Here is a 67,860-nt window from a genome sequence, read left to right on the forward strand (position 1 = left end):
TTAATTAACGTTAGTTAGTACATTATTAAGCATTAATATATAAACTAATGTGTTAATTAATGCTGAGTAATGCATACATAATGATAACTAATTACATTATTCAACTTTTAAATGTATTACTTTGAGTAGTAAACATGAATTAACTGCTTACTAATAGGCTACATTAATGAATGTGTAATCCTAAGGAATACATAATAATGATTGTTAATATATTAATTAATGCTTAACAATGTACCTACTAACGTTAATTAAGGGACCCTTACGGTGCGTTCACACCGGAGTAAAATATTCGCCTCGCTCTACTCGCTCGAGTTTGCCCGCTGGAATATTTGTTTTTACTCGCGGCATTCGCGCAATTATTTCGCTCGAGTTCACAGGCGAATTTTGCGTTTTCGCTTCATTCGCGCCGCCGGCACAAATTTGCGTCCATTCGCGTCTGTACATTGATTTTGTATGTAATCTGGTCGCGCAAAAAATTCGCCTCGCGCCCGGTGTGAACACGCCGTTATTGTAAAGTGTTACCGACTTCACTTCTCAGACCGACAACTGCCCCCTTGGGGTGTTATCATTAATAACTGTGTGTGTGTGTGTGTGTGTGTGTGTGTCAGGAGTGGAGATGTCGGTGTGTGTGCGCTCCGGGGACTGCGCCGTGGGCCTGTGCTGCTCCCGCTACCTGACGGGGCGGCGGTGCCAGCGAATCCCGGCGGAGGGCGAGGCGTGTCTGCTGCAGCGCGGCTCCACCAAGCGCCGCCGCCACAACCTCGGCCGCTGCGCCTGCGCCGCCGGCCTCGGCTGCTCCGCCCTCGACCTCGAGGCAGGAAAACACCACAAGGGGCAGGGCGTGTGTGTGCCCCGCCCCCCCCCCCCAGCAGCAGCAGCAGAGGAAAACAAGGCATTCTGGGAAGAAGAGGAGGACGGCGGAGGAGGAGGAGGAGGAGCAGAGCTGCTGACACTGGACTTAGAGCGCTGGAAAAGAGAGTAACAACACCACCATAAGGGTTTTGCGCCCCTAGTGGCAGGATATGGGTATTGCAAAAGCACCCAGAAAACCCATTCACTCCAATGTATGTGTGTTGCCCACTTGCTTGTAAATGGATGAAAACGGCCGTGTTTTTGTTTTTAGATGTCTTGGTCATATCAAATTATACTTATATGTTTATTACAAAATGTAGATTGACATTAATATGATACACATTAATGTAGATCAGTGGTTCCCAACCTTTTTCTTAAGGGACCCATATTTTTACCATTGAAAACTTTTTACCATTTTTTTTTTTTTTAACCATTGAAAACTTTGGTAAAAACATAATAGTGTTTTTAAAAGTACAAGTTCTGAAGAATATGTTGTAATTTTACATAGATTTCTTCTCATTGTTCCGTTGCTGTTTTCCAAATTCATTGTGACTGATATTGCCCTGCTGTATATTATGTATTTAATGTTTTAAAACTCTTGATATTCAATCATCTATTGATATAGGCCTATCGGAGATGATGAGCTTTCAGGACATTCTTCACTTTGACCTCACAGTGAAGTCAGATCTGGGGTTATAGTCATTTATTTATTTGTTCATCTATTTAAATACACGAATAAATGTTTAATGTGGCCCTTGAATTTAGTTGATTTTGTCACATATATGAATTAAATGCTTAGACTACTCATTTATTTAACATTTTAATTACATTAAAATTATTAAACCCCTTAAAATCAAGAGGGCTTCGCGACCTCCCCTGGATCTTTGGCGCCACCCAGGTTGGGAACCATTGATGTAGACAACTGTTGTTTTTTTTACTGGCCTATGTGTTAATATTCATCTGTAAAGGATCCTCAATGATGCTATTAACGTGGGTGATCTATAAATGTCCTTAAATTATTGAAAACACCACACTTGATCATTCACCAACAATGCAGAGATGTCAGTTCTTTTGCAAAACCCACATTCCTCCACCAGGAGGCGCTTCCATTGGACCAATGCTGTCCTTACTCTCTTTTCCAGTGACTCTAACTGGACTGACCCCTCGCTTCCTGTTAGACAATGTGTTTTTCAAAATAAAAGTTAGTGTGTTGTATTAATTAATATGAAGGTGTGAGTGTGTCCTTTCTCACACACACACACACACACACACACACACACACACACACACACACACACACACACACACACACACACACACACACACACACACACACACACACACACACACACGATGACATCACGTCTGCCAGTAAACCTGGAACTCTGTTAGCGCTTTTATTACGACTTCACTACCTCAAATTAGGTCTGTGGTTAACAAAAGCTTTAAAGGGATAGTGCAACATTTTGTCAAATTGGCCCCATTACCATAATCCCTATAGTCATAGCAGTAGGTTCGTTACCTTTAATTGTCGGTGCAAGCTATTTTTTAGAACGGCGGAGCAGAGCCGTGAGCTGCTCAGAGCTACGCTACGGAGGCTCATTATGGGATTTCTTGGTTTCCCTCATCATCAAACTCATCAAATACACAATCCAACAACTCCACAACGCTCTGGTGGACAAGTTGTGAGCTGCACATTCACCACGCTATGAGATAATAACACAACGTTACCACACAGAGTTGTTTTAGAGGGCGGAATTTGTTTTTATCTTTCTGCTGTGTATTTGGTCATAGCAGGGAAATTGAGGAACAGATAGATGGTATCTTACACTTGATTCACACACTCTCAGGTGTTCTCTATCATCATGTGAAGTTTTATGCTTGTAGCCCCTGTACTTGTCAAGCATTACCTGTTTTAATTTGGGTATATGCCTTTTAGGCCGGATTTTCCAGAAAACCCAGTATTTAATACAATGATATATCATGCACAATAGTGGACTTTGCTAACACATAGGGTAAAATATGATGAGGAAGGACTGTATTGTGTTTAGATAACATCCTGTAAGGGATATCAGTAGTATTTTGTAGCCAGAGGAGGTAAAACACAACTTTGGGTATACTTCAGCCACTTTGGAGTCTCCAAATGGCCAAATTTGGTGCTAATTGGAAAAGTCATTGTAGAGTCAATGTACTTTGTGCTGCAGTCCTGAAATTTTACATGGGAAGAGAGGACAACTTACTGAACAAGTTCCCCATTCATCATGTTACGGCCCAGCCACATCCTGAAGATGTTTTACATTCCATCTAGGCGGAATTCTTTTATTAATTTATTTTTATTTAGGTTTTTCAGGTGTTCTCTATCATCAGGTAAAGTTTCATGCTTATAGCCACCGTACTAGTGGAGCAATACCTGTTTTAATTCAGGTATATGCTTTTTAAGCGGCGTTTTCAGAGAGTTTCAGGTTTAGTTGTAGGACATAAAACAGGTCAGTAAATCCCCTACTGGTGAATGTTGAAGCTTTGACGTGTGGTCAAGTTGCTCCATACGACTACAAACCCTGTGGGGACATTAAACATCATCAAAAACTCATGAAAACTCACCATCTGGACATTTTATCATAATTCAGTCCCTCCAGGATTTCGCGGGCTTTTTTTGTGATTGTTGCGGCCTAAAATGCCTGATTTTGCGGCCACATTTTGAAAAAATTGCGGTGCATGTTGCGATGTTTTAGGCGCTTTTGTTGCGATTCAATTGCGGGAGACAGCGAAAGTTGCAAAAAAAAAGTTGCAGTTTTGTTCTAAATAATTAAAAATCAAAGAAAAATTGAAAATTTTGAATAATGTGAGGTCCTGTTATACCAGCAATTTCCCACTTGTTAAGAAAGGCACAGGGAAATTACATAGAGTTGAAAGTTGTTTTACTTTTAATTAAAATGTCTGTTTAAAAATCGTGGTAAAAGAACTGTTTTAAAATGCCGTTAAAACAGTCCAGTCTTTGAATAAAAAGGGGAGGGTGGCTACTCAAGTCCAGGGCCTTAGGATGGGGGAAGGGGCACCTGGCCCCCGGCTGCTCCGCTCCGGCCCTGCAGTGGCGCACTCACTGGATTCCCCCTCGGCGAGTGCTGCGGGGGGGGGCACAGCCTCGGGTGGTCAACCAGGACAACTCACACACTCAACACGTTCAACTCAGCTTGTGTTCCTTTATCACTTTGTGCACGTTGTATCAAGTTTCTTGCCGTCAGCCCAGCCACGCCGTTCCTCCGTGGACTCACTTTCAACCACCGCTCCGAGCGTCCAGACTCTCTGCTGTGTAACTCGCGGAAAGCACCGACAATTGGTCCAATTTGCGGAAAAGTTGCGGTGATTGTACAAAATTGCAAGATCGCAAAAATTCGCGGGGATTGACTGAATTTGCGTTAATTGTTGCGATCGCAACATCGCGAATTCCTGGAGGGACTGATAATTTAGATTTTGCTGGGTTTTTTTTGGCTTTTGCCAAATATACTGAATAAAACAGCCCATAACTTTAAATCTACTGTTCTACTTGGTACCACTAGTTAGAGAACATGTTCAGCTTCAATCCTGCTGTCATGTGTGTTTGTGTTTTTATGTAAAATACCTGAGAACAAAGAGTTTGACTGGAGCAAAGCCGCTCTGCAACAGGAAGGGGTCTCAGTCCCGCCCGGTGGAGCAGTAGTTGTGTTATTGTTGTTCTGTAGCGCCCCCCCATGGTAGTTTTATGAATAGAACAACAATATTTACCTTCCACGAGCCCTTTGACCCAGAAATGTTAATTATCAGAAGAGCAACGCGCACAAACAGCTCATATCTCATAAAAGACGCTGCATTATATCTCTATTTCTAGAAAACAAGCAGGGATTTTGATGAAAACTGGCCACTGTTTATCTTGGGATGTCTCAGGAATGGAGGGATGTAGAAATAAACGGGTTGTCCCCATTGGAAGCAGAAAGTTCCACCTTCCAAACGAGCCATAGTGTGTGTCCATAGCTGTAATATAGAATACACTACGGCTCTACAAACATCGTCAACACTAACTTTGTGTAAACGTTCCAGTGTTATAAAGGCTGAGTGATGTGGAAAGACCTCAGGCTTTTAAAATACACAACACAGGGACACAAAGGACACAAAGGTGGAGACGACCATAGAAACACAATGTCTCAATGTGTTGTTGTCATGGTAACGTACTGTATGTCCCTCCCTCCCCTTCTTGATTCTGATTGGTCAGTGTGGGGAAAAGTGACATCGATGAGCGCCGCGCTGTTCTAAGAGATGAACAGATTTCAACTCAAAGCGCCGATGGAAACGGCCCCTAATTCACTACAATGAGAGAAAAACGACTTTGTTATATCGAGATAAGACAGGAGAGAGAAAGAGAAAGAGGAGAGAGAGAAAGAGAGGGAGAGAAAGAGGAGATGGAGGGGAGAGAGAGAAAGAGGAGATAGAGGGAGAGAGAAAGAGAGGAGAGAGAGAAAGAGGAGAGAGAAAGAGGAGATAGAGGGGGAGAGGAGAGGGAGGAAGAGAAAGAGGAGATAGAGAAAGAAAGAGAGAAAGAGGAGATAGAGAGAAAGAGATAGAGGGAGAGAGAAAGAGAGGAGAGAAAGAGGAGATACAGGGAGGAAGAGAAAGAGGAGAGAGAGAAAGAGAGGAAAGAGAGAAAGAGGAGAGAGAAAGAGGAGATGGAGGGAGGAAGAGAAGGAGGAGAGAGAGAAAGAGGAGATAGAGGGAGAGAGGAGAGAGAGAGGAGAGGGAGGAAGAGAGAGGGAGAGAGAAAGAGGAGAGAGAAAGAGAAAGAGGAGAGAGAGAAAGAGAGAGAGAAAGAGAGGAGAGAGAAAGAGAAAGAGGAGAAAGAGAGGAGAGAGAGAAAGAGGAGAGAGAAAGAGAGGGAGAGAAAGAGGAGATGGAGGGAGGAAGAGAGAGAGGAGAGAGAGAAAGAGGAGATAGAGGGAGAGAGGAGAGAGAGGAGAAGGAGGAAGAGAGAGGGAGAGAGAAAGAAGAGATAGAGGGAGGATGAGAGAGGGAGAGAGAAAGAGGAGATAGAGGGAGAGAGAAAAGAGAGAGGGGAGAGAAAGGAGAGAGAGAAAGAGGAGATAGAGGGAGGAAGAGAAAGAGGAGATAGAGAGAGAGAGAAAGAGGAGATAGAGGGAGAGAGAGGAGAGAGAGAAAGAGGAAGAGAAAGGAGAGAATGAATGAGGGGAGGAGAGATAGAGGAGGAGAGAGAGAGAGACTCTGAATCTGACCTGAGATCAGTGTTTAATGTGTGACGTTGTCGCCCCCTGCAGGTCAGACAGTGACATCACGTCATTAGAAACTTCTCTGTTGCTTTTGATGAAGTTGCTTTCTGAATGTGTGTGTGTGTGTGTGTGTGTTGAGCCCTGGGGGCCACCGTAGTTCTGACTCACCTCTGCTCCATCGTCACTGTAGTAAACACTGGACTCATGAATTGAATGAATGAATGAATGAATGAATGAAGGCCACATCTCTTCAACATTTGGACACGGAAACAAACTTTGTTCCATTTCGATTTCTCTTTAAATTAAATGATGTGCCAGTGCCACCATTTGAATCATGTTGTTTTAGTTTCACTTAGGCTCCGTTACTTTAGTTTATAAACCTCCCAAAGTGTCTCAACCTGCTGAGCAGCGTTCGCTTTATTAAAGGGATAGTTCAACATTCTGTCAAATTGGCCCATTGGCACCAGAGTTGTTTTAGAGGTAAATTCATGCAAAACCGCTGATGCACGTTGCCTTCAGGGACAGTTTTTCATCAAACAGTCTCTGTATTTCCCTCTAAAACAACTCTGTGTGGTAACGTTGTGTTATTATCTCATAGCGTGGTGAATGTGCAGCTCACAACTTGTCCACCAGAGCGTTGTGGAGTTGTTGGATTGTGTATTTGATGAGGGAAACCAAGAAATCCCATAATGAGCCTCCGTAGCGTAGCTCTGAGCAGCTCACGGCTCTGCTCCGCCGTTCTAAAAATAGCTTGCACCGACAATTAAAGGGACAACGAGGAGTTTCTATTTGGTTATAAAAAGTCTCATATTAATGTGGATGAATCTCCGTTACCACTTGTTAATGGTCCATTTTAGATAAATCTATGGTTTTGTCTCTATGGTTATTTTGTTATTATTAGTGGTGGTGGAAATGCTGGGCGAGCCGACCAGCGTTTCTTTACTTTCGGTTTCGTGGCGAGTCATGAGAATAACGCCGCAGAATCTCCGTTTATGGTGGGAACTACGACGGTATGTAATCGTCTTCCAACCTCTGACTTTAATTCTTGATGAATGAAAACATGAGTCTGTCTTGCACCGGTCAAAGAATTTCACGGTGCGGAGGCTCATAAATGTAGTGTGAAAACACTTCACTTTAACAAAACTCCTCGTTGTCCCTTTAAAGGTAACAAACCTATTGCTATGAATATAGGGATTATGGCAATGGGAACAATTTGGCAAAATGTTGAACTATCCCTTTAAAGTCGCATCAGCTCCACCTCAGCTGTCAGAAGCAGATCGTTTATGCGTCACATTTGAGTTGAGTTGTTGCAGCAGCAGCTTTCAGGATCTTCTGGTCCTTCGGTCCAGTTTCTCTCCTCGGGTGCAGCAGCAGCAGCAGCAGCAGCAGCAGCAGCAGCAGCAGCAGCAGCGAGGATTCTCCTGCAGGTGGCGCCGCCGTTCCCCCCCGTTCAACCAGGGAGCGACTCCGTCCTGTTCCCGTGGTAACGAGTTGGACTGAAGCTGTGTAACAGAATCGGCCGATCCTTTATTTATGTGCTGCTGCCTTGACATAGACCTACACCACTACACCTCTCTGTGTTAATCCACCTGTTTGTATGCCTTTGAGTGTAATGATAGTAAAAAAAATAATATGTTAACTAAACAAACTGAGGTGTCATTTCATGCAAATGAGCCTATGACATCATGTTTTACAGAAATAAGTGATAAAATGTGGTGATGAGTTGGAATAACGGCGACTAAAAAGGGTGAAATTTGTTCGCTACATGTTTTTATATCCAGCAGAACCGACCCGGAGAGAAACCATGTGAAGATGACAGAAGGGTTAAAGGTCCAGTGCGTGATAATTAAGAAGTTTTAGTGTTAAAATCTGAATTTACTCCCCATGAATGTATTTGTACAAGTGTATAATCACTATAAAATAAAACGTGTTTGGTTTTCGTAGCTTTATAATTCTTCTTCAAGGGTCTGGCTTTAGAGAGTCTTGCACCGCCATGTTTGTACAGCAGCCCGAAGGGGAAAATCCAGCCAATCAGAAGGAGGAGGAAACAAGCAGAGTGAGTTGGAGTGAATTTTTGAGTTATAAACCTGAAAGCTTGTGAATCTGAACGCTAGATGTCACGGTTTCACCCTTTATTTTTTTTAAACACACTGGACCTTTAAATAAAAAGCAAATAAGCGGCTCTTCAAACAGCAGCTCTGCCTCTGCAACACAGGAACCAACGCTTTTATTTTGAAATCACTCAGAATCATTTAACGACTCAGAAAACGAACAAAAAAAATAAAAATAAAAGCGTCTTTTCTTCTTGTCTGAACGACGACAACACGCTGCACTTTGTCAAGGCATCTTGTTTTATTTTCTTATTCTTCTTTTTTTTTTTTTGACTTAACAAAAAAAAAAACCGTTGGGACTTTGTGGAAACGAACGTTAATGCAAAAGAAACTTTTTTTTTTTTTAAAGGCAAAGTCACGAATGCAGCAACATGATTTCAACAAGAACAGAATAAAAAAAAGGAGGGAAGGGAAGGAAGGAGGGAAGGAGGGAAGGAAGGAGGGGCAAGTTGAATCTCCATCAATAGGAATGTTGAATGGCGGCGGTGGATGGGTGGGCGGGGCTTGGAGAGGGAAGGGGGCGGGGCTTGGAGAGGAAAGGGGGTGTGGCTACAGGGCGAGCAGAACGAGGGGTTAAGTGCTGAGCTCAGAGCATCCCACAGTCGGCGATGGCGACCTTGGCCTTGGTTTTTCCGGACGAGTTTCCGTAGCTCTCCATCTTCCTCACCACGTCCAGCCCGTCCACCACGCTGCCGAACACCACGTGCTTCCCGTCCAGCCTGAACACACAGACACACAAACGGATTCAAACCTGCGATCCTAAAGAGGTAAATCAAACACCTAAGCACCTGTAGCTGGAGATTTTTTTCAGATTATTCCGTTATATGTATTTAAGGGTTGGTATATTTGTGTTTAAATTCTGTATGTTGTTATCCGAGTCTGATGTAGAGGATTTATATCCTGTATCAGATGTTTTTTCATTAAATAAATTCCATTCAAATCTTATTTTTGAGCCCTTTTTAACCCAATCTTTGTTCTTTTAAATCTGAAATGGAACCAAAGTCAAGATAACATCGTCTTTCTTTTATCGTCGTGTTATTTAAATGTTCCTTCTTGAATTGTGAAGCACTTTGAGATGAAATAAGTGTGTGAAATGTGCTATACAAATAAAGTTATTATTACCATTCCACATTTGAATTATTATTTTACTCTATGTGCTATTTTATGAATCGATTTGTTGATTGTGCAGCTAAGAAACTGAAACTGAATTTACTTTGTGGTAAATAAAGTATTAATCTATTATCATTATTAATTAGGGGTGTGTGATACTGCACCATTTGATATTGATTTGAAACTGAATGTGTTCTAGACCTACAACTAAAAAGGAACAAAATAAACTAACACGGTGGTTCTCAAACTGTTTTACATAAAGGACCCTAAACCGACACAAATTAGACCCCAAAATTGGACAACTTTGACGCAAACACCAGAAGAAATACACAAATATTTTGTTGTAAGAATGTACGTTCAACTTGGGGTCCATGCTGTGAATATTGGGAAATATTGTAGAGAAATTTCTGGGAAAAAGTTGTAAAATTTCAAAAAAATAAATAAATGGAAATGATTCTCAAAAAATGTTTCCAAAAAAATTCTAGAAAATTTACCACCCCAAAAAGAAAGAAATAAAAGTTAAACATTTTCTAGAAGTTTAAAAATTCTAGAAAAAAAGTGGTAACATTTCCAAGAAAAAACAATTTTCTCCAAAAAAAAGTTAATCATTTTCTAGAAGTTTAAAAGTTGAAAAATTCTAGAAAAAAGTGGTAACATTTCTAAGAAAAAATAATTTCTCAAAAAAAAAAAAGTTCAACATTTTCTAGAAGTTTAAAAATTCTAGAAAAAAAAGTGGTAAAATTGATTTCTAAGAACAAATAATTTCTCAAAAGGAAAAGAGTTCAACATTTACTAGAAGTTTAAAAATTCTAGAAAAAAAGTGGTAAAATTTCCAAGAAAAAACAATTTCTCAAAAAAAAAAAAAAAAGTTAGAACATTTTCTAGAAGTTTAAAAGTTTAAAAATTCTAGAAAAAGTGGTCAAATTTCTAATAAAAACTTGTGGACCCCCGTGAACCTTCTAACTAATAGACCCCAATGAGCCCTAATGCATTTGTTTGCTGCTTTTCTTTATTTTTGGTTTTAAATAAACTGCAACGTGCAAAAATACCAATTAAGGTTTTTTTTTGTAATTACACAGGATGGATGTGTGTGTGTGTGTGTCTGTGTCTCTGTGTCTGTGTGTGTGTGTGTGTGTGTGCTCACCATGCTGTTTTCTGTGTGCAGATGAAGAACTGCGAGCCGTTGGTGTTGGGCCCGGCGTTGGCCATGGACAGGATGCCGGGGCCTGTGTGCTTCAGGGTGAAGTTCTCGTCACCAAACTTGTTGCCGTAGATGGACTTTCCACCGGTTCCATTGTGGTTGGTGAAGTCACCGCCCTGAGGGTCAAAGGTCACAGTCAGAATACACAACACACACACACACACTCAGACTGGGTGAAGTCTGATTTAATACTTGTGTCCAATCACTTTGTTTTTAATTCAATTTATTATATTCTAAACACCTAACTCCCACCATAACTTTTTCCTTTTCAATTAACCTGTTAAACAAATTTTTTATCTTTGTATGTGTCTTTTTTCTGGTTGTAGGAATGTGTATTATTATTATTATTGTGTTGGGTTTGTCTGTGGGATGTTGGGATGTGTGGATCGTTGTATTGCACCTGCACTGTTGATGTCCTTCCACAACAAAAGTTAATAAAGTACTTTTGAATTGAATTATCTTTAATGTTCATCAGTTTCTATTATAGTTTGCCTTTTCATTTCAGATTAAATTATGTTTGCCTTAGTTTTAGTGAATCTTTAGTGAACTATAATAACCCTGGTGTCGACTAGTTTGGTGTTTCAGTAATGTGTGAACACTTACTAGGAAAAATCTAACACATGCAATGACAATAAAGTAGAGATGGACCAATTGAAATGGCAGAAATTATCAGCCGATAATCGCTATCAGCTGTTTATGAGAAACCAATAAAATAAATGTGTGGTTTTTTTTTGTTTTTTTTAAACACACTCCTCTGGCTCCAACGTAGCTGTACAACAACTTCCTGCCCACTGAACCAACCACCTGTGTTGAGTTCAAGTCTTTTTATCAGTGATTTTTCCACAGTCTACAAAAGAGAAACACGGTTCACTGCATCAGTCGAATCCCACGTGTTATTCTCAACTCTGACGACAAAATCTTCCATTTTTACTACAAATTGATTTCACTATTGTTTTGTTTTTTTTGCAGGTCGATACCGATTATTAGTGATCAAGTTAAGTATTCTATTCTGTTTTCTGTTTGGATCAAGTCTTTTGTTTTTTCTTACACGTCGTCCAACTGAGGCTGAAGCTGCAGGATCGTCTCATCTTCTTGTTTTTTTTGTTTTTTTTATATATTGTAACAATGTTGGGTAGCTTTACTTTTTTGTTTGTTTGCTTTTTTCTCTGCTATTTAATAATGTATTTACTACAATATATTTAAATACTGGTAACCTTATTGGTTCTGTTTTTGTTTGGTTTTTCCCTCTGGTTTAGTTTAGTTTGTTAGTTGTCTTATGTTTTATATTGTAAGAATGCTGGGTAGCTTCATTTGGTTTGTAGCACAGGCATTAATATCAGTATTATGCGTCTGCCGGTGCCTTTTCAGTCACTATTTTGTCGATAATGTTTGTGTGATGTGACTGAATAAAGAGTGTTGTGTTGTTGTTGTGTTGTGGTCACCTGGCACATGAAGTCGGGGATGATGCGGTGGAAGGAGCAGCCCTTGTAGCCGAAGCCCTTCTCGCCGGTGCAGAGGGCGCGGAAGTTCTCGGCGGTCTTGGGCACCACGTCGGGACGGAGCTGAAGAGACAAAAGAAAAGAAAAGTTCAGAGTCGTCGTCGTTGTGGACAAACGGGGCGTGAAGATAAGAAACGAGGAGTGGAGGTGAAGTGGTGCGTTCAGGGACAGGGAAGTGGATGAAGGTTTTGGCTCGTTGCCGTTCCGCTGGAGCCAAAAACCACCGCAGCTTTATCACACTGCACTTTGTCCTGAGCCTCCGCTGCCGCCGCCGCCGCCACGGCAACACGGTGAGGCTGCTACGGTCTCCAGGAGAAGAAACGACACCTTTAACAACTCAGTCACACAAAACACACACACACACACACTACTACAACTACTACACTCTCCCTGGAAATTAACTTTGTTATTATAAATAAATAAGTAGGGAGGCAGCGGGTCAAGGTGCAGCAGCGTTCAGAGCCGTCATGTGGCTGGTTAGTGTGTCTGTGTGTTAAAGGGATAGTAGCATTTTTTTAAAGTGGGGTTGTATGATCTCCAAATAGCCCCTAAGTACTTTAATTGCAGTAGAAGACTCTCTGCACTCCTCCCGTTAGCAACGCCAGCCCATAATAGCCCTGCCCAGAGATTTACAACATACAGTGTTGTGAACAGACCCAAAGAAACGGCCTATTTTCACGGCCTAAAAGAGGTTTTACCTGAAAAAAAATACACAGTTCCATTGTTCGCTATAATATAATTTTTTCAAGCCCTTCAAAGTGCAGGAAAAACACAGTTTTTATTTGGACCGAACCACCTCACGTATCCCTCCGCCCAGGGTTAGCGCCCACCGATCCGCAGTTGGTTAAGTTATTATATTATAGAGAACAATGGAACTGTGTATTTTATTTCAGGTAAAACCTCTTTTAGGCCGTGAAAATAGGCCGTTTCTTTGGGTCTGTTCACAACACTGTATGTTGTAAATCTCTGGGCAGGGCTATTATGGGCTGGCGTTGCTAACGGGAGGAGTGCAGAGAGTCTTCTACTGCAATTAAAGTACTTAGGGGCTATTTGTAGATCATACAACCCCACTTTAAAAAAAGAAAAAAAGAAATGCTACTATCCCTTTAACTGTGTTGCGTTACATGATGGTGAAACAGCACTGCAGCATTGCACCACAGTAGGAGATCTGCATGCCCTGCACAGCAGCGACGCCGGTATGCAAGTATGTTCAGGGAGGGAGGGGAGGGTGGGGGCTGCAGCAGCAGACAGGACAGCTGAACTCAACCCCCCACCACACCACCACACCTGTCCTGCAGCATCAGCCACGCTGCCTCAGACCGACAGCCTGCAGCTGCAGCAGCGACCCCCTCCCTCCCTCTCCTCTCCTCCTCCTCCAGTTACTTCAGTGTTACTTCCATACATGCACAGAGAAGCAGCAGAAAAACCACCAACACTACAGCTACTACAGTTCAGACCGGAGCTCTTACTGCTTTGTCCTACTGTCTGTGTCGCTGCCGCGTCGCTAGAGACAACAGTCTGCTGGAAAAACACATTCAATCAATCAAATCAATGGTTATTAATAATCATTAGCCAACATTGGACTTCCTTCTGTGTGGGTGGGTGGGGGGGATTGCATGTACTGTAGATATGTGCAGTTATGTTGTTGTGGTAATTGTGTTCTAATTATCCCTGTATACTGTTTATCTGTCCTGTTATTGTGTTGTATTTTTAATGTGACCTGCCAATGGGACTACAGATGCAAAATTAGCTTAAAGCTACAATCTGGTACGTACAGTGCATCAAATGGCAACATTTATGTTTGAACTGTACACTGTCCCTTTTAAATAAATAAATTAAATTGAAAATTGAACATCACACAAGCAGTCACACACACACTCACACAATGGTGAAAAGTTAACCCCAGAGGGCTGAAGGCGCTCGTCGCGTCGGTAACGCCCATAATGTGGCAGAGCTACTAAAACAAGCCTGACACAAAATGGCCGCTGCGCCGTGGAGCAGCGAGGCAGTAGCACAACAAGAGCCGTTAGTTAGTTACATTACAGCCGTTGTCGTTGTTTCACGGCCGTTAGACTAGAGCCGTTTGTTCGTTCGAGAAATCAACGGCCGCTGACGTAACAGGTTCGGCTTCAGCAGCACAAAAGGGCACGAGGGGTCCGCGCGGACGCTGCTGCACCACGTCATGCGCATTTTTTTTTTTGGGCAACATGGAACTTTCCAGAACTCCCCCCTCCCCTCCACTCCCACCGTCCGTCAGACTAGCGAACACATGAACCGGTGCAGTTTAGCAGTTAGCTCCAGCGGCTAACACGCTAACTAACTACCGTAACTAACTAACTAACGGCCAGCAAGACGAATGATTTATGATTTTTTGAATGAAAAAAGGTCGTGGACGCCGCCGTTACGTTACCGCCTTGGTTTTTCGTTTTTTTTTGTTTTTTTTTAATAAATAGTCGTCCGTTACTAAAAAAAAAAAACACAACAAAACACAGGCGGTAACTTAACGGTAACCGAATCATCCCGGGGCCATCAGCGGAGGGTTTTTCCCGGGCTTCAGTTATACGTTACAGGCCGCCGCAACAAAAGAACCAGCAGCAGTGACGTCAGCGCGGCGGTTAGCCTGCTGCTGCCCGGCCGCGGTGACTCAGCGCCGGCCTCAAACACACACAGGCCTCGGCGGAACTGGTGCAGCAAGATCTTTAAAAAAAAAAACAAAAAAAAAACAACAACAACAGTGTGTTAACTCATTAATGACGTTTTTGTTTTTTTTGTTTGTTTTTGCGGATAAACTCGCCCCGAAGGCAGTGAGTGAAACCGTTTAAAACCGCCAACACAGAGCGACGACGGAGCTCACAGCAACCAGGTTAACGTTAATTTACAGTAACGGTTAACTTACAGTAACGGTTGGTTGTTCAGTGTGACTGTGATTGAATGAAGCGCCATCAACACACACGTGCACTGCACACGTCCTGCAGCAAGCAGCAGCTCGCGCCTGCCTGGCTGACAGCTCGGCTAACGTAACTTAACGGCTGCAGCTCGTGACACTACCGTTAACTTAACGTTACATGATGCAGCTCGTCGGCAGCGGACACCGACACCGAGAAAGAGGGGAGCAAAGAGGGGGTTTAATGTTAACCAGGACCGGGCAGGGCGGTTCGCAAGGCGCCGCCGTCTCACCGGTTAACATCCACATCCACACCGCGACACTTAGCATCACAGAGAAGCCGGTTTACCTCCATCACGACCCGGCCGATGGGTTTTCCATCGGCGCTGACGTCGAAGAAGACTTTGGGGTTGGCCATTTTTCAGCAGCAGGTGGAGAAGTGGAGGAAGAGGGTAAAAAGACTGAGGAAGTTCTCCGGTAAAAGGAACACACACCGTCGTGGGGCCGCAAGGAACCGAAAAAGATGGAGGAATGTGGATTAATTTTATATAAGACACAGAGGGGCGGTGTGAAACGCCGGCGAGCCAATCAGCGTCGACGGAATACTTGATTGACGTCCGCTTCGACGAATCAGCGGCCAGGAGAGCCGACAACGCGTTTTTACGGGTCTGTGAGCAGACAGACGCAGCTCGGGGTGTGTTTCATCGCAGCGCCGGAGCGCCTCGCCAGGGCGGAGCTTGAGTGTTTGGCTGCGTTCAAGACAACTCGGAAGTCGGAAAAAAACGAGCTCCAAGTTGTAAAAAATGAATTGAACTTAACTTAAACTTAAAATACCTTTATTGTCCTTACGGAAATGTGTGCTGTACAGCAGCTCCACAATCCCCACAATCCCACTCAACACATCATACTTAGACAAATCATACATTAACGGCGTCGAACTCAGAAATTACAGGTCAGAAACTCGGGTATCATATCAGAGCTCCGACTTTCCGGGGCGTCGCGTGGCGTAGTGGTTAGAGCGGGCGCCCCATGTATAGAGGCACAGTCCTCGCTGCAGTCGGCCCTGGTTTGAGTCCCGCATCGGGCGCCATTTACTGCATGTCATTCCCCCTCGCTCTGCCTCCCTGTTTCCTGTCTGTCTCAACTGTGCTATCCATAAAGGCATAAATGCCCCAAAAATATAGGCCTACTTAAAAAAAAAAAGAGCTCTGACTTGACGTCACGACAACATCAAAACATGGCGGCCCTCGTCTTAAACGGTTAGAATTTAGACATTTTAAGTTATTTGTTGAGGTTTGAATGTGTATTATTGCAGTAGCCAATATGAAACACGTTTATATGAAGCTGTGATTGTTGTACGGTGTGAAAAACATTCTATGTGACTCATCTGCAGCGTCTCCTCTCCTCCAAAATAAACATCATTTATTCACTGCTGCATTTATTTAGCGTATTCAGCTATGAGCCACAATACGCCAAACCTCCGAGTTGTCTTGAACGCAGCATGAGCTGTCACCGCCCGGCCCCGCCCGCCCGGCCGCGGCGTCCAGGTGACGCACCTCCAACTCACCAGAACGCGCAGCCGCCGCAGTCAGAGCGCGCTCCCGCTGAGAGAGGGAGAGAGGGAGGGCTTGGGAAAAAAAAGAAAAGAGGAAGAAGCGTGTGCGCGGCCAGGGCGCGGCTCATCCCTCTGTCCGCAGAGAGGGAGAGAGAGAAGAGGAAGTTTGAGCCGGAGAGGAAAGTAGAGACAAGGAAACTAAACTACGGCGGGAAGGAAGGAACTGACTGGAAAAGCGATAAAAGAAGATTGAACCCCTGTGTGTGTGTGTGTGTGTGTGTGTGTGTGTGTGTGTGTGTGTGTGTGTGTGTGTGCAGGGCCGTTGCTATGAGTTCTGGGCCCCCTTAAAGAATACTAAAGTGGGCCCCTCCCCCTAACTTTTCCTTTTTTTTCTTAGACTACGTATGTATTATCGTTTTTATTTAGCCTTCTTTGTTTTGATGCTAATGCAGCATTACACTGCAAAAACTCAAGTATCTTAGCAAGAATATTTGTCTTATTTCTATTCAAAACAAATCTCATTCTACTTAAAATCAGACTCATCATATTAAAAGCAGCTTGTTTTTAGACACTTTTTACTTCTTTCAAGCAGATTTTCACTTGAAATAAGTAGAAAAAATCTGATAGTGGAACAAGTTTTTCTTTCTTATTACAAGCACAAAAAACTTGCTTTCACTGGCAGATTTTTCTATTTATTGTGAATTTAAGTGAAAATGATCTAAAAACAAGTTAATTTTTAGGTAATGAGTCTTATTTTAAGTAGAAAGAGATTAGTTTTGAGTAGAAATGAGACATTTGGACAAGAAATAAGATAAATATTCTTGGAAAGATGTAGAGTTTTTACAGTGTATTATGAGTATTAGTCAGGGTCTTACGCAGAATAAATCAGTCATACAAAGATTAGACTACTGGGGTTTTTTATGGGCCCCACTGGGCGCTGGGCCCCTAGAATTATCATCACCTTTCTCCCCTATACAACGGCCCTGTGTGTGTGTGTGTGTGTGTGTGTGTGTGTGTGTGTGTGTGTGCAGGGCCGGCCCTAGGATGTTGGTGGCCCCCTAAACAAGGTTTTTGTTTGTGGCCCTGCACTCTAAGCTCAAACACCAAATCACTGGTTAAAACTGAATACAGACGTGTTTATGCCTCTGAGGTCTGAGGACATTTTCTCAACTTTTACATATTTTCTTAAATGTATCTTTTTAAGATACTTGCAGATGTAACAATACTCAAGTGTTTTATGTCTAAATATTAGAACCTCCGCTGTAAGCACACTGAGGCCAGTTTGTCCTACAACACTGTAGAAAGAAATAATTTAGGACAAATGCTGGAAATTTGTAGCCTGACTCTCGCCAGACCCTTGTAGTTCCACAAAGCTACGCTGAGCTCCACACAAGGGTCTGGGACTGCTCCATAGGCGATTCATTTCAGAAGGCGGGGCCTTGTAAAAAAATCTTGTATGTGATTGGATAAACCACTTGTCCGTTATCTTGAATGACGTGCTACTTCTTCGGTCGGAAGAAGAGCGAAAACATCCTTGCCACCAATAAATGCCTTCAAAACCGTTCTCTGTTCATCTTTCAAAGAATTAATATTCGATAGATTCGACAAAACAGTTGAAATAGCAGAATCAATGCCAACGCACGACTCCTCACTGCGAGCCGCCATTGTTGTTTGACTCAAACAGTCGCTTCAGCGCTATGTCACACCTCAGAAAGTCCCGCCCGGCGATCCTGATTGGTTCATTATTTTTTGCTCCGGGGAAGAAGTTTGCATTGGCCTCGAATCCAGACCCTTGTGTGAAGCTGAGCGTAGCGCCTCTGGTGGAGCTTTGCGGAACTACAAGGGTCTGGCGAGAGCCTAGGAAATTTGAGGTCTGCTTTTTGAAACATGTCCAATCCCTTGTGAAAACACTCCTTCAGTCATGAGAACGAACTGTTTTGGTGCTTGAAATAGGATATGAATACAGTAATAGATACGTGTAGAAAACAAGTCTAAAATGACATTTTGTAAGATTGCTTTTTGAGCACAAATGTTGTCATTCTGCCGTTCTGTTTTCACCAAATGTCTCAAATGTGAGATAAAAGAAGCTGAATATTGACTTCACATTACATATAAAGCTCATAGCTGCACGTGCAGACCTCAGGATGTTTAAATGACTTGATGAACCCGGTACCTTTCTGATCATGTGGCCTCAGAGTCTCTTCTCTTCTCTTCTCCTCTTTCACTTTTTCACTTTCCATTAATCAACCAGGTCACAAAGTGTCAATAAAACATGAACTGCTGCCAGAGTTAAATCACGGTGCTGGTCACCCATGTTCACTATGGTCTGTCTGACTCTGGGTCAGGCCTGGTGGGGTGAACATGGTCTGAAACTGTATCATCATCACTGTTGATTCAGTTAGTGAGTGTTTAGTCCTCTGTAGGGTTAAGTAGGGGAGACCGAGTACGTTTGAGACACTTTTTGATTTTCCATTTTTGAACAGATATAGCAAAAATAAGTGATTTTTCATATGCTGTTTAATATGTTTGTATACTAAGTTATTATTAATGAATATCATTTATTATTTGTTTATTTTTTCCACAATCAGGTCATAAACATGAGGTGCATTTTTACCATGGCCCCGTCTCAACCCTATAACCCATACGTACAGTTGAGACACATATTGAACCCATTGATGACTGAACATCAACTGTAAATGCAATAAACTTTTTAAAAAATGACAATTTGACAAGATATTTCAATATAAATGAAAAACAATGGAATATTACTGTATTATTAATATCAATATTATTATATAACATAAAATTATAATATTAATAGTATATATGAATATGACACTGTTCGGGTATCACAAATATTAGTTTTTTTTTCCATTTTCTTTGTCTTATTATGACTTATAACATGTTATCTTATCCTACACTGCACAACTTAACACTGATGTGATGTAATAGAACTCAGTTGAGACGTTGTGTCTCAACTGTACCCTGCTGACCACTTAGTGTATTTCTCTAGATTGTGCAGTGACCTAACATGCTACGATAGCATGAAATATGTGAGTTTTTAGGGCACAAAATAACGTTTGCAATGATATAAGTTGTGTTTGATGGTCACTAAAGGATAATAAGCTCTTCGTTGCATGTTTTTTGTTAATAAATACATTTGAAATCAATTCTTAACTTTAGTTTTCACTCCTGCATTAGAGTAACGGCATTTCATGTTTTAATGGTATGATTTAATTTCCTGTCATCTATCTATCTATCTATCTATCTATCTATCTATCTATCTATCTATCTATCTATCTATCTATCTATCTATCTATCTATCTATCTATCTATCTATCTATCTATCTATCAGCAGTGTTACTAACGGCGCTTTATCGTTAAAGTAGCGTATCGTTACCGTTCAGTTGCTTTTGGGGGAAAGTAACTAGTAACTATAATATATATAATATAATATACTGTATATAATATACTAATAATAATATATAATAACTTTATATTAAAAAAACCGTTATATTTTATTAATAAACTTAGTTGAACTCAACTCCTTCCAGCCGGATGCCATTAGGCCTTTTCACTAACCATGTTTGTGCCTCCTTTTATCTGTGGCACTGCCCCTTTTTTAATCTTTATAGACTTATATTATACTTTTATCTATTTATTCAGACTTTTAATGAGGCTGCAACGTGTTTGTGTTTGTGTATTCTGTGTATATATTATCATATAGTGTATGGGGTCTTTTGTTTGTTGCTGTTGCCGTAACAACATCATTTCATATAAAGGATTAATACGTATAGAGCTGCAACAATTCATCGATTAACCGAACAAAAATCCATTATTAAATGAATCGTCAACTATTCTGATAATCTAATTATCAGTTTGAGTCGTTTTTTTAAGAAAAAAAGTCCAAATTCTCTGATATAGGGATTATGGCAATGGGACTATTTGCAAAAAATGTTGAACTATCCCTTTAAATGTGAATATTTCTGGTTTCTTTGTTCCTTTATGACAATAAACTGAGTCTCTCTTTGGTTTGTGGACAAAACAAGACATTAGAGGACGATGTCGTCTGGTGGTTTGAGAAACACTGATTGATAGTTTTAACATTTTCTAAAACATTTTATTGAACAAACAACTAATCGATTAATCATAGTTGATCATGAAAATAATCATTAGTTGCAGCTCTAATAAAGTATCTCTAACTTTAAAAGCGCCCAACACTGTCTCTAAGTGACCAGTGGGCGGGGCCAGCGTTGCCATGGTGATTGTCAGAGCGTGTGTCTCCATGGTGACTCACTGGAAGCTGATACAGGAAGTGAAGTGTTTGATGCTCCAGGTGAACAGGCGACACACACACACACACACACACACACACACACACACACACACACACACACACACACACACACACACACACACACACACACACACACACACACACACAGATTTGCATCCGGGGCTCCAGACGGCCGCTAAAATAAAACCTTGTGACGGTGCAGCTTCATTTTTCATCTACTTGTGCAACCAGAACATTTAGCTTTTTTCTTTTTTAAAGGGATAGTTCACCCAAAATTGAAATTTCATCATTCTCATTATCTATACTCCCCCTCATGTGGACTAAGGGCTGGGAGAAGTTTCAGAGTCCTCCGTGGCTTCTCTGAGTTACAGGGGGTCTCGGCGTAGCAGTGCATGTCCATATGACGGTTGCAAATGGATACCAACTGTCTTCGTAACAAAAAGACACACCAAAAAACATCCAAATACCTCCATGCTGCTCGTATGTAATGTCCCTCTTGTATTGAAGCCCCGACATGAAGAATTGTCCCGAAAAAAAATTAAATAAGTCTATGTTTCAAGCTTGTTTGTAGCGGAAGCTTCTCTTGACGAACCAGGAAGAGGAGCTTCGAGAAGCTTCTGCTACAAAACAAGTTTGAAATATAGACTTATTTAATTTTTTTCGGGACAATTTCGCATTTCGAGGCTTCAATACAAGACAGACAAGAATACAATACAAGAAATAGCCTACAAGAAACGTAACGGGGCGACTCGAATAATCTGGAACTTGTCCGTAGCTACTGTGCATGAGGATCAATAATGAAAAGGAAATGTGAATATTAAAGGACAGTTCCAGTCAAATCCAACTGTGGCTTTATAGTTTCTAATATTTCAGCTCTAACAGAATGGTTGAGTGTAGATTTTCTTGTGACTATCTCCCGTTCTGCAGTAGTTCTGTCTGTCCCTCTGTCGCCACGGCAACGTAGAATGTTGAGGCTGTTTCCATCCCATAAAACCAGACAACGTCAGGTGTCTTCAAACACACAGACACAGAGGGGTTTGTTACCTGCTGTTGTTTATTCTACAGGGTCTTAAAATGTCTCAAGTTTGAAAATCTAAATTTTAGGCCTTAAAAAGTCTAAAATTCACTTAAAGGGATAGTTCACCCAAAATTGAAATTTCATTCTCATTATCTCCTCCCCCTCATGTGGACTAAGGGCTGGGAGAAGTTTCAGAGTCCTCCGTGGCTTCTCTGAGTTACAGGGGGTCTCGGCGTAGCAGTGCATGTCCATATGACGGTTGCAAATGGATACCAACTGTCTTCGTAACAAAAAGACACACCAAAAAACATCCAAACACCTCCATGCTGCTCGTATGTAATGTCCGTCTTGTATTGAAGCCCCGACATGAGAAATTGTTCCGAAAAAAATTAAATAAGTAGAGATTTGGACGGACCAGGGGCCTGTTGTTCGAAACCTAGATAAGGGATTAAGCCGGGATATGTTGGTTATCCTGGCCTAATTTAGCCTCAAGTCAGTTGTTTGAAAGCTGGATACCTTTATCCTGGTCAAGTTACTATGGTGATTTATTCTCTGCAGCTAGCCTGCTCCAGACCAGGCTAACAGCCAGGCTTAGTTGATTCTGTTGTCTTTATCTGTGAAGTCAGCAGTCACTCTGATCAGAAATCAACGTGTTTCATACAGTTATTCCATGTTCTTATGTACATATTGGCCTGATTTATAAATAAATAAAATACATTTACAATATTCAAAAAACACGAAACATTTACAATATTTATTAGGCTCTTTTTTCATAATTAGGCCTTCAAAATTATTTTCATAAAATACACTGTTAACCTTTTCACTGTAAATTTACAGTAATCTACTGGCAGCAGCTTCGCCAGTAAACTACTGTAAAATTACAGTAGTAGTACTGTATTTTAGAATTACAGTAATATACTGTAAATAAATCTACAGTTATTTGCTGTAAATTTACAACATGATACTGATATTTTCCAGTAAATTACTGTATATTTACAGTATTTTACTGTATTTGAATCTACAGTATGTATCCTGTATTTAATGATAATTACAGAATGTTACTGTAATACTACTACTACTAAAATAAAAAATAAAAATAATGATAAAGAAATGACAACAGGACAATATTCATTATGCAGCTCCTTTTCAAATATTTATTAAAAATAAAAACAGTGCAACACAAGTAATCATAGACTGCAAGTAATACAGTGTAGTGTAGTGTAGAGTGGAGGGGTGAGAAAGGGTTGTGTGTGTGTGTGTGTGTGTGTGTGTGTGTGTGTGTGTGTGTGTGTGTGTGTGTGTGTGTGTGTGTGTGTGTGTGTGTGTGTGTGTGTGTGTGTGTGTGTGTGTGTGTGTGTGTGTGTAAGATCAGACAAAGTCCCACTTGAAGCCACTGATCTTCTTGATGAGTGTGCTGACATGCGGATTCACTGATGTTGGCTTCTTTTGGACCATCTTGCCGCTCTTCTTGCTTTGTACCTTCTCACAGCTTGCTTTTGTCCCTCTCTCAGGATTGATGTCAATGCAGCTTCTGAAAAACAATATAGAGAGACAAAAATATTTTTCTTTTAGCTGATATCAGTCGAACGGTGTTGTGTGAAGAAAAGTCAATCAAGTCAAGCTCTGTGGTACAGTATGTGAAAAAGAAGCTACCTCTGAATGAATTCCAGCGTGCTCACTGCATCATGTTGATACTGAAGGTTGAAGTTGTAGGAGGAGAAGAAGCCCAAAGGATGTTCCTTCACATAGCACCTCTTTCTATGCTCACTGGACCTAAGAAAAAGATTACAAGTTAGAAACAGTTAATGCAGAAAACACAAAGGACTAAGTTAGACTTACTACATTTCTAAATTAGTAGTTAAAATATCTACCAGCAAATGCAACAGTGTTGTTTTAATGTTAATGTAAACCAATACACAATGCTGAGACTCACTCATTTTAGCTAACTAGAACATTGCAAATACAAAACTTTTCATGGCTCTTTTTATCTGGACACAGGCACACAAAGCACTATGCTACGTTACTACGTTATCTTCCAGCAAAAGCAAGTGTTGTTTTAATGCTGCTATAAGCTGAGACAAAATGCTGCTGACATGTTCTAAGTTTAGCTAGCTTGCAAAAACATTTCAACAGTTTTGTTCTAACACTGTTCTAAATGGCAGAAAATTAAACTGGAGAAATCCTCAAATCCTCCTCCTAGTCAAAAAAAAAAGATGAATTAATGCAAACTTACTCAGTGGAGGACGTCAGGCAGCTCCGGACATCTGTGACAAAAGGCTGAGCAGGTTGTCCTGTCTTGCTGTGTCAGTTGATTTTCAAATTTTAGTTCCCACACTTTCCTTTCACCTTCCCATGATGCTCAGCTGTTTACAGTAAAGTTTACAGTATAATCCTGTAAAAATGGCATTCTCTTAAAGTGCGGTAATTACCTGTAAAACTATTTTTTTTCTCCCAGATTGCATTGCAGTTTACAGTATGATACTGTATAACAGTTTTACAGTAAAATACTGTTCAGATTTAACTGTAAATTTACATCAAAGTGTTACAGTGTATGTTACAAAATAGATATGTCTAAATATTGGTTGAGGTAAGAAAATAAGAATAAAATTGAGTGAGTGTGAGCACCTTCCAAATAATTTATAGACCTCATCTTTGTTATCGGCAATTTATTGAAGCACCAAACAGCATAATGTTCTAATATTTAATTAATTTTCACCTTTTGCACTTTTGGCCATGTGCTGTGAACTGTACTTTAGATTTGTGCAATGAATCAACCTCCACTGCTCATCATTAAGGCAAAGTGCACCAACTGTTAATTTGTGAAAGGAATTTGGATTATTAAATTAGTCCGCAGTTGTCCGCTGCGCTCTCTCTGAGCTTTACGACAGCGACGGTGCTTTTTTTTTTTTTTTTTTTGAAAGAGGTGTGTCACCTGACATCAGCATTAAGATCCGCTGTTGATTGGAGGAAAGTGGCCACACCTGTCCTCTCATCAGTGAATCTGTGATCAATCTCTGTGGTCTACTGACCAGAGAATTAGTTACACCTGGCTTGACAAAGCCGCTCCTCCTCAGCCTGGCTCGGCGTTCCAACAACCAACTAAACCAGGATGGATTTATGAGACTTTGTCCAACCTGGCTTTCCCACTTATCCTGGATATCTTTATTCTACTTTCGAACAACAGGTCCCAGGAAGAGAAGCTTCCGTTACAAAACAAGCTTGAAATATAGACTTATTTAATTTTTATCGGGACAATTTCTCATTTCGGGGCTTCAATACAAGACATTACAGACGAGCAGCATGGAGGTATCTGGATGTTTTTTGGTGTGTCTTTTTGTTACGAAGACAGTTGGTATCCATTTGGACTCTGAAACTTCTCCCAGCCCTTAGTCCACATGAGGGGGAGGAGATAATGAGAATGAAATTTCAACTTTGGGTGAACTATCCCTTTAAGTATTGTGTTGAAGTCTTAAATAATTTTAAACAGGTCTTAACCCTCCTGGTAAAAGTAGGATTGACATTAACAATCTCTGTAATTTTACAGTCCAAGTCTTTAAAGAGTTTTTCAGACTCTGAGCTTCAGCAGCACTTCCAGACACCAAACCTTCCACTTTGATCCCTTTCTATATCCTGAAGGTTTTTACAGAGGGGTTTGTTGATATATCATTCACAGCCTCATTTATACAACATTTTATTACTAAAAACATGGAGACATTTGATGTTTTTAAAGGGCTGGTGACAGTATTTTCTCATTTACACAGTGATAAAAAGAGATATCCACAATCCTCCTCTGTAAAAACTAAAGACTCTAATATGTCGACAAAATAAAACTAAGTGGCTTTATCCATTGTTCAGATTTCTGTTCTGGAAATGTATGCAAATTAGCGCATATTTCATGAGATATCGCCTCATTTACATATTTAAACATAAAATCTGACAAAACTTGTAATACAAAAAATATTTGTCTTAATGTGAGTGATAAACTTAGTAAGTTTCATGGTGAAATCTGTTATTTAATTTTTTTTCCCTATTCACCAAATGTTTCTCTAACTCTGAGCTCGTGTTCATGAAAGCACCACAGTTCCTCCTCTGTCTTTCCAGTGTGTGTTTATTAAATTACAAAGGTTATCATTATCATTATCATTATTATTATTATAATTAATATTAATAATATGATCAATAATGTTGTAGTTGTAGTTGTTATAAGCATCATTACTGAATCATACAGAGTTGATCATGTACAGTTTTATTTTTTTCCACGGGGACATGGAGACACCACAACCGTCTGGACTCTACGCACTTTACAACACACAGAGCAACGATGAGGAGGAGGAGGAGGATGAAGATGAGCTCTGCTTTATTATCACATGTACAGGATGTGACCTTCTTCTTCTCCCCGTGTGGGCGGTGGGCGGAGCTTAGAGCAGCAGGGGGGAGGAGCTTCAGGTGGGAAACGCCAATACAAAAACCCAGAGTCACTTTGTTCCTGTCGTTTTATTTTGAAAAGCCACGACGACGACGACGACTTCAACTTCCTGTGGCTCTGGACCTCAGGAGGAGAGAAGAGAAGAGGGATCTGTTTTCCTGTTTGGAAGTAAAAATCCCAAAGGTTTCCATAGAAACGATGATGCCATCCAGGAAGTGGCCCGCTGTCAGCGTCCAATCACAGCGCTCCGCTCCTCTGAGGACGTCATAACGCCGCATCTCGTTATAAAACTCTTTTTGTAGAAAGTTGTTACATAATGAACCAAATTATGACTTTTTTCCCATTAAAAAAAAAAGTGCAACATCCACATTAGAGCTGCAACTAACGATTATTTTCATTATCTATTAATCTGTCGATTATTTAAACGATTAATCGATGAGTCGTTTGGTCAATAAAATGTTGAAAAATGTTGTAAAACATCAATCAGTGTTTCTCAAACCACCAGACGACATCGTCCTCAAATGTCTTGTTTTGTCCACAAACCAAAGAGAGACTCAGTTTATTGTCATAAAGGAACAAAGAAACCAGAAATATTCACATTTTTAAAGGGATAGTTCAATATTTTTTGCAAATTGGCCCATTGCCATAATAATCCCTATAGTCATAGCAGTAGGTTTGTTACCTTTAAACTCATCAAATACACAATCCAACAACTCCACAACGCTCTGGTGGACAAGTTGTGAGCTGCACATTCACCACGCTATGAGATAATAACACAACGTTACCACACAGAGTTGTTTTAGAGGGAAATTCATGCAAAACCGCTGATGCACGTTGCCTTCAGGGACAGTTTTTCATCAACAGTCTCTGTATTTCCCTCTAAAACAACTCTGACTCGACAATGATTTTTCCAAAACCAAATTTGGTCACTTTTGGCCATTTGGAGACTCCAAAGTGGCCAAAGTATACCCAAAGTTGTGTTTTACCTCCTCTGGCTACAAAATACTACTGATATCCCTTACAGGATGTTATCTAAACACAATACAGTCCTTCCTCATCATATTTTACCCTATGTTTTAGCAAAGTCCACTATTGTGCATGATATATCATTGTTTAGAGGTAAATTCATGCAAAACCGCTGATGCGCGTTGCCTTCAGGGACAGTTTTTCATCAACAGTCTCTGTATTTCCCTCTAAAACAACTCTGTGTGGTAACGTTGTGTTATTATCTCATAGCGTGGTGAATGTGCAGGTCACAACTTGTCCACCAGAGCGTTGTGGAGTTGTTGGATTGTGTATTTGATGAGTTTGATGAGGGAAACCAAGAAATCCCATAATGAGCCTCCGTAGCGTAGCTCTGAGCAGCTCACGGCTCTGCTCCGCCGTTCTAAAAACAGCTTGCACCGACAATTAAAGGTAACAAACCTACTGCTATGACTATAGGGATTATGGCAATGGGCCAATTTGCCAAAATGTTGAACTATCCCTTTAAAAAACTGACTCAAACTGATTATTAGATGATCAAAATAGTTGACGATTAATTTAATAATCGATTATTGATGAATTGTTGCAGCTCTAGTTCACATTTCGTTATAATTCTGTTCATTTTGTGACAACTTATTACAAAATGTGGCAAAGTTCATCACAAGAATTCTATTAAAAACGCGGCGTTCTTCATCCTGAGGTGAACACGTGTCACATTGTCACATGACGCCTTCGTGATGCGTTCAGGGTCTCTTCAAACCAACAGGAGGAGAGCCCCTCCCCCTCCCCGCCACGTTTCCGTAGCAACAACGGATGCCAACAGAAGCCGTCGCTCCGACAGGAATGAAGGATGAAGCTTCGAAGTTTGAGAATAAAAAACAATAAAATAAGAGTCACATCGAGTTCATCGTCACATCAAAGAGTTCAGAGTTAAAAGGTGTTGGTTGGTTGTTTTTTTGTTTCCTTCTTGTCGTCACCATGACGACGGCGACGACAACAGCGGCGGCGGCGGTGGCCGAGCTGGACCGAGGAGAGAGACAGCGTCCGTATATACTACAGTAAAGTCAGTTTATATTCTCCAGGTGTGTGTGTGTAGGTGTGTAGTTGTGTAGTTGTGTGTGTGTGTGTGTAGTTGTGTGTGTAGGTGTGTAGTTGTGTGTGTGTGTGTGTGTGTGTGTGTATGTTCAGTTGTTCTCGAACAGCGACAGCAGGTCGTCGTTGTTGTTGCTCGGCAGGTCGGGCGGTCCGAGGTAGGAGAGCAGCTCGTCGGGGTTCGTCAGCTCAGGGAGGAGCTGAAGGACAAAACATGTGACCGTCAGCAGCCAATCAGGACACAGCACACACACACATACACACACTTAAAGGGATACACCAACGTTTTTTTTTTTTTACGTGTCTTGCCTCACTCCCGAGTCCATGACCAGCAGATAGACACCATCCTTTCCACTGTGCGTGCAGTAACCATGGAGATAGAGCCGTATCGCCGTAATTAGCTTAGCTCAAACACTGGAAGTGTATAGGTAGTGTTAGCCTGCCTCCTACCTAAAGTCGCTAATTAGCTTAGCTCAAACACTGGAAGTGTATGGGTAGTGTTAGCCTGCCTCCTACCTAAAGTCGCTAATTAGCTTAGCTCAAACACTGGAAGTGTATAGGTAGTGTTAGCCTGCCTCCTACCTAAAGTCGCTAATTAGCTTAGCTCAAACGCTGGAAGTGTATAGGTAGTGTTAGCCTGCCTCCTACCTAAAGTCGCTAATTAGCTTAGCTCAAACACTGGAAGTGTATAGGTAGTGTTAGCCTGCCTCCTACCTAAAGTCGCTAATTAGCTTAGCTCAAACACTGGAAGTGTATAGGTAGTGTTAGCCTGCCTCCTACCTAAAGTGGCTAATTAGCTTAGCTCAAACACTGGAAGTGTATAGGTAGTGTTAGCCTGCCTCCTACCTAAAGTCGCTAATTAGCTTAGCTCAAACGCTGGAAGTGTATGGGTAGTGTTAGCCTGCCTCCACCTAAAGTCATCAGAGAAACTCTTCAGCAACTCTAAACAGAAACCGGCGTGCCGATCTTCGTCTCAGAGCTGACAAAACTCTCCGGTAAGGCATCTTGAGCGGTCAAATGCCGCTAACGGGACGAGATCGGTCAAAACGGAGGGTTCAAGCAAAGACGCTTTATTTTGGTTCAAGCTAGCTACATCGAGGGTAGGTTAGCTTCCTATTTCAAAGTAAAAGCACAAACTATCGTCATGGTTTTCTGTATGTAAAGGGCAACGGGTGTTTTATTTTGTGAAAGTAACCGGAAGTGTGTTGGTCACAACGGCTAGCTTGAGTAGCGCCGAATTCGTCTGAACAAAATTGTAAACAGCTGGTATTTAGACAAATTAACGACACACTGCTGATCTAAACGGCTACTTTCTCACCTAAACATGTTTGAAATGTGGATAAAGTGATATATTTACAGAGTTTAGAGCTAAAATGAAACCAGCTTCTGACTGCTGATTTCAGCTCGGGTAGGAGGCAGGCTAACACTACCTATACACTTCCAGCGTTTGAGCTAAGCTAATTAGCGACTTTAGGTGGAGGCAGGCTAACACTACCTATACACTTCCAGTGTTTGAGCTAAGCTAATTAGCGACTTTAGGTGGAGGCAGGCTAACACTACCTATACACTTCCAGTGTTTGAGCTAAGCTAATTAGCGACTTTAGGTGGAGGCAGGCTAACACTACCCATACACTTCCAGTGTTTGAGCTAAGCTAATTAGCGACTTTAGGTGGAGGCAGGCTAACACTACCTATACACTTCCAGTGTTTGAGCTAAGCTAATTAGCGACTTTAGGTGGAGGCAGGCTAACACTACCCATACACTTCCAGTGTTTGAGCTAAGCTAATTAGCGACTTTAGGTGGAGGCAGGCTAACACTACCTATACACTTCCAGTGTTTGAGCTAAGCTAATTAGAGACTTTAGGTGGAGGCAGGCTAACACTACCTATACACTTCCAGTGTTTGAGCTAAGCTAATTACGGCGATACGGCTCTATTTCCCTTGTTGCTGCACGCACAGTCGAAAGGATGGTGTCTATCTGCTGGTCATGGTGAGGCAAGACACGGAAAAAAAAATGTTGGCGTATCCCTTTAAAACTGTGTGTGTATGTGTGACAGATAAAAATAAACGTATTATTGTGTGTGTGTGTTTGTTCTTACGTCCAGAGAAGGTTCAGGAACCTCTGCAGACCCCCCGAGCCCGAAGGAGCCGTCGCCTTGGAGACGGGGATTCTGGTTGCTACGCTGCATCATCTGGTTGCCGCCCCCCATTTGGGAGTTGCCATGGAGACCCTGCTGCTGCTGCTGCTGCTGCTGCTGGGAGAGAGAAGCACCATGGGAAGTGGAGTCCAAACGTCCAGAGACCGACATCTGGAGGAGGAGGAGGAGGGAGACTTTGTTCTTAAAGGGACAGTTCAACATTTATTCAGATCCTCCTCTCACCATAATCCCCTATAGTCACAGCAGTAGGTTCATCACCTTTAATTATCGGTACATGTTGTTTTGAGATGGGCGGAGCAGAGCCGTGAGCTGCTCAGAGCTACGCTACAGAGGCTCATTATGGGATTTCTTGGTTTCCCTCATCAAACTCATCAAATACACAATCCAACAACTCCACAACGCTCTGGTGGACAAGTTGTGAGCTGCACATTCACCACGCTATGAGATAATCACGTAACTCTGAGGTTCTCAAACTGTTTTACATCAAGGACCCTAAACTGACACAAATTAGACCACGGACCCCGCTAGACAACATTTTGAAGCAAACACCAGAAATACACAAATATTTGTTCTTAGACTGAAGAATGTTACTTTTTTCGTCCATGTACGTTAAAATTAAGGCCAATGGTGTCAATTTTTGGAAATATTGTAGAGAAGTTTCTGGGAAAAAGTGGTAAGATTTCTAAAAAAAAAAGTTTAAAATTTTCTAGAAAAAAAAGTGGGAACATTTCTCAAAAAAAAAAAAAAATCTACAAAAAAAAATTGTAAAATTTCTCAAAAGAAATTCTAGAAAAAAGTGGAAAAATCTCTCAAATAATAATAATAATTTCTCAAAAAAGTAAAAGAATTTTTTTTTTTTTAATTATAGAAAGACAGGGGAAAATTTCAAGAAAATGTTGAGGACCCCCTTGAACGCCACTTTGAGAGCCTATGATGTAACATTAGACAGAGTTGTTTTAGAGGCAAAAGCAGCCGGAACTACATTCCAGACACGGCTGTGGGCGGATTTCAGAAGAGAAAGTAGTTCAGAGTATTTGATTCATGTGTTATGTATGTAACGTTACATGATGTTACATGATTATCTCATAGCGTGGTGAATGTGCAGGTCACAACTTGTCCACCAGAGCGTTGTGGAGTTGTTGGATTGTGGATTTGATGAGTTTGATGAGGGACAGGGGACCTGGACCGTTCACCTCCATTGTGTTCACTGAGCAGCTCACGTCTCTGCCCCGCCAATCTCAAAACAACATGCACCGATAGTTAAAAGGTGATGAAAATGAACCTATTCCATGGGGGAATTAGCCAAAATGTGGAACTATCCCTTTAATGACAGAAAAACAACAACATTTGATGAAGGTGAAGGTGAAGGTGAAGGTGTGCGTACCTGTGCTGCCAGCGGGTGGGGCGGGGGCTTGTCGGGGGTGAGCAGGGCGCTGGAGAGCTCAGACTGGTAGGAGAGGGGGGGCGGGCCGGGGGAGGAGAAGTCGCCCCCCACCCCCGGCGTTCCCGGACCGGAGAAGTCTGAGAAGCTGGAGGACTGGGGGGGAGGGGGGTAGGACGGAGCTGAGGACACACACACACACACACACACACACACACACACACACACACGGATCAATACAGCTGATCACAAACACATTATTACATCATCACAGTCTGTGCAACACGTTTACATTTTCAATTGGCGATAAAAAATTTAAATAAAACAATAAAAAAGTGACGGATTATTTTGTTTTTTTAATTCAACACAAAAAAAAACAAGAAAAAATTCCTCGTTTTCCATATTTGAGTTCTAGGCTGAGAGCTAGCACGGATTAATGCGCAGGCTTGCCTATAGTCGGTCACAGAGCCGCAACGTTAGAGGAAAAACAGCGCAGTCTGAAAGCAGAGCACAAGGTGGGAGAAAGAAAAAAGAGACCAACAACAACTAGTCTATAAACTGAGATCCATATGGGCCAAAACGGACCCAACTTGTCTCTAGTTGCATTTCCATCCACCTTTTCTTATTCGCATTTTCAAAAAATGCGAATAAATACTTGGAAGGAAACACCAGAAATTTGGAAAAAAGGCAGTAAATTCGCAAAAAAGTTGTCCCAGCTCTCGTCTCTGCACTGCGACACAACTGCGCTCTGTAACCCGTAATCTTATGACGGTTAAAACTACACAAACACACACGCTGTAACATGGTATATGTTATGTAACGTTATCCAGACGCTCCATTTATTGATTTTTCTCCGGCTTGGTTGTAAACAGATGCACATGGAGGAGAGGAGCGTCACCAGAACAGACTGTCACAGTTCCTACTGTCTTTCTGTGTGAATATCTCATGTTACAACATGAAAAGCTGCAGCTTATATTCAAGTGCGGCCTATATATGTATTTTCTTTTAAAATTTAGCTGGTGCAGCTTCTACTCAGGTGCTCTATAGTCCGGAAAGTACGTAACTTGTCCATGATGTTCTTAGTTCCTCTCATATGTCGTTGAACATAACAGCATATTTAACATATCACTGACAGTCGTTGAAACGACTTTAATGTATTCTGACTTTCTTCTGATGTTCTCTGCAAACTGGGAGGAAAGTCGTTAGGTAAGGCTTGTTCGCTAATAAAAAAATCAATTTAGAAAGCAACTGGAGACAAGACTGTGCAATTAATTCTTAAGGTCAATATAAGTCTTTTTGTGGCAACTACGTAGTGACCCAGGTAAGTGTGGCAAGTGACATCAGATTGTGTATATGCATAGGTTAACTTACTGAATGGACATGAATGTGTTAAGTTATTTGGCCCCTGTTTTTGCTGCTTGCAGCTTTATGGCTTCAGCTCATTTGCATATTTAAAATTAACTTTCCAAGAAACTTGAGATACAGAAATGTTACTTTTCATGGATATTTTCATTGTGTAAAGTTTCATTGTGGTAGGAGTAAAGGAAGAAAATAGTCCCATTGTGGTGTATTGTTGTCTGGCCTTATTGGCACCATAGACTTTATATAGAGTAAATCCATCTTGGATCGATGAGAATTAAACATATTTCTCCAACTAGGATTTCTTAGGACTTTTACTATGTTGTTCTAGACACCTCATAGAAATGATGTATGGTGAAAAACCTTCTGTGACAATTAGTCTGTCGTAAAACGCTATTTTGCCTGGACTAAATGCGATGCGGCTCCACCCACCTGGTCCGGGGTAGTCGGGCGTGTTGCTGCTGTTGTTGCCCCCGGGGTAGGGCATGGGGGAGGAGGAGGAGGGGGGAGGGGGGTTAGCGGAGGAGGAGGAGGAGGAGGGGGCGGGGCCCAGCGAGGCGATCATCTCCATGACGCTGGGCAGCACCATGTGGCTGGGGCTCATCGTGCGGCAGCGCTTCAGCACCGGACCGTCAGGCTCCTCCTTCACGTGCAGGTCGGGCTTCACCGGCACCGGCTTCCAGCTGCACACCGGGTCGATGGTGATCTCCTCGTACTCCGAGCTGCACACACACAGAGACACGGGCAGGCTATGACCTCTGACCCCTCAAGGCGCCGTCTGCTCACTAGGGCTGGACCGATACGCTTTTGTGCCGATTCGATTCTCCAACGATTTTTGGGTCCCGATTCGATTTAAAGAGCAACTAAACCCCTAAACCACTTTTTTCTGCTGAAAACAAATGTATTTGGGTATAAGGTAGTAGGGCTGGGACGATATGCTTTTCTCCCGATTCGATTCTTCTACGATTTTTTGGATGGCGATTCGATTTAAATTGCGATTCTACGATATTGGCGATTCTCTCGATTTTTAGTCTTTAGCGTTTTTAACATTTATCTGCACACAAATACTGTAGGAGCCTATAAATTAACATACTCCATTATAAAGTGAACTTAAACCCTTTTCAACACCTGGACTCTCTGTATGTAAAAAAGGCGAACAAATGCACATTACACAATATTAAAAAAAATGTAAAAAAAAAAAAAAAAAAAAAAACCAAAATAATTTTTTTTTCAAAAAAAATATTATTTTTTTCAACAAAAAAAAAATCGATTTTTGAAAAATAAATCGATTTAAAAATTGTCAAAAAAGATATCGCGATATATATGTGAATCGGTTTTTTCTCCCACCCCTATAAGGTAGTGTCGTCGATTGATGTAGTAGTAGTAGTAGTAAACCTTTATTTGACCAGGCAAGAATTGCTAAGAATACATTCTTATTAAGGCAGTGGCCTGGTAGGAGGTGAAAGACCTCCTAAGGAGAAGGGAGAGGGGGATTCTGGTCCAACTTTTGACATTTTAGTCAAAATATTTCAATTTGGTGTATTTTGTAGTAAAAATGTAGAGTGACTGCCCTCTATGGGTTGAAACACGGCTATTACAATCACATTTTTCTATTGGCTGAGATGGAGGCAGATGACGTTTTGGAGGCAGCTTTCGTCACCGGCCACCAGCTCCCTGACCAATCAGCACCGGCTGCTGCCTGCCGCTAACGGTTGCTAGGCAGTCTAGCTGCTCTGCTGCGGCTAACGGCTGCTAACAGCTGCTAACAGCTCTAGGGTCCTCTCCTAGTAGTGTCTGTCATGTGTGTTTATTACTTTTTTTTCTCTTTTGTGTGATTTCGCGGGTGTGAATGCGGCGCAGGGGGGAGAGGGGGGAGGGGGGATCGGAGAGTGCTCCTGGAACTCCGCCCATAATCAAGGCATTTTTTGAATTTCCAGCTTAGAGCACGTCATCCAAAACTGAGGGGTTTAGTTGCTCTTTAAATTGTGATTCTGATTAAACAAGTATTGCGATTCGATTTTACCAAGTATTGCGATTTTATATTTCAATTATTGTGATTTTCTTTTCTTTCCTTAAACAAGAGCAGGTTGAACCAAACACTTGACAATACATGATAAGTTATATACAAAAACAATTTGACTTTGTCGAGTGTAATGGCACAGAATACATGATCGTACAATAAAGATTGGTCGTCCCCAAAAAAAATTAATATAAAAATCGATTTTTTTGGCCCAGCCCTACTGCTCACCGAGTGTAAATAAAGTTTCTTACTTTTGAACGTAGATGAGGATCCCCAGCATGTACTGATCCACCTCCAGGCCTTCCAGCAGCGCCGTCTTACTGCTCACACACACACACACACACACACACACAGAAACAGGTCAGAGAGGAGGCGTGGAACATGTGGTATGCAGTAAAAGTGGTCATTTCTTTTTTTTCTTTTTTATATTTCTCAAAAAAAAAAAAGTTAAATATTTACTTGAATCACAAGTAAATATTTAACTGTTTTTTCTTTTTGATAAATTTTGCTAGCCTATAAATCTCTCTGCCCCCTAGCAGCAGCAGATCTATTTGCTCCGTAGGTCTAGAAACGAGCCATAGGAACGTTTTGAGTCTCCAACACCGTTTGTGTTGACCAATCACAGCGCTCTATCTGTTTAGAGAGTCGTTGGGCGGCTTAACGCCATGACGACATACATTTTAATTGGCTTGTCAGGCTAACGTCATCCTGCTCTTTGCTCTGATTGGTCGTAGCGCTACCCTATTGGTGCAGAGGCAGTTTGAAAGACAGCCTAGACATGTTAATGATATAGTCTGGCTTGGCAGGCTACAATTTTTCCACTTTTTTCTAAAAAATTTTAAACTTTTTTTTAAAGAAATGTTACCACTTTTTCTGGACTTTTTAAAAACCTTTTTTGATACATTTTTCCACTTTTTTTTAAGAAAATCTTTAACTTTTTTTTGAGAAATAACTTGTTTTTTAAAGGAAATTTACCACTTTTTCTATGAATTTTCCCACTTTTTTCTAGAAAAGTTTTAATTTTTCTTTTCTCAAATACTTTTTTTAAAAAGAAATTTTACCACTTTTTCTAGAATTTAAAAAACTTGTGTGGAGTGTGTGCGTGTGTGTGTGTGTGTGTGTGTGTGTGTGTGTGTGTGTGTGTGTGTGTGTTGTGTGTGTGTGTGTGTGTGTGTTGCGTGTGTGTGTGTTGCGTACTTGCACACAGGGCACCTCCAGGTTCCTCTCTCACAGTTGAGCTGCAGATACGACTCCAGGTCAAAACACTGTGAACAAACAAACAAACAAACAAACAAACAAACAAACACAAAGTCAGTCTGAACCAACGTAACCGTGGAAACCAGGCGGGCACTCCGCTGCCTCCGTTTCCTCGGTAACGCCTCCTTCTCGTCTCTCCCACATCATCAGACCCATGACATGTAAACGCTCCACTTCTAGACTCGACTCATCCTTGGTTTTGTTTATACAACAGGAAGAGCGTGTGAGGATGGATTTCAAAATAAAGGTGACCTTCCAAAACAGATTCAACTGCATAGTTTGCAAGGTGATGTAGATTTTCAAAGTAAAAGCTCACTAAAGTTTCTTATTGTCTCTGTGTTGTTACAGAACTCCACCTCAGAGAATATCAGAGCAGTCGGATGGAGCTCCTTTATTTTGAAATCAGTCCTCGCGTTACTTGCAGGTGGGAGCTTCTAGCGGGATTCTGAAATCTCATTAAAGGGATACTTCACCCAAAATCGATAATTCACCAATCATCTCCTCACCGTCGTGCCAAGGAAGGGTGGCGACGGGTTTTCATATAATGGCGGCGGATAGAGTTCACTTTTGAATCGTCCAAAACACACACTATGAAACATCCAAATTAACTTGAACAGTAACTTGACTACTTTTAAAAGGAGTAATCAGTAATTTAAATACTTTTCCAGAGTTATTTGCCCAACACTTCTTCTAGATCCTCGTTTTTCCACCATGCAACATCTAAATAACGTGTTAGAGACTAATTCTTTGTTCTTGTAGTGGAACTTTAAGACTACTTTAGTAACGGCATAACGGCGTCGTCGGGGCGCTGCCTGTGATTGGCCGCTGCTCTGACCTGTATGTGTCGGCAGTCGTGGCCTCTGGCGGGAAGCTGGATGCGCCGGAACGTGATGGGACATTTTAACGAGACTCTGATGGCCGTTTGCTCCACGCCGTCCTCGCCGTTCAGCCCGGGCGTCCCGGGAATCGAACCGCTGCTGAAGTTCCTCTTGACTGAGGGAGGAAGAGGAGGAGGAGGAGGAGGAGGAGGAAGAGGAGGAGGGAGGAGGAGGAGGAGGAGGAGGAGGAAGAGGAGGGAGAGGGAGGAAGAGGAGGAGGAGGAGGAGGAGGAAGAGGAGGAGGAGGAGGAGGAGGAAGAGGGGGAAGAGGGGGAGGAGGAGGAGGAGGAGGAGGGAGAGGGAGGAAGAGGAGGAAAAGAGGGAGGAAGAGGAGGAGGAGGAGGAAGAGGAGGAGGGAGAGGGAGGAAGAGGAGGAAAAGAGGGAGGAAGAGGAGGAGGAGGAGGAAGAGGAGGAGGGAGAGGGAGGAAGAGGAGGAAAAGAGGGAGGAAGAGGAGGAGGAGGAGGAAGAGGAGGAGGAGGAGGGAGGAAGATGGGGAGGAGGAGGAGGAGGAGGAAGAGGAGGAGGAGGAGGAAGAGGAGGAGGAGGAGGAGGAAGAGAAGGAGGGAGGAAGAGGAGGAAGAGGAGGAGGAAGAAGAAGAGGAGGAGGAAGGAAGAGGAGGAGGAAGAGGAAGAGGAGGACGAGGAAGAGGAGGAAGAGGATGATGTCACAGTCCGACTCCAGACACAGACCAATCACATTTTACCGTTTCATTTTATTTTGAAAATCCCGTTCCAAAACCTTTAACTCAGCTGTGAGCCTCCTACAAAATAAGAGCGTGGTGCGTTGACTTACTCTTGGTGACGCAGTGCTCGGCCGGCAGCAGCCTCTTCTTCATCAGCCCCTGCAGCACCGAGCGAACCGACGGCCGGTGGACCAGCTGCAGCACGAACAGGTGAGACTGTAGATAGAGAAACTAACAGTTAACAGGTGAGACTGTAGAGAGAAACTAACAGTTAACAGGTGAGACTGGACAGAGAAACTAACAGTTAACAGGTGAGACTGGACAGAGAAACTAACAGTTAACAGGTGAGACTGGACAGAGAAACTAACAGTTAACAGGTGAGACTGGACAGAGAAACTAACAGTTAACAGGTGAGACTGGACAGAGAAACTAACAGTTAACAGGTGAGACTGGACAGAGAGAAACTAACAGTTAACAGGTGAGACTGGACAGAGAAACTAACAGTTAACAGGTGAGACTGTAGAGAGAGAAACTAACAGTTAACAGGTGAGACTGGACAGAGAGAAACTAACAGTTAACAGGTGAGACTGGACAGAGAGAAACTAACAGTTAACAGGTGAGACTGTAGAGAGAAACTAACAGTTAACAGGTGAGACTGGACAGAGAGAAACTAACAGTTAACAGGTGAGACTGGACAGAGAAACTAACAGTTAACAGGTGAGACTGGACAGAGAAACTAACAGTTAACAGGTGAGACTGTAGAGAGAAACTAACAGTTAACAGGTGAGACTGTAGAGAGAAACTAACAGTTAACAGGTGAGACTGGACAGAGAGAAACTAACAGTTAACAGGTGAGACTGGACAGAGAGAGAAACAGTTAAATCACCGTCTGTGGTGGAGAGCAGAGCTTCTCACGGTTCAAGGGTCCACAACTTTTTATAGAAATGTCTTTAAAACTTTTTTTTTTTGAGAAATTTTACCACTTTTTCTAGAATAAAAAAAAAAAAAAAAATTGACACATTATTCCACTTTTTTCTAGAAAATGTTTAACTTTTTTTTTGAGAAAGAATTTCTTTTTTAAAGAAACTTTACCACTTTCTCTAGAATTAAAAAAAAATTGACACATTTTTCCACTTTTTTCTAGAATTTTTTTTACTTTTTTTTTTAGAAATATTTTTTAAAATACATTTTTTACCACTTTTTCTAGAATTTTTTCAAAAACTTTTTTTTCATAACTTTTTTCTAGAAAATGTAAAACTTTTTTTCAGAAATACATTTTTAAAAGATTTTTTTTACCACATTTTCTAGTAAATGTTTAACTTTTTTTTTCGAGAAATAATTAAAAAAAATTAAAAATTCTACCACTTTTTCTAGAATTAAAAAAAACAAACTTTTTTCTAGAAGATTTTTCCACTTTTTTCTAGAAAATGTTTAACTTTTTTTGGGGGAGAAATATATATATATTTTTAAGAAATGTTACCACTTTTTCTAAAATTTAAAAAAAAAAAATTCTAGAAATGTTTCCACTTTTCTTTTGAGAAATACATTTTTTTTAAAAAGAAATTTTTACCACTTTTTTCTAGTCAATGTTTAACTTTCTTTTTTTTTGAGAAATACTTTTTTTTTTTAAGTAATTTTACCACTTTATAGAATTCTTTATGAGTTATTGTCTGGAAGTATGGGGGAACACCTACAAAACAAATATACACCCAATATTTCCATCTTCAAAAAAAGTCATCCAAGCACTAGCATGAAAAGTCATTGTACGTCTATAAAGGGAGTAAAACTTTGGAATATGGACTATGAATTAAAAAACTTGAGCTCACTAATACAAATAATAAAAAAAAGCATAAATTCAACATTATTGACAACTACAGGGCAATAATATCATGACACATTGTAAAAGCTGGAAGTCAAGCTTGTCTGTTCTCTTCTCCTTTGTTTTGCAAATATAAGTCACTATAATCCTGTCCGTTTTATTATTTTTCTCTTTATCTTCATCTTGTAAGTGCAGATCTTGATGCACAAAGGGAACAGACACAATAATAAAACATTTTCATACAATAAGCTATTATTGGTCCATGTTGGTCCATGTTGCACTGACCATTCAATGCACTATGTCAGTTGTTTCTACAGGGTTTCTACAGGAATCTTGAAGTTAATTCTAACACCTTTTTAAGACTTTTTCAACACCTCACCGCCACTTCAAGCTGTAACCATTTACATCAGTGACACTTTTAACTCAACAGTTTTAGTTTGTGATAAAGACTATAAACCACTATGATACAACATAATTCATAATAGGCTAGGATAATAAATCAAAGGCAAAGTTTATCAAAAAAACATTGCTCCACTCTTTAAAAAAACAACAAAAAAACAACAATCTTCTTTTCTTTTTTATGTACCGGTTCATCTTTGTTTTTTAATAAAATGAATAAATTCACACACTTTCACAATGTTTTCTAGGACTCAAACTCTTGGACAGCTAATTCAGAAACAATACCTTCAAAATTTAAGACTTTATAAGGTCAAGAAAATACTTTTTAAGACTTTTTAAGGGTCTTAATTTTCCTAAGATTGATTTATCACCTTTTAATACTTTTCAAGACCCCGCGGATACCCTGACCTAATCGACCAAATAAAATAAACCGAAACTGGAGGTGACGTGTGTGTGAGGTGTGTGTGTGAGGTGTGTGTGAGGTGTGTGTGAGGTGTGTGTGAGGTGTGTGTGAGGTGTGTGTGAGGTGTGTGTGAGGTGTGTGAGGTGTGTGTGAGGTGTGTGAGGGGTGTGTGAGGTGTGAGGTGTGTGTGAGGTGTGTGTGAGGTGTGTGTGAGGTGTGTGTGAGGTGTGTGAGGTGTGTGTGAGGTGTGTGAGGTGTGTGTGTGAGTCTTACGCAGCAGCAGGCGGTGACGGTGATCTGGATGGTGTTCCTGCCCGGCTGACACACCTGCTTCAGGTACAAAGGCTTATGGGATGTTTTGTTGTCGCCGCGCTCGATGGTCAGAGGAGTCGCGTTCACGCTCACCTGGAAGAAGGAAACACCAGACCACTCAGCACGGTTGTTATAGTAACTAAAACTAGAACTAAAACTAAAACTAAAACTAAAACTAGCAGTGAACAAATTATCTAGTAAACTGAAATGAAATCAAAACTTTTGTCCAAGAAAGAAAAGAAAAAGAAGAACTAGCTCCAACCTCCAGGTCTCGATGCTACACAGAAGTAAAGTAAACTAGAGTCAGATAACATTTTATAATGTTACAGAAAACCTGCATAATGTTTTTTCTCCTCATGTTCCTACACCAGAAAACTTGTTCTTCTTATCACCAAACGAGGCTGCTCTCTCTCTCTCTCTCTCTGACAGCTGATTTCTAAATACCATGAATGAATGGAAAGTATAAGAAACGTGCAGATCTGTGTGTTTCTTACACCCCTTTCCCACTGGTCAAAAAACCTGTTTAAACCCGCTAACAATCGGCTTTTGGTGGCAGTGGGAAAGACACACGGAGTCGTTTGACCCTCGTTGACTCATCAAGCGACTCGGTGTTAAAATCGGCTTCAATCGGCTCGGCTCCGATCGGCTCGCAGTGGGAACGCCAGACCCGCGTCAACCCGCCAATTTACGTGACGACGCTGAGCGTTACAAACAAAGCTCTGCTCTCATTCGAGACAGATTTGTTCAAAAGATCAAAGAACACTGACGAAAAGCGATTGGAAAAAAAAGAAGCGACAGTCTATTTGTGTTATGTGTATATATGTAGTCAATTCCTCAAAATAAAAATTAAAGGGACAACGAGGAGTTTCTATTTGGTTATAAAACAGTCTGATATTAATGTGGATGAATCTCCGTTACCACTTGTTAATGGTCCATTTTAGATAAATCTATGGTTTTGTCTCTATGGTTATTTTGTTATTATTAGTGGTGGTGGAAATGCTGGGCGAGCCGACCAGCGTTTCTTTACTTTCGGTTTCATGGCGAGTCATGAGAATAACGCCGCCGAATCTCCGTTTATGGTGGGAACTACGACGGTATGTGATCGTCTTCCAACCTCTGACTTTAATTCTTGATGAATGAAAACATGAGTCTGTCTTGCACCGGTCAAAGAATTTCACGGTGCGGAGGCTCATTAATGTAGTGTGGAAACACTTCGCTTTAACAAAACTCCTCGTTGTCCCTTTAACATAAAACTGATTCATCACTTTTTTAACTAAATAAAACTAAACTGAAAAAAAAAAAAAGCAAACTGAAAAACTGAATAAAAATAAAAACTAATGAACATTTTAAAACAAACATAAACAGGAAGTGTTACCTGGACGGAGGCGGGCCAGTTGGTGTTCATCTGTCGGTCCTCGTGGTGGTAGCACTTGAACTGGAGCTCCAGGTCCGGCCTACACACACACACACACACACACACACACACACACACACACACACACACACACACACACACACACACACACACACACACACACACACACACACACACACACACACACACACACACACACACACACACACACACACACACACACACACACACACACACACACACACACACACACACACACACACACAGAGAGACACAGTGAGTAACGATGCAGCTCCGAGCGGCGTCGGCGTGGCAACGGGGCGTGGGCGTCGGCGTGGCAACGGGCCGTGGGCGGGGCCTCACCTCATGATGAGCGTCTTGTAGACGGACTCGCGCAGCTGGAAGACGTGGTTGCTGACGGCCAGGTTGTGCTCCAGGCGGAACGGCTCCAACACGACGCCGTCGCGCACAGGGAAGGTCAGACGCAGGTCGTCGCTAGGGTTACCTGGGGACAGGAAGTGGACAGACATCGTGACATCACAACCTGAGAGCACCGAGAGGTTTACACACTGCTGACATCATGAGAGAGAAAGAAGGTCATCTGATTATAAACCGAAGATAAGTCAATTAACTAAAGGTAATCGGATTATTCATTGAAGATAATCAGATTAAAGGGATAGTTCGGGTCTTTTGACATGAATCTATATGTCATCCCCATCAACAGTTATACGATACGATACGATAAACTTTATTGTCCCGTTAAGGGAAATTTGTCTTGGACACTGTAGCTGCTCCATAAATGCCTTGATGGCCACAATGACAAAAACAAAAAACAAAAAGAACAATACACCTCAGCCATATTAATCCAACAGCATTGCACATATCCCATAACATAGCACATATTGCACACATCCCACAACATAGCACATACATACACCTCATAAATTCACCATGGTAAGAGCACTATAAGAATTATTGCACAGACTCGTTAAGAAATTTGATAGAAGTTGGGATAAAAGAATTCTTAGTTTACAGTTTATGTTTACAGTTATGTGCATCAACAGTGACTGTGCCCCGTGAGCGGAGTTCTGGCCTGGTTTCGGTGCTGAGGAATGTAGTCCGACTAGTTGGCTGGGGTCACGGAAATAAAGCGTTTTTCTTCTCAAAACAATATAATATCCGTTCAAAAGAGTGATACATTTGCATCACAAAACCGTTGTCCACGAAAAAATCTGACCTCGCAATCGCTATTTTCTCTCCCTCCGTATCATTGCGCGCTGCCGCCTATAGACGACTGTGGGCGTTTCCATCAGCTGTTTCACTGAGTTTACTGCTCCGATAGTTCAAGTAAACATATCTGATTATGACACAAGTGATGAAGCCATCCCTTGTTTTAGCACAGAGCCAAAGGGAGAGCTTTATGAACCTGATGTGATGCTGAACCTCGTCAGATGGAGTTAGAGCGGGCAGACAGAGAGAGTGATACGCAGGGAGAGAAAATAGCGCCAAGCGATTATGAGGTCAGACTTTTTCATGAACAACGGTTTTGTGATGCAAATGTATCACTCTTTTGAACGCATATTATATTGTTTTGAGAAGCAAAACACTTTATTTTCGTGAACCCAGCCAACGAGCCGGACTACATTCCTCAGCACCGAAACCAGACCAGAACTCCGCTCACGGGAAAGTCACCGTCACAGCACGTAACTGCTGATGGGGACGCCATATAGATTCATGTCAAAAGACCCGAACTATCCCTTTAATTTAAAATAATCAGATTGTAAACTACAGATACTCAGATTATGAACTGAAGGTAATCAGATTACATATGTCAGATTGCTGAGGTGAGGTGTGGTCGTGTCATCGTACCTGTGGGAGGGGGCGGGACCAGGTTGGCGATGTTGGGTTTGATGTCGGGCAGGAAGGACGAGGGCGGCGGCTTGACGTCGCTGTTGCCGGGCGACATGTAGGGCGGCGCCATGGAGCTGCTGGGCGTGATGGGAGGAGTCGGGTTACCGGGCACCGGGGAGGAGGGGTAACCTGGCAACCCTCGCCCCGGCTGAGGGAGAGAGAGAGAGAGAGAGAGAGAGAGAGAGAGAGAGAGTCAGCTATGAAACAAGCTGCAGAGTGAACGTTAAAGGACAATTCCGGGCAAATTCACCTCGGGGCTGTATGTTCCTAACATTTTAGGTCTAAAAGAAGGAATCTGAAGATGTTCAGTTTAATTGCTCCTGTTTTGCGGTAGTTGTGTCTGTCCCCGCGTCGCCACGGCAGCGATGAATGGGAGCGGATTGAAGTTCTGCTGCTAAGGCTGTTTCCATCCCTCAAAGCCACAGACAGCGTCAGATGGAGACTCAAACATGCAGCCAGAAGTTTATTTACTTCAACAAGCCGACATGTTTGTAAAACTAGATCTAATTCAAAGTCTGGCGGAGTCGAGACCCAAGTTGACGCTCGGTGTGTTCAGGTGCAGTGGGAAGCTCCCGTTTGTGTCATAAACACAGGAATATCAACTCTGGACTTGCTTCAAGTGTACATTTTTTTCCACCGACAGCGTCAGGTGGCGACTCAAACATGCGCAGAGAAGTTTTTTTTTTACTTCAAGCAAGTCCAGAGTTGATATTCCTGTGTTTATGACACAAACGGGAGCTTCCCACTGCACCTGAACACACCGAGCGTCAACTTGGACTTGAATTAGATCTAGTTTTACAAACATGTCGGCTTGCTTGAAGTAAATAAACTTCTTGGTGCATGTTTGAGTCTCCATCTGACGCTGTCTGTGGCTTTGAGGGATGGAAACAGCCTAAGCAGCAGAACTTCAATCCGCTCACATTCATCGTTGCCGTGGCGATGCAGGGACAGACACAACTACCGCATAACTGTGACATTAAAGTCCCCCTCCCGCGACCCTTTTTGGTCATTTTAAAACCAGCTCATTAGCAATGCACCTCTGGGGGGTGGGCGGAGACTGCGCTGCTCTGCACCAGCCCAGCCACCTCCTCGCACCCCCCCCCCGCTCGCTGACAGCTGGACATTGTACAATTACAGATTCAGAGCGTTTAGCGTAAAACTCCTCACTGGGATTCGATCCCAGACTGGAACATAGTCCTTGCTCATGGTGCAAGCTGCTCTACCAGGTGAGCTATACCTGTTATACCCTGACAGCTACACCGAGCTGCCAAGACTTTCACCTCTGAGCCAGATGCAGAGCGGGGCGGGAGCTTGTAGCACTAGTGCCCTCCCCTGGGGTTGTGACACGTCACCTCCAGTCTCCCTGAAACTGCCAGTTTGAGTCTGCCATTGGTTCACAGCAGTTTGAAGGCAGAAAAACTCAGAAATGCAATTTTGCACTTCCTTTTCTGCTGCTATGTGCTCTAACCATAGACTGTAAAAAGAATGGACGTAGCGTCCGTGACGTCACCCGTTGGTTTTGGGGAGTCGTTTTTTTGTGACTCCAACATGGCGGCCTGAACGGCGCCATGTTGGATTGGCCGGCCAAGAACCCGCCCACTGGCCTCGAAGCAGCCTGTCTCCGGAGCTGCTCGGGCCTGTCACTCAACGTTTCCGCGCCCTAATTGGCCAGAGTTTTAACCTAATAACAGTAAAACGGTAGAGTTAAAAAAAAATTCACCCCCCTCAGAGTGTGTGCGGGGGTAGAAACTATCGGTTGAGACTAAAAAACGTTCTGACACCAGGCTTTTAACATGTTTATTGAGGATGTAAAATCGGTGATTTTAACATGGGGGTCTATGAGGAATGCTGCTTTCTGACACCAGCCCCCAGAGGAAGCCGAGGGGATTGCAGTTTGTTGAACGAGGAAGTGACTTCACTTCTCAGACCCACAACTGCCCCCTTGGCTCTAACACAAGAAAAATGCCACAGGAACATGTGAAAAGCACGAAAAACACGATTTTCATGGGAGGGGGTCTTTAAACTGAAAACCTTCAGATTCCTTCTTTTAGACATAAAATGTTAGGAACATACAGCCCCGAGTTGAATTTGCACGGAATTGTCCTTTAACTAACTAAACTAACTAACAGCTGAGGTGAGGAAGCTTCTCTCACCCCGGTCGGCTGGTTGAAGGAGTTGTAGGCGCCGCCGCCGCCGCCTGACGTCAGAGCGTTCAGAGCTCCGCCCCCCTGGCCGTTGAACTGCTCCTGCTGCACAAACAACAACAACAACAACAACAAGGTGATCAGCTGATCTCAGGTTCGAGTCCCAGCGACGGTCCGCTCCGGTCGGTTCCCTGCTCCTCACCTTGTAGTACTGAGAGCTGGGGGGGCCGGAGGGGGAGTACTGGGGGAGGGGCATCTTGTGGCCCTGGTAGGAGGGGGAGGAGCCAGAGCGCTGGGGGGCGGGGCCTGGTCCTCCAGGTCCTGGGGGGGGGGGGGGGGGCAGAGAAACTGGTTAAAGGGATAGTTCAACATTTAGTCAAATTGGCCCATTGCCATAATAATCCCTATAGTCATAGCAGTAGGTTCGTTACCTTTAATTGTCGGTGCAAGCTGTTTTTAGAGCGGCGGAGCAGAGCCGTGAGCTGCTCAGAGCTACGCTACGGAGGCTCATTATGGGATTTCTCATCAAATACACAATCCAACAACTCCACAACGCTCTGGTGGACAAGTTGTGAGCTGCACATTCACCACGCTATGAGATAATAACACAACGTTACCACACAGAGTTGTTTTAGAGGGAAATTCATACAAAACCGCTGATGCACGTTGCCTTCAGGGACAGTTTTTCATCAACAGTCTCTGTATTTCCCTCTAAAACAACTCTGTGTGGTAACGTTGTGTTATTATCTCAGAGCGTTGTGGAGTTGTTGGATTGTGTATTTGATGAGTTTGATGAGGAAAACCAAGAAATCCCATAATGAGCCTCCGTAGCGTAGCTCTGAGCAGCTCACGGCTCTGCTCCACCGTTCTAAAAACAGCTTGCACCGACAATTAAAGGTAACGAACCTACTGCTATGACTATAGGGATTATGGCAATGGGAACAATTTGATTTATCAATAAACCAATTATTAAAGGGATAGTTCAACATTTTGTCAGACATAGAGTGATCGATCCTCTCACCTGGGTGGTACTGCAGGTTCTGGCCCGGGTACGGCCCGGGACCGCCGTGTTGACCACCATGTGGACCGCCATGGGGGCCGCCATGAGGACCGCCATGAGGACCGCCATGAGGACCACCGTGTGGGCCGCCATGGGGGCCGCCGTGGCCCCCGCCGCCCGCCCCCGGCATCGAGCCGCCGCCGCCACCGGGACCCGACATCACGTTGACACCGGAGCCGACAGGAACGCCGTACTGCTGAGACATCCCCGGGAACGACTGAGGGACGAGGGGGCGGAGCCAAAGAGCCAGGTGGTTATTGATTCATTCATGTTGAAATAATAATTAAAGGGATAGTTCACCCAAAATTGAAATTGCATCATTACTCATTATCTCCTCCCCCTCATGTGGACTAAGGGCTGGGAGAAGTTTCAGAGTCCTCCGTGGCTTCTCTGAGTTACAGGGGGTCTCGGCGTAGCAGTGCATGTCCATATGACGGTTGCAAATGGATACCACTTTTCTTCGTAACAAAAAGACAAACCAAAAAACATCCAAATACCTCCATGCTGCTCGTATGTAATGTCCCTCTTGTATTGAAGCCCCGACATGCAAAATTGTCCCAAAAAAATTAAACAAGTCTATATTTCAAGCTTGTTTGTAGCGGCAGTAATCGCACTGACGTTGGCGCAAATCTCGCGAGATTTGGACGGACCAGGAAGAGGAGCTTCGAGAAGCTTCCGCTAGTTTTTTCAGGACAATTTCTCATGTCGGGGCTTCAATAGAAGACGGACATTACATACGAGCAGCATGGAGGTATTTGGATGTTTTTTGGTGTGTCTTTTTGTTACGAAGACAGTTGGTATCCATTTGCAACCGTCATATGGACATGCACTGCTACGCCGAGACCCCCTGTAACTCAGAGAAGCCACGGAGGACTCTGAAACTTCTCACAGCCCGTAGTCCACATGAGGGGGAGGAGATCATGAATTTCAATTTTGGGTGAACTATCCCTTTAAGAGTCAGCACAAAGTGAATGTTTCTGATTAATCTGGTTAGTGTAATCAGATTAGAACCAGATTAATCTGGTTTGAGCCTGACCTCGGAGGTGTAGGGCCGCTTCAGGCCCTGCGGGGGCCTCAGGTGGCCCTGCTGGGGTCCAGGGCCGTAGCCGGGGTGCTGGGGATGCTGGGGGTGCTGTGGGTGCTGGGGGTGCTGGGGGACCCGCTGGGGCCCCCCCCCTGGTCCGTACATGGGGCCCATGGAGGGGGGGCCCCGCGTGGCGCCTGGACCAGGGCCCATCCCCCCCGGGGCCATGGGGGGGCCGCGGGGGCCGGAGTGCGCCATGAACTGGTTGTTGTAGGCCGGACCCCCCATCTGGAAAATAAACGGCACGATGACACATCACAACACGGTGACATCACAGTGACATCACAGCAGTGGGCAGGGCTAGTGGCTCCACTTCCTGTTTGTCATTGTTGTTGTAAATAAAGGTTGTGTCCGAAATCACTCACTCATTCCCTCCTCCCTACTCCCTATATAGTGAATTCAATATAGTGACTCCCTGGTCAAATAAAAAAACACTTTCTGACACTACTACTACTACGCCGCACAGTTAATGACGTATTATGTCGCGTAATTAAAACGTTCCGACCGCGATCGTAACGGCCGGTGTAGTTACCATGGATACAACCATGGTAACGGCCGGCGTAGCATAGACCTACGGGTGTATAGGTACCAACATAAAAAGAGGAGTAAATCAATATATTAAGCGTAGCTACACCGGTCACTACTTCATTTATTTGGTAGCTACACCGGTCACTACTGCATTTATTTGGTAGCTACACCGGTCACTACTGCATTTATTTGGTAGCTACACCGGTCACTACTTCATTTATTTGGTAGCTACACCGGTCACTACTGCATTTATTTGGTAGCTACACCGGTCGCTACTTCATTTATTTGGTAGCTACACCGGTCACTACTTGCATTTATTTGGTAGCTACACCGGTCACTACTGCATTTATTTGGTAGCTACACCGGTCACTACTTCATTTATTTGGTAGCTACACCGGTCACTACTGCATTTATTTGGTAGCTACACCGGTCACTACTTCATTTATTTGGTAGCTACACCGGTCGCTCTGGGCCGGTGTGGTAACGGTGATCCGTGACTGCAATGCATGATGGGATATCTTGCTCCGGTTAGTGACCATCGGATGTTCACTACATTTGGCGGTGAATTATGGGATAGATTCAGCCACTATATTAGTAGGGAGGTTAAGCCCAAAAAATAGGCCTTTGACTTCAAGTCATGATGCAAAGGTCCCCTTTGGCATGGAAGTACCTTAGGGTCATACAAATAAATCTATCCAAAGACACAAGTGAGATCACACTTTGTATCCGAAATAAACACGTTTTTAAAATGCCTTTTTTTAATTGAGAAAATGCATGTTAAAAGCACATTCCATTTAGAATGTCCATATAAACTCAGGCAGATCCCCTGATGCCTTCAGCTCCTGGATGAGATCTACAGCTTCTGAGACAACATGGAGCTGCTTGTGTGACAGGATATTGGGTTTTAATAATGTAACAACATTAATAAAACTATACTGATACTGATTTGTTGAACATCAGACGGAGTGCAACAAATATAGCCTACAAGTAGTTAAATAATAAGGTGTAATTCATATCACAGTGGTGGCAGGAAAGACCAATTAGCCAAATATTGTGTTGGTCAAAATATAGGCCTACCTATAACTAGTTACTGCTTGTGTATGTTGATTTTAAAAAGTTGAATTTACATGTATGACCCATTCTGTGTCATATTATACGTCAACTTAAGGTCAAAGGAAAAAATGTTTTTACTGTTCTCAAATGTAAAAATGGGTCACATTGGACCCTGTACATTATTTAAGGCTTATATAACCTGATACTGAAAACATTTTACATTGTGCTCCTAAAGTAAACTAACAAATTTTAGTGTAGGGCGCCCTTAATAAGCAATGTTCAGCTTTTATATGCATATAGGGAAGTTTAGGTTCGCAGCTCTCACATAAAGCATATGATTAGGACTGACTTATTTCACCTGCACAGTATAGCTGGCTAAGATCCTCTCTTAGAGTAATGTTGATAAACTGGTAAGCTTCATTATTTTGGTAGATTTTTACTTTTGTGAATGCTTGTTAATGCTCATCTTATCAATCTCATGATGTTACAGTATCTTTATTTCTTATTTCAAATTAGCCATAATGGAATGTCATGACTGGACTTTATGCTTCCTATGTCAGTCCACCCTACAGATTGAAAGGCATTAGATCCCTGTTCATCATTCAAATTGAGAAACAATCCTGAAATATTGCAATCATGTCACAAATAAGCTGTAGATCACATCCAGGAGCTGAACACATTGTAGTTTATATGGACATTCTAAATGGAATGTGCTTTTAACATGCGTTTTCTCAATTAAAAAAAGGCATTTTAAAAACGTGTTTATTTCGGATACAAAATGTGATCTCACTTGTGTCTTTGGATAGATTTATTTGTATGACCCTAAGGTACTTCCATGCCAAAGGGGACCTTTGCATCATGACTTGAAGTCAAAAGTTGCTTAACCTCCCTACTATATAGTGAACATTAATAATCACTAAACATTCGGACGCCACTACAACAACTGGTCACTAGATAGAGAGTACGGGGGGGTTTCGGACACAGCCTAAGTTTGGTGTGTGACGTCGCTCACCTGTCCGTAGTTCATCTCTTGGTTTTGTTTCTCCTGGATGGCGGCAACGGTTGCCGTGGCGGTGGCGGTCGCCGTGGCAGCAGCAGCAGCAACAGCAGCAGCGGCGGCCTGAGTGAAGTCAGCTGACCCTCTGGAGCCGCCGGGGTTGGACGGGTAACTACACACACACACAGAGTTAAACTGAAGATACTGACGACATAAATCAAATTATAAACGTTTTACTCTTTAATAAACTATATAACAATAAAATGTAGAATGTTTTCATTTCAATGGACAAACAACAACTTCTCTGCTGATGTGAATGGCTTCAGTTCAAAAGATTATTGATTAATAATTGGAAATCTAATCCACTTTGTGTTAAAAAGTTGAAGTTTATCTTCCCTCTGTTCATCAAACAAACAAATGAGCAGAAGGACAAACGGACAGACAGACAAGCCTGTGACCATGACGATAACAAATTTTGTACGTCCAAATAAAAACTGTGTTTTTCCTGCACTTTGAAGGGCTGGAAAAAATTATATTATAGCGAACAATTGAACTGTGTATTTTTTTTTCAGGTAAAACCTCTTTTAGGCCGTGAAAATAGGCCGTTTCTTTGGGTCCATTCACAACACTATGTTGTAAGCCTCTGGGCAGGGCTATTATGGGCTGGCGTTGCTAACGGGAGGAGTGCAGAGAGTCTTCTACTGCAATTAAAGTACTTGGGGGCTATTTGTAGATCATACAACCACACTTTAAAAAAAATGCTACTATCCCTTTAATGTAATTGCACATTGTCCCTTATTAAGCGAATAAACTAAAACTAAAAACTCCTTGTTGTCCCTTTAATTGATTAATTGATTATCGTCCCAGGCCTACAGACAAACAGACAGACAGATAACCCCCCAGTCGGGCTCTCACCTCCCCGTGTAGCCCCCCGGTCCTCCTGCGTAGCTGCCCGGCGTGCGTCCGTACATGCCCTGGTTCATGTAGGCCTTGCTGGGTTCTCCGTAGCCCTGCTGCCCCATGTAGCCGCCCGGCCCCCCGGCCAGACCGCCGCCGCCGCCCGCCATCATCGGCCCGCCGCCCGGCGCCGCGCCCGGCCCCATCACGCCTCCACCCAGGCCCTGACACACACACACACACACACACACACACAACAAGGCATGAAAATCGCCGTTTTGAAACCAAAATAGATGAGCGGTCGCCACAGACTGGTTCATTGAAGCAGAAGTAAGCAATATTTTTGTGTTAATATAAGTCTTAAATAGTTGTATCTTCCGACAGCAATCACTTACATAGAGTGTTTGGTCTGAAACACGGGTCTCTCAGTCCCTCTGCTCTGCTCTGAGCCGAAGAGAAAACTTTCCTCGTATCCTACAGTTTTTATCCAATGAGGAGAGAGAACGGCATGCAGGGCTGTGTGTGCAGCCAAGGAACGCCGTGAATGTGGTGACGTAGGGACGAGGACTGTTATGGTGCGTTCAAGGCAACTCGTATTTTTCCGACCTGTGAAGTGGTACCAGTTCGATCTGGTACGAGTTCACCGGTCGGAAGTTACGAGTGGCCGTTATAGTGACTTTCACCGGTAAAACAGGTCGAAAAACACGAGTGGGTTGCCTGGAACGCTACAAAGTCGTAAATCGTGACTTGAAGCTGTAATTTACGGTTTCAAAAGCCTGCCTGGAACGCAGCATTAGCCAAAACGACCGGATCGCTTACTTCTGCTTTAATGCAAACACTGCTGGTTGATAAGTTTGGTTTTAACCACCACTAGCATGCATGTGCGCTTCTCTCTCTCTCTCTGTGTGAGTGAGTGCAGCAGATCCATCACATCAGGGGAAAACAGGTGATGATCTGTTAAAAGTATTTCTGGGAGAAGATCCACAATTTGCTAAATTAGCTGCACAATATGTAACATTCTGCCACGATACTAGAAAAGTACACGAATGCTGATCAGAACCACTATTGATGTCATTTAATATTGTTGTCGTTTTTTTTATTATCATTTGTTACTCTCATCATTTAAGAACAATATGTGTATGTTTTATATATAACAACTTGCAACAGTCTAATGATGCCTCTTACCACACACACACATTAGTTATTTTGTGTTTCATGTGATGTAGACCGTGTGTAAGAGAGAGAGAGAGAAAACAAAGACCTTAATGATGATGTCATACCTGGCTGGCCGAGGGATTGGTCACCCCCCAGACGGTGGTTACCACGGAGAGGGACCCTGTGGGCTGATTGGTCTGCTGCTGCCAGCTGGAGGGGTCGTAGGGGTACGAGCCGTCGCTAAGGAAACGGAGGGAGGGAAACATGACAGGTCACATGACTCTCAGGGAGCTGGATCACATGGTACAGAAACACCTGCCGCTCTGTGGGGGGGCGGGGCTTCAGAGGAGGGGGCGGGGCTTCAGGGTCAGCAGGTCGTTACATATCAGCCTATTAGATATTTTACTCTTTTATCCACCACTTTCCGGAGAACGACGCTGGGTGTCGCCATGACACTCCATTCATTACATTTTAGATTAACGTTAGCTGGGCTAACCGTTAGCTGGGCTAACCGTTAGCTGTTAGCCGTTAGCAGTGTCAATAAACAATAACTCAATAAATGGCCCATGAAAAAAATATTTTCTCCAGCGGATATCTGAGTTCCAACATGACTGAGCTAACTGGAGTAGTTTCATGTCGTGTCCGACAACGGGAGGGTTTTAACAGCTGACGTCCTGCTGTTAGCTTAGCTACTGCTGTTAGCTGTCAGCAGCAGCAAAGCTAACAACTACGACAACCATGACTAATTACAGTAACGTGCACACAGAAATAGTAGCCTAATGTTTGTTCAATAATTCATTTTCTAGACTTAACAAACATCAGATTTAGTCAAAACGGTTTTGGCAGCCGGAGCCTCCACATTTGGTGCCTACACCGGTGGCTAACGCTACCAGTTAGCCGCTAACGCTACCAGTTAGCCGCTCGCTAGAATGCTACTACGAGGTGAAACGGAAGTTGAAAACCGACTTCCGTTGTGGTGTGACGCAATGGATCATGGGAAAATAAAGTGGTGGATACATGTCCTGGTATATTTTACTCTTATATCGAGTCTATGGAAACACCGACAGAAGCAGCAGGACAGACACAGACAGATGGATAAACGGTGACGTTAATAATAACGGCCGTCGGCAAACCAACCGGATGTCATTTTACTCCACCAGAGAAAGACGGTAAAACAGTACCACATCATCACCATGACAACATGTTGTCACACCACTTGTTTACATAGACGCTTGTTTATCCTGTTACATGCAGCGTCTGTTGTCTGTCTGACGTCTGCCCCATTTCACCTGAATGCAACATCAAGAATACGTTCAGATATGCAACCGCACCGCTAGATGGGGGGAATTCCTTCGTACTATACCTTTAAACATCTGAATATAATTTGACTATTTAACATAAGGAGCGTTAAGCCTGGTTTATGGTTCTGCGTCGTGTTGGCGCCGTAGCTACGCCGTAACTAGTGTGTGTGTGTGTGTGTGTGTGTGTGTGTGTGTGTGTGTGAGTGAGTGAGTGAGTGAGTGAGTGAGTGAGTGAGTGTGTGTACCTGTGTGGGTTGTTGGCCAGTCCAGCCTTCATCTGGTTCAGAGGGTTCATGGTGGAGGGGGCGGAGTCACTGGGGTCCAATCAGACGCTGAGACTCCTGGAGAGAGAGAGAGAGACGATGTCATCGATCATCAGCTCAACACAGACTACATTTCCCATCAGCCCCGTCACCTCACACACACGAGTTAAAAGGGACAACGAGGAGTTTTGTTAAAGCGAAGTGTTTCCACACTACATTTATGAGCCTCCGCACCGTGAAATTCTTTGACCGGTGCAAGACAGACTCATGTTTTCATTCATCAAGAATTAAAGTCAGAGGTTGGAAGACGATCACATACCGTCGTAGTTCCCACCATAAACGGAGATTCGGCGGCGTTATTCTCATGACTCGCCACGAAACCGAAAGTAAAGAAACGCTGGTCGGCTCGCCCAGCATTTCCAATAGGGCTGGGACGATATGCTTTTCTCCTTTTCTCATGATTTTTTGGATGGCGAATATACTATAAATACTGTAGGAGCCTATAAATTAACATACTCCATTATAAAGTGAACTTAAACCCTTTTCAAAGCCTGTACTCTCTGCATGTAAAAGAGGCTAACAAATACACATTGCACAATATTAAAAAAAAAAAAAAAAAATGTTTTTTTTTAATCGATTTTTGAAAAGAAAAATCGATTTAAAAATCGTCAAAAAAAGATATCGCGATATCTATGTGAATCGATTTTTTCTCCCACCCCTAATAATAACAAAATAACCATAGAGACAAAACCATAGATTTATCTAAAATTAATAAATTTTTAATAAACCAACCAACTAATAGTCAATCGATCACTGTGATTGATCTATTGGAGGATGAGGTCATCAGGTCATTAGCTTGTTTATTCAGGGTTTCCTCTACATGCAATTGATCGCGGCGCACCGCCACGGCAAAATAAAAGCCGCCACACACCTTCATAATGATGATTTTTTTTTTAAATGTCAAATGTTAAATCAATGTAAAGCAGTGTTTCCACTCCACAGTTACAACTTTCCACTTGGTTTAGGTGCTTTTCTTTTCAGTCACAGCTTAGTTCTTCATAGTTCCTCCTCAGTAAAAACGAAAGTTATCAACCAGCTCATCCAGCGTTTTTCATTAATATGTGGCAGCCGTGACTCTCTCCCTTGTCCACACACGAGCAGGGGGGGGTCAAGAAGCACTTCTGCCCCTTAGCTCTGTGTGTGTGTGTGTGTTCATCTCTCGCGCTCTGTTTAGATTAGTAAACTAGGGTTCCTACACATTTTAAATTTCCAAATTCCATACTTTTTCCAGACCCTAATTTCCGGGCTTCCACTGCAAAAAACTCAAAATCTTACCAAGAATATTTGTCTTATTTCTAGTCAAAATGTCATTTCTAGTCAAAACAAATCTCATTATACTTAAAATAAGACTCATGACATAAAAAGTAGCTTGTTTTACTTCTTTCAAGCTGATTTTCACTTGAAAAAAGTAGAAAAATCTGATAGTGGAGCAAGTTTTTCTTTCTTATTACAAACACAAAAAACTTGCTTTCACTGGCAGATTTTTCTATTTATTTCAAGTGAAAATTTGTTTGAAACAAGTGAAAATGATCTAAAATGTTTAGGTGATGAGTCTTATTTTAAGTGGAAAGAGATTAGTTTTGACTAGAAATGAGACATTTTGACAAGAAATAAGACAAATATTCTTGGAAAGATTTTGAGTTTTTGCAGTGTCTCAGTAAAAAAATTCAAATAATTTGTGACATTTGAGCCAATAGATGTGTTTCATGTTAATAAATCATGCAATTAATCATTTGTTTTCATTATTCTGCATTTGTATGCCATTATGTAACCAAATCATTTCCAGGAGATTGTAGCTAGGTAGCCTACAATAGCACATACAAAATGTGAATAAGACTGAATAAGTATTAAGATAAATATATTTCCATACAATAGTTTCCATTTTCCATACTTTTCAAGACCTGGAAATGTATAAAATCAAATTCCATATTATTCCATACTTGCCTAGGAACCCTGATAAACACAAATAGGCTACAAACGTACACACAGTGGCCTCACGTACGTATTTGTCAATCGCGGTGTTTTATTTTGAAAGTTGACCGGATTCTCTCGTGTTTCTTTGTGTGACTTCCTGCCAAGATTGACGCGGTCGCTCGCGGCTCGCGCACAAAATAGACCCGACGCTGATCGCGAGGCGGCCGCGGAGGATTTGGACGCCGAAATGAAATATTGGTCTCTGGTTATTGACCTTTGATCACTGATCAGACAGTGGACAGGGTTTTTCAGCCCCGGTCGGTGAGTCGCTTCAGTCTGAGCTTCACATCCATGATTCAACTTTCCTGGATGTTACCGTGTCATTGAACGCATCATCAGCCCGGCGCCTGATTGGCTCAGAGCCGCTCACAGCTCAGACATGTGACGGTGATGATGATGAAGAGTGTAGGCCAGAGTCTTCATCATCACCACCACCACAGGAACAGAGGAAGTGAAACCAAACAGAGGAGCATTAAAGGAGGATTCCGGTCATTTTCTAAGTAACGCTCTACAGCTCCAGGTCTCTGAGTGTAACCATAGGAACCAAGCTCTCCTCCTGCTAGCTGCTAGCTGTTAGCTGCTAGCTGTTAGCTGCTAGCTGCGCTGCACTGCAGTTAAACAGAGAAGTAATGGAGGCAAAACTTTGACTTTGGCCTCAAAATATCACTACACACGCTTTGTAACATCCACCAGTTGCTTATCACACAACACTGACTGTGTATAAACTCTGTTAAAGGGATAGTTCAACATTTAGTCAAACTGGTTGTTATTATCTCATAGCGTGGTGAATGTGCAGGTCACAACTTGTCCACCAGAGCGTTGTGGAGTTGTTGGATTGTGTATTTGATGAGTTTGATGAGGGAAACCAAGAAATCCCATAATGAGCCTCCGTAGCGTAGCTCTGAGCAGCTCACGGCTCTGCTCCGCCGTTCTAAAAACAGCTTGCACCGACAATTAAAGGTAACGAACCTACTGCTATGACTATAGGGATTATGGCGATGGGAACAATTTGCCAAAATGTTGAACTATCCCTTTAATATAAGAGAGCAGTGTTAACATGTGTGTTTTCATCACGTAGCTCTGTTGATGCTGCCTTCCTGGCTAGACCTGACTAGTCATTGCAGGTGCAAGTCAATGTGTGTGAGGACCATGAATGAAAATGACATGTCAATATTTGTTTTGCATGTCAAGTAATAGCGTGCGCCCCTAAAATTGTAAGTTAGGGGCCACTGTTGCTGAAGCCAGCATGAACAGAGCTACGTGATAAAAACACACAGTTAAAGGAGAATTCCGGTCATTTTTGACCCGTAAACCGTTGTCCTGATGGTCACTCAGTGTTGTGGGGAGCAAAACCTCGACTAAAATTGATGCAGGCAAACCAGAGTTAAAAGTTTTTTAGGGGTAGATTTAGGGGTCAAAAATGGCCGGAATTCTCCTTTAACTGCTGCTCTCTCATAATAACAGAGTTATACACACTCAGTGTTGTGTGGTGAGGAACTGGTGGATGTTGTAAAGCATGTGTAGTGACATTTTGAGCATAAAAGAGGCCGAAGTCTCTGTTTAACTGCAGTGTAGCGCAGCTAGCAGGTTTAATGAAGAAGCTGCACGTTTGTCTTGGTGCACCTGAACGCATCACGTGCTGCCTTTTCAACCTGACATAAACCTTACAAACACAGTTTACTTTTTTAACCTTAAAGTGTGTGTGTGTGTGTGTGTGTTGTTTTAAATGTTGGAAATATTTGTTCTATAAATAAAGTCATCATTAATAATAAGACAAATAAACAAACTCTCAGTGACCTTTAGTTCTTATGAAACTTTTCCTGGAAAAGTTCCCTCCCGTACTATTTCCTAGGAAAGATGACACACACACACACACACACAGCTGGGAGAGTGGAGCGGGGAAAGTTTGTATCAACAGCAGCACGAACATCAGTTAAATAATCAATAGCTGCCTGATCAGATCAATAATCTACATTGACCATCTATCAGCTTCTTTCACCTCCATCTCTCTCTCGTGTGTGTGGAACTGGCGCCACATCCCCGACCGACACACACACCGACCGACACACACACACACACACACCGACAGCTGATTATTATTGATTCATTCATTATTAGTTTTGTCTTTAACTGGTTCAATAATAGTTGTTGTTGCTGTGAATCAACTGACCCATGTCATGTCAGGTGTCATTATAAAGCTCTAGTTCTCCTCAACAATGATGTAAAAAAAAAAAAAAAAAAAAAAGTAGGATTGACAATAACAATCTCTGTAATTTTACAGTTCAAGTCTTTAAAGAGTTTTTCAGACTCAGACTCTGAGCTTCAGCAGCACTTCCAGACACCAAACCTTCCACTTTGATCCCTTTCTATATTCTGAAGGTTTTTACAGAGGGGATTGTTGATATATCATTCACAGCCTCATTTATACAATATTTTATTCCTAAAAACATTGAGACATTTGACTTTTTTAAAGGGCTGGTGACAGTATTTTCTCATTTACACAGTGATAAAAAGAGATATCAACAATCCTCCTCTGTAAAAACTAAAGACTCTAATATGTAAACTAAATAAAAAAGTAGCTTCATCCATTGTTGGGATTTCTGTTCTGGAAATATATGGGAATAAGCGCATATTTCATTAGATATTGCCTCATTTACATTATTAAACATAGAACTTGTAATCATCATTCATGTGAGTGATAAACTTGGGAAGTTTCATGATGATATCTGGTAGTTTTTTTTTTTTTTTTTTTTTTAACCCTGTTCACCTGTAGTGTCTCAGTTTAATAATAATAATAAAAACAACAACCATCTGGTTCGAACCGTCCGACAAAATGAAAGAGTCCGGAGACATTTTGAGATTCCCTGTAGCGCTGGAGGAGCTAATGCTAACGTGCTAACGGATACGGGCAGTTGACTAGCTGTTAGCTGTTAGCATCAGGCTAACGAACCAGAAGACGACGGCCGTGTAGCGCGGCCAGGCGGCCTGAAAACACAACACCACACTTCCTCGAACCGAAGTGTCAGACACGGAGAGTGGGTTTTAAAATATATATATAAATTGTTTCGATAAAAAAAAAAGAATAAACCCCCCAACCGTCGCTGTCGCTGGCACCGAGCTAGCCGCTAGCCGTTAGCAGTTAGCCGTTAGCTCAACGGGCTGTGACAATGGAAGCTAAGAGGCTAACAGTTAGCTTCCTCCTCCAGCACAAAACAGTCGCTTAATGTCGGGGAACATGTGGCTCTGCGCCGGGCAGCAGCAGCGGAGGAGGCTCCGAGGGGCTCGAACCTGGTACCCTGCGGTCCCCAGTTTACAATACAGAGCCGTTAAACACACACATACACAGAGAGAGAGAGAGAGAGCCGCTTCTCCTCTCTCCTCTCCTCTCTCTCCCCCAGCAGCAGCAGCAGCACAGCGGCGTTACCTCCTCTGCTTCCCCGCTGTCCGAGCGCTGCTCCGCGGCCCCGCAGTCTCAGCTCCTCCGGGGCCTCCGGGGCATCAAGGACCGGGCAGCTCCTTCTCCTTCTCCCCGTTCAACTCCTCCACCACCTCCTCCTCCTTCTCCTCCAACCAGCTCCAACCAGCAACAACCACCGCAGCAGCAGCAGCAGCAGCAGCACCGGGAAAAAGCTGCTCAAACACGGCCCCAATATCCAAATGTGTCCCGGTGAAAAGCGTCCGGGTAGTCTGGTTCTCTGCGTCTGATTATCCGGCTTCAGGAGGCGACACCACCATCCCCCCTCCTCCTCCTCCTCCTCTCTCCTCCTCCTCCTCCCAGCTCAGGGAGGTTACACACACACACACACACACACACACACACACACACACACACACACACACACACACACACACACACACACACACACACACACACAAAGAGATAAACACGAAAGGGGCAGCGTAGGGATCACGGTCCGGTCAGTGAGAGGAGGAGGTCGAGGGCTGCAGGAGGGAGAGGAGGAGGAGGGAGAGGAGAGGAGAGGAGGAGGGAGAGGAGAGAGAGGAGAGAGGAGGAGGGAGAGGAGGAGGAGGGAGAGGAGAGGAGGAGGAGAGAGAGAGGAGAGGAGGAGGAGGGAGAGGAGAGAGGAGGAGAGAGAGAGGAGGAGGAGGGAGAGGAGAGAGAGAGGAGAGGAGAGGAGGGAGAGGGGAGGAGAGAGAGAGGATAGGGAGAGGAGGAGGAGGGAGAGGGAGAGAGGAAGAGGAGAGGAGAGGAGAGAGGAAGAGAGAGAGATGAGGAGGAGAGGAGAGGAGGAGGAGGGAGAGGAGAGAGAGAGGAGAGGAGAGAGAGAGGAGAGGAGGAGGAGGGAGAGAGGAGCTGAAGACAGAGGAGGAGAGAGGGAGAGAGGAGGCAGCGGAGGGTCAGAGTGGAGAACTGCAGCGGGGAGGAGGAGGAATGAGAAGGAAAGAGGAGGAATAAGAGGGAAAGAGGAGGAATGAGAAGGAAAGAGGAGGAAGAGGAGAAATAAGAAGGGAAGAGGAGGAATAATGAGGAAAGAGGAGGAATAAGAGGGAAAGAGAGGGGGAAGACAGGAGGACAAGGAGGAAAGAGGAGGAGGGAGAGGAGAGAGAGAGGAGGCAGCGGAGGGTCAGAGCGGAGAACTGCAGCAGGGAGGAGGAGGAAGAGGAGGAATGAGAAGGAAAGAGGAGGAATACGAGGGAAAGAGGAGGAATGAGAAGGAATGAGAAGGAAAGGGGAGGAAGAGGAGAAATAAGAAGGGAAGAGGAGGAATGAGAAGGAAAGGGGAGGAAGAGGAGAAATAAGAAGGGAAGAGGAGGAATGAGAAGGAAAGAGAGGAGGAATAAGAAAGAAAGAGAGCAGGAAGAGGAGGAATAAGAAGGAAAGAGAGTAGGAATGAGAAGGAAAGAGGAGTAATAAGAAGGAAAGAGGAGGAATGAGAAGGAAAGAGAGGAGGAATAAGAAGGAAAGAGAGGGAAAGAGAGGAGGAAAGAGAAGGAATAAGAGGGAAAGAGATGAGGAAGAAAAGGATAAAGGTGAGACGAGGAAAGAGAGCAGGAAGAGGAGGAATAAGAAGGAAAGAGGAGGAATGAGAAGGGAGGGGAGGAATGAAAATGAAAGAGAGGAGGAAGAAGAAGGAAAAAGATGAGGAAGAAAAGGAGAAAGGTGAGATGAGGAAAGAGAGCAGGAAGAGGAGGAATAAGAAGGAAAGAGGAGGAATGAGAAGGAAAGAGAGGAGGAAGAAAAGGAGAAAGGTGACGAGGAAAGAGCAGGAAGAGGAGGAATAATGTGATTGATTGATTGATTGATTGATTGATTGATTGATTGATTGATTGATTGATTGATTGATTGATTGATTGATTGATTGATTGATTGGGAATAGTGGTTGGTTTGGTTTTTACAGCCGATGATCTGAATTTGAACATTGGATCCTACATTTCCCACAATGCACCGGGGCAGTGTCCCTGCTGCCTGGCAACCGACCACGTCTCCACTTAGCAACAGAGAGCATGTAGCCTGATGACATCACACACACACACACACACACACACACACACACACACACACACACACACACACACACACACACACCTGTCACAGTGAGTTAATCTGCATCTTCTGAGCGTGAGATCAAAGACGAGTGAAGAAGAGAGAGAGAAGGAACGAGAGAGAACAAAGGAATTCAACCAGAGATGGAGAGAGAGAGATTAAAGAAAAACAAAAAATGAAGGGAGCAGAAAAGAAGGTCAGAAAAGAGGAGGAAGAGGGAAGTGGAGGATGAGAGAGAAAAGGAAGGGGAAGTGGAGGAAGAGAAGGGAGGAAAGGAGGAAGAGAAAAAAGAGAGGAGGTTATTGAGGAAAAGACACGAGAGGAGGAAGAGAAAGAAAGAGTGGATGAAGAGAAAGAAAAAGAGGGTGAAGAGGAGGAAGAGGAGAAATAAGAAGGGAAGAGGAGGGATGAGAAGGAAAGAGGAGGAAGAGGAGAAATAAGAAGGAAAGAGGAGGAATGAGAAGGAAAGAGAGGAGGAATGAGAAGGAAAGAGGAGGAAGAGGAGAAATAAGAAGGGAAGAGGAGGGATGAGGAGGAAGAGGAGAAATAAGAAGGGAAGAGGAGGGATGAGAAGGAAAGAGGAGGAAGTGGAGGAAGAGAAAAGTGGAGGAAAAGTGGAGGAAGAGAAAAAAGAGGGGGAAGAGAAAGACAGGGAGGAGGAAGTGGAGGAAGAGAAAAAAAGGGAGAAGTGGAGGAAGAGAAGGAAGTGGAGGAAGAGAAAAAAGAGGGAGAAGTGGAGGAAGAGAAAGAAAGAGAGGAGGAAGAGAAAAAAGAGAGGGAGAAGTGGAGGAAGAGAAGGAAGTGGAGGAAGAGAAAAAAGAGGGAGAAGTGGAGGAAGAGAAGGAAAGAGGAGGAAGGGAAGGAAGTGGAGGAAGAGAAAAAGAGAGAGGAGGAAGAGAAGGAATTAAGTGGAGGAAGAGAAAAAGAGAGAGGGAAGAGGAAAATGTAGGAGGAGGAGAAAAAGAGGAGGAAGAGAAGGAAAGAGAGGAGGGAGGGGAGGAAGAGAAAAATGAGGGAGAAGTGGAGGAAGAGAAGGAAGAGAAAAAGATCTTGACCTATCATAAAAATCACTTTTGACATGGGTTACAAAATGTTTTAACCCCTTCCTGGCCAGTTGTTGTTGCAGCAACAACATATGAGTTCTCTATTTTCTTTTTTTTTTTTTCTTTTTCTTCTTTTTATTTAATTTTTTAATTCTTTATTCCAGTCTGTATTATATTCTGAAGGTTTTTTTTCTGAGTGCATTGTTGATATATCATTCATACAACATTTTATTCATACGCATATGGCGAAATATGATTTTTTTTTTTACAGTAATGACAGTATTTTCTCATTTACAGAGTGATAAAAAGAGATATCCAACATTCCCTCTGTGAAAACTTTAGACACAAATATGTCAACAAAATAAAAAAAGAATTTTGAAAATAGCTTTATCCATTTCAGTTCTGGAAATGTAAATGTAAACAAATCAGTGCATATTTCATTAGATATTGCCTCATTTACATATTTAAACATAAAATTTCAGAAAACTTGTAATACAAAAAATGTTTGTCTAAATGTGAGTAATAAAATTGGAACGTTACATGGTGATACCTGTTCGTTAATTTTTTTTCCAAAAATGCATTAAAAATCCCATAGGCGGAGGTGGACATTTCCGTCCGACGAAGGATCCTTAACGTGGTTTATTAGTGTGAAAGCATTCACACTATTGTTCTTCTGTTCGGCCATTTTCTTCCGCCTTTTTGCGGTCTTCTTCTAGTCCTTCATACTTTGTGCTATTTCAACAATTCATATATCAAAACGTGCAGCTTGTTCTGGACTTTATCGGATGTATTCAAATTTTTCATACTTTTTATACTTTTTCAAATATTTAACTTTTTCTGATTTTTTTTCCCCCATAGAGAATGCATTGGAACAGTCTTCAAACTCTTCAAATCTTCTTACTTCTTTCAGTCACTAAAGCTTCACCATACTTTCTGCTAGAGACTTCATTCAAATTCTAAGCTGTAGACAAACTTTTTAAGTGTTCCTCTATGACTCAGCTTATTGATATCTTCAACAGTTTCTGATATTTGGCAGTTTTAAAATCATTAAGTTTTTTGACAAAATCCAGCTTTATAATGTGTGTGTGTTGCGTCTAACGAGCAGAGCTAGAGTGGTGACATCATCGGCCAGAGTGGAGAGAGGCAAAAAAAACATTCTAGAGTTTTTCTGGCTAAACTGTCAGCACGGCCACAAATTAAACTCTAGACAAATTATTTTCACCAGTTTGTAGCCACACTTGTCTTCTGGCTAAAATTCTGGTCAAGAATGCAAAGAGACTTAGATAATAATTTAAAATATTTTTTAAATGCAGCCAGGGAGCTCTCTGCTCTCATTCAGCCCAATGCATTTTTTTCACAGCAGCAGGAGAAGGAGCTCAACTTTGTAACTTGCTGTTAAGTGCTTTTTAATTCGTTTTAATTCACCAAAAAATAGTCACAGGCAATGTTCCCTCTAATTTTAAAAACTCCTGAGCAGAAATTCAACTCCCCTGATGACCTGCTTGAGTGACTGTGAGCGACAGCTCAAGCATAGTACGTCCACATGCTGGTGCTATGGCCTCACCTCTCCAACTCCAAATATCATGATTAATGTGTGTGTACATATTATATATATATATATATATATATATATATATGGTATAATATAATGATTAATAACAGATTATTTTGACAACATTACTACTCCAGTTACAGTTAATGATAACAATATTGTTTTGGCAAAATAGATTTTGCATTTATTGCCATATGAACAATTATGTCAAAAAATAACTAACATGTCATCAACTCTTGGCACTAGCATTCTTGATATGAACAGTAAAAATAATTTTAAAGAAAAATCTTAAATTGTAGTTGCACTTTACAGACCCGTGTGTGTGTGTGTGTGTGTGTGAGAGAGAGAGAGAGAGAGAGAGAGAGAGAGAGAGAGAGAGTGTGTGAGTGTGTGAGAGAGAGAGCTTGCAAAATTGTAATGAACTGTAACTGTTATTTCACCGCTCCATGTATTGATTTTAGGCAGCTTCTTGTAAACAAATGCACATGGCCATATATTGATTTTTCGCGGCTTCTTTGTAAACAGATGCACGTGGCCATGTATTGATTTGTTTGCGACTTAATTTAAAAATAATGCACATGGCCAGGGACTGCTAGCAAACCAGCAGAAAAGCAAGCGGACTTGCCATTATTTGTAATAGATTTCACTCAATATGACCACTGATCATAGCTAGATGGTAAAATAATAAGTAAGGTAATGTAAGAAAAAAGAAATTATCCCTCAAGTCTGCGGGTGCACGTGCCCCCTCGTTTCTATTGACATGACGCCGCTGGAAACATTGTCCACTCCACACTTTCCCCTCTGAAAACTCGCCTTTTACTTTTACGTCACTGCACGTCTTGCAAACGACTCCAGTCTCGGTTGAAAAAGAAAAAAAAATCTCGCCGACTTTCACCGGTGTTCCCTCGTCCGTATTTGTACTGTGACCACAGACTGTGACAGCCACTCCACTTTCAACGATGCGCGTTTTTTCTTTACCTTTCAGGCAGTCTCACAACCCTCCCGTTTAGCCATTGCTATGCAATAACAAAAACGCCACAACAGCGGCTACTCGTCATAACACATTGATTGGCTTTCAAGCTAAACAACCCTGCGTATTGGCTGGACAGCGCCTCGTGGGCATGTTTTTTTAATGATCACTGGCTGATCACTGACCTGTCACTCATTGCAGTGACTGCCCCTCTGGCTATTTCAGAGAAATTTATCATTTCAAAGCATGGTGTGAGAACAATCACCTCTTACTAAATGCCACAAAAACTAAAGAAATGGTCTTTGACCCAAAGGCTGTAAGAGTCCATAACCCTGCAAATATAGGGGACATGCAAATTGAGCAGGTGTGCTCATATAAGTATCTGGGGATACAAATGGACAACATGTTAAAATGGAATGTCCATGTTGACTATTTGTGTGCAAAATTGGCACAACGCTTGCACTTTATCCGAAGACTAAGACTTTTTGGTGTGAGCAGGAAAATCATGTCAACATTTTACGACGCAGTGCTAGAAAGCCTGATAAGATACTGCATGGCAGCATGGTTTGGGTCCCTCTCTGTCCAGCTTAAAACTAGGATAGCAAAAATCGTAAATACGGCGATGAAAGTAATTGGTAAAAGTGACCCTCAAACACTGCAGAATATCTTTGAAAAGAAAGTACTACGACTGGCTCAGGGAGTGATGTCAGATCCATCACACATTCTGTTCTCAGAGTATGAGATGTTACCGTCGGGCAGACGCTTAAGAGCTTGCCGCTCCAAAAGCAATCGTTATAAAAACTCTTTCCTTCCTAATTCTATTGCTCTGTTAAACAAACAGCCAGTCCCTATTCACGCCAGCATCAACCCTAGGCTGGTGGCCTCCTAATTGGAGGAAGCGTAGCGTAGCTCGAGTTTTTACTCTTGATCTTAGGATCTTTTAAATTCCTTTTTTTTTTTACTAAGCCAAGCTTCTGTCCTTTTTACTGTTACTTTACACTTTTCTTTTAGAATTGATAATGCCGACTGATAGGGGTTTGACGCACTGCAATGCTGCTTCGTCTGTACGTCTATGCCTGTATGTCTGTCACTGTACACATGTCTATCGTTTGTAAGTCTGTCCCGGTACTCCATTGTATGTATGTCTGTCACTGCTTATTGCTGCTTATATGTCTTGTTGCTACACGGTGCACTTTTGCCCAAGACGAATTTCCTCTTCTGGGGACAATAAAGTTCATCTGATCTGATCTGATCTGATAAACGCCCACAGAGGTCATACATTTCACAATTCGAAGCGCACATTAGGGAGAAATAAACCGTAAACTAATCGGGGATATTCGAGTGCGCAACTTTTTTTGTCTTCTGCGCAAAGAGGTGGGGAGCAGTGCGCAATTGCGCAGTAAAACACCTTAGAGGGAACAGTGGTCACAGGTCACAAAAAAGTCCTCTTCTTACTTAGTGTAGCTAATTTCTGCACTTTCCTTACTTTTTCTTTTAAGCAGAAGCCAGTGATCCTCTTATTAAAGGTTTTCTTTGCCCCTCACATACTGTCTCTGTCTGTACCCTAGTGGTTAGATTATTGGGCTGAAGACCTGAAGGTTGCTGGTTCACATCTTGCCTCAACAACAATTATAGTGAATTATTTTCCCAGTCGTCCTCTGTTGACTTCTGATAACTTGCTCTCAGCCTGAAATTCACAGAAATTTTCACTGTAAGTCATTCAAGCTTGACTCTCAAGCTTTCTCTGTGTTGACACAGTGTGTTTCCAACAGGGGCAGCTTTGGGCTTGTTAACTTCAGAGTGAGACAGAGTGCAGCTCATCAACAGACAACAGTCTCTGTAACTGTGTGTACACTGTGGCCTAGAGGCAGAGTGAAAGTCTACTGACCATGAGGTTGTGGGTTCGATTTCTACCTCGGTCAAACTTGTCAAATTTGTATGGTGATCACTGCTTGCACTATTTGCTAATTCTGCAACAGCGTTCAGCTGCTTTCAGCATTAACACGCATTTCCATCAGGAAATGCTACTTTATC

At 42.5% G+C, this 67,860-nt stretch overlaps 3 protein-coding genes across 3 annotated transcripts in view; 1 reads left to right on the plus strand and 2 right to left on the minus strand.

Moving 5' to 3' along the window:
* LOC310991874 (uncharacterized protein) overlaps window positions 1-6,164 on the plus strand; it is a gene marked incomplete at its 3' end in the record, with an annotated part of 8,537 nt that extends 2,373 nt beyond the window's left edge. Inside the window, exons 4-5 of the mRNA XM_083979805.1 lie at window positions 609-841; window positions 6,153-6,164. Coding sequence (XP_083835931.1) covers window positions 609-841; window positions 6,153-6,164 — 245 coding nt within the window. The remainder of the gene's footprint in view (window positions 1-608; window positions 842-6,152) is intronic.
* A 2,270-nt stretch (window positions 6,165-8,434) lies between these two features.
* Window positions 8,435-15,440, minus strand: ppiaa (peptidylprolyl isomerase Aa (cyclophilin A)). The gene is made up of 4 exons (XM_083978947.1): window positions 15,259-15,440; window positions 11,969-12,088; window positions 10,470-10,642; window positions 8,435-8,934 (listed from the first exon to the last, which is right to left on the minus strand). The coding sequence occupies exons 1-4, from the start codon at window positions 15,325-15,327 to the stop codon at window positions 8,802-8,804; spliced, it is 495 nt and encodes a 164-aa protein (XP_083835073.1). The 5' UTR covers window positions 15,328-15,440; the 3' UTR covers window positions 8,435-8,801.
* A 12,087-nt stretch (window positions 15,441-27,527) lies between these two features.
* On the minus strand, window positions 27,528-60,502 carry LOC310991326 (zinc finger MIZ domain-containing protein 2-like). The gene is made up of 21 exons (XM_083978983.1): window positions 60,180-60,502; window positions 54,704-54,799; window positions 53,283-53,397; window positions 52,021-52,226; window positions 51,121-51,277; window positions 48,480-48,755; window positions 47,405-47,660; window positions 46,586-46,704; window positions 46,393-46,488; window positions 44,198-44,387; window positions 42,692-42,833; window positions 42,329-42,407; window positions 40,915-41,046; window positions 38,131-38,236; window positions 37,293-37,450; window positions 36,398-36,465; window positions 35,452-35,520; window positions 33,613-33,902; window positions 31,825-32,003; window positions 30,381-30,590; window positions 27,528-28,481 (listed from the first exon to the last, which is right to left on the minus strand). Exons 2-21 carry the CDS (start codon window positions 54,751-54,753, stop codon window positions 28,374-28,376), a joined length of 3,006 nt encoding a protein of 1,001 aa, XP_083835109.1. The 5' UTR covers window positions 54,754-54,799; window positions 60,180-60,502; the 3' UTR covers window positions 27,528-28,373.
* Between the last annotated feature and the right edge of the window lie 7,358 nt (window positions 60,503-67,860).

The sequence above is a fragment of the Trachurus trachurus genome (genome assembly GCF_905171665.1).
Source record: "Trachurus trachurus genome assembly, chromosome: 9".
In the NCBI taxonomy this organism is placed as follows: Eukaryota; Metazoa; Chordata; class Actinopteri; order Carangiformes; family Carangidae; genus Trachurus; species Trachurus trachurus.

Excerpts from the sequence above, each read along its gene's own strand:
- ppiaa (XM_083978947.1), bottom strand. The coding sequence starts at position 15,327 with ATGGCCAACCCCAAAGTCTTCTTCGACGTCAGCGCCGATGGAAAACCC. Across the intron at positions 10,643-11,968 it reads TCCCCGACTTCATGTGCCAG|GGCGGTGACTTCACCAACCA; the intron begins GTGACCACAACA and ends TTTGACCCTCAG. Across the intron at positions 8,935-10,469 it reads TGCACACAGAAAACAGCATG|GCTGGACGGGAAGCACGTGG; the intron begins GTGAGCACACAC and ends CTGTGTGTTCAG.
- LOC310991326 (XM_083978983.1), bottom strand. The coding sequence starts at position 54,753 with ATGAACCCTCTGAACCAGATGAAGGCTGGACTGGCCAACAACCCACAC. Across the intron at positions 52,227-53,282 it reads CCAATCCCTCGGCCAGCCAG|GGCCTGGGTGGAGGCGTGAT; the intron begins GTATGACATCAT and ends TGTGTGTGTCAG. Across the intron at positions 46,705-47,404 it reads GAACCTGCAGTACCACCCAG|GACCTGGAGGACCAGGCCCC; the intron begins GTGAGAGGATCG and ends CCCCCCCCCCAG.